The sequence below is a fragment of the Camellia sinensis genome, chromosome 5 (assembly GCF_055761805.1).
Source record: "Camellia sinensis isolate YWXY chromosome 5, ASM5576180v1, whole genome shotgun sequence".
Taxonomy (NCBI): Eukaryota; Viridiplantae; Streptophyta; class Magnoliopsida; order Ericales; family Theaceae; genus Camellia; species Camellia sinensis.
The window spans coordinates 185,675,242-185,747,330 of NC_138965.1; the positions used below are offsets into that span (position 1 = coordinate 185,675,242).

General features: G+C 33.9%; 3 protein-coding genes across 4 annotated transcripts; 2 read left to right on the forward strand and 1 right to left on the reverse strand.

Moving 5' to 3' along the window:
• Window positions 1-3,579: 3,579 nt before the first annotated feature.
• On the forward strand, window positions 3,580-8,144 carry LOC114290265 (uncharacterized). The gene is made up of 3 exons (XM_082870765.1): window positions 3,580-3,995; window positions 5,313-6,924; window positions 7,838-8,144. The coding sequence occupies exons 1-2, from the start codon at window positions 3,708-3,710 to the stop codon at window positions 6,915-6,917; spliced, it is 1,893 nt and encodes a 630-aa protein (XP_082726891.1). The 5' UTR covers window positions 3,580-3,707; the 3' UTR covers window positions 6,918-6,924; window positions 7,838-8,144.
• Window positions 8,145-18,560: 10,416 nt separating this feature from the next.
• On the reverse strand, window positions 18,561-27,613 carry LOC114290285 (uncharacterized). Of its 2 annotated transcripts, XM_028234164.2 has the most exons (6): window positions 27,342-27,476; window positions 21,408-21,422; window positions 21,167-21,327; window positions 20,991-21,072; window positions 20,772-20,888; window positions 18,561-18,857 (listed from the first exon to the last, which is right to left on the reverse strand). In XM_028234164.2, exons 3-6 carry the CDS (start codon window positions 21,283-21,285, stop codon window positions 18,807-18,809), a joined length of 369 nt encoding a protein of 122 aa, XP_028089965.1. In that variant the 5' UTR covers window positions 21,286-21,327; window positions 21,408-21,422; window positions 27,342-27,476; the 3' UTR covers window positions 18,561-18,806. The 2 variants fall into 2 exon arrangements, with proteins under 2 accessions (XP_028089965.1, XP_028089964.1); XM_028234163.2 differs by lacking the exon at window positions 21,408-21,422 and having other exon boundaries at window positions 27,342-27,613.
• Window positions 27,614-63,777: 36,164 nt separating this feature from the next.
• On the forward strand, window positions 63,778-65,420 carry SCPL50 (serine carboxypeptidase-like 50). Its single transcript, XM_028234165.2, has 2 exons — window positions 63,778-65,182; window positions 65,281-65,420. The coding sequence occupies exons 1-2, from the start codon at window positions 63,790-63,792 to the stop codon at window positions 65,283-65,285; spliced, it is 1,398 nt and encodes a 465-aa protein (XP_028089966.2). The 5' UTR covers window positions 63,778-63,789; the 3' UTR covers window positions 65,286-65,420.
• Window positions 65,421-72,089: the final 6,669 nt, after the last annotated feature.

Consider the following 72,089-nt stretch of genomic DNA (forward strand, 5'->3'; position numbering starts at 1 on the left):
CTTCAGGGGGAGTGCTAAAATTAAGGATGTGATTTAGGCAATATCCTTAATTATGTAATTCCTTATCAATTCCTTAGTTATAGGATATTTCTATAATCTTTTATTCTTTCCTTGTTAATATTTCTACTATATATATTATACAACTATGATGAATGAAGAGACTCAAAAAATTATTCCACAATTGTGTTTGTTGATACAATCCACATCCCAAACGAAGGTTTAGGCCTCGTTTGAAAATAGGTTATTTTAGTAACTTTTTGACTTTTCACGAAAATATGTCTATAAAAATAGAGAGAGTGATATGACAATTTAAAATAATTTTTTAACTTTTAAACTAAATTTGAAAGTTACCAAACGAAACCTTAGTAACTTGAATACATGATAAATGAATACCATCAGATACATGAGATCTAAAAATGTCACACAATGAACTTGGGAATAATAACTCATTATTACCAGTCAAACTTTCAAAACTAAGCAACATTTCATAACAAATTTAATCCTATCCAAGGTTGCTTGGATACAATCCAACAAGTAGTTTTATCCCACATCAAATTAGTATAGTAGTTATCAAATAGAAGGGAAGGCACAGTGTGAAATTAATTATACAAATTAAAAAATATATATATTGGCAACTACTTCTTGACCTTCAAGCACGTTTTACAAAGTGAAATGGGTTTTTGATAACTTAAGGAAAATAGCTGAGGAATTTTGAGAATGGATAAGGTAAAGTGTTTATAAGATCAAACTTAATTTATTTAGTTTTTGTCTAATTAACATTATGGGCTTAACAATATGAGCTTGCGGGCCTCGGGTTGGGCTTTAATACGGATATTTTCTATTAAATTCAAAATTCTCTATTTTTTTTTTTTTAATTGTTCCACAACCGATACTCACAAAAAGAATATTTATTTATTAAAATATAAAATTACATCTATGATTATTTTGATTATGCTATGGCTGGTTTGTGATGAACTAAAAAAACAAATTTATTAGATTATTAACTTGTATGGGTCACATTATTTTTTTATTTTTTTAAATATTTTTTTAATAAATAAAAAAATTAACAAAATAAATCATATCCAAACCAAGTCTAAATTGTATAGATTTATTATATTATAAAATTTATTTTAATTTTTTCTTTAAAAAGGGAAAAATCACTGAATAGTGGTGGCAATAAAAAATTGGGGTTTTTTTTTTTAGGGTCCCTGGTGTTAAGACGTTATAGTATAAAGGACGTCTAATATTTTCATAATGTCCAGGGTCCCTCAATTTGATCCAAAGAAATTTTGCTCCAGAGAAATTCTGTCCAGAGAAATTCTCTGTTTCTCTCTAGAGAAATTTTGATTTTGTTGAAATGCCTTCAAAAGTACAAAGCTAAACATTAAGTTTCTGTTTTTATCAAAGAGACATTTCAACCCCAGAGAAAATCCCCTCCAACCAAAGAAATTCACTTGTAAACCCCTTGAAACAATGAAAATATATCTGGAAACATAGTAAGCCATTTAATCATTTGAGCTTCAAGTCCATATTTCAACCTTTATAACTTCCTGAATTTATTTCAAATTCTACACAAGAGTTTACTTCATTTTTGTTATCTGCAGTTTGATGGCTTCAGCGACTTGGATACATATTCACAGAGAAAATCTCATTACCAGAGAATTTCTCTTGATTCAATCCAGAGAAATTCTTTAAAACCAGAGAAATTTTCTGCATCACCCAAAAAAAAAACAAAAAAACAAAAAAAAACAACAATAACCTAAAACAATGGCTTGAATTATTGAATGTCTCTGCAACTCTCTGCATCATCTATTCATCCATCAATCCCAAAAACCCAACTCAGTCAAATCTACAATTAACCAACTCTCTGCATATTTATCAAGTTCCTTTTTAATTCTGTTTTTGGTCTTTGAAATTTCTCTGGACACTTCAACTCAGAGAAATTCTTCAAAACCAGAGAAATTCCCTCTCTACCCTAGTGGAATGAGAGCTTCTACTTCAACATATCAGACCCGTCTAATCTCCACAATCTTACTCTCGATGCCTATATCTACAACAATATCAATGCCGGCCACACTAGGTCCTTTCTCGCGAAAGTTTCCCTCAATGGGACATCGTTTGTTCCCTATTCAGATGCTGTTGTCTTACACTACCCATTGGAAAAGCGTGGAATCTTTTCACGTGTTAGAGGGGAGCTTGGCCTTAAAGTTTATATTACTGATGATCTATCCATAGAGTCCTCTAACCCACTTCCCGCAGTTGAAGATACCCGAGCACATGCCCAATCAGTTCCAAATGCCGCATCAAACATGTTTTCTAATGTCAAAACCAAGAAAAGATGTACCTTTCATCATCTTCCGAACACTAATCATACTGAACAGCAACAACAGAATTCTTCTGTTGATGTTGCAGTACCACATCATATAAGGGTTGATGAGATGAAAGTTGAAACCGAGCCTCCGAAGCTCGTCCGCATATACTCTGCTTCATCGGCACAACCAGTTGACTATGCACTTAAAGAGACAAGCCCATTCCTTCTCCACCACCGTCGCTGCTGCCGACGTCGTCGAGCGGCTTTGGCGGCGAAGGTCTGATTGTGCTTGAAGGTGGAAATGTCAGTGGTGGAAGAAGAGCGAGAGTGGTGGTGATGCGACGGCGACATTGCCGAAGATGAGAAGGCGGCGGTGGCGCTAGATTCGCTGCGCCACTGGTGGACGTAGAGTTGACTCTGAAGAGTCTCTGTTCGTCTTCGGTCTATCTGTTTACAACAAATGATCTCGGTCTAGATCTTTGGGGGGTGAAGAGTAAGAAGAGGAAAGGCACAATTCAATGCACAATAATATTTTTTGGGGTTGATGTAGGAGAGAGGGAGATAGAGAGAGAGAGAGAGTGAGCAGAGAGGGAGAAGAGAGAGATCAAACTCAGTTTTTGAAGCCTTTCGTTTCTTCTTAAATTTCTCTGTGATATATGAGTTTAGGATTGAAGGACTTTAGACATCATAAAATAATATTGTGGATCTCTTCCATTATTAAAAATAGGAAAGAGACCTTAGACTAATTTTTCTTAAAAAATTATCACAAATTTATAATTTTAAATTATTAATACTTTTATTTATAATATTTATTACTTTTTTGTAAGAGTAATTATTTTTCCTTTATCCAAATATAATTCACTCTGTTTATTTTTAGTTTTTAGAATCACTTTTCAAAAAATTGTACTTTCTTATTTTTTGTATTTTTTTAAGCAATTTTTTTTTAATTTTAAGACACACCGAACATAAATACACTTAAAAAATATAATTTTTGAAAAAAAAATCTTTAAAAAATTTACCAAATACCAAAAATATAAAAAAAACGAATATTCAACATATTTTTCGTATTTTTATATATTTATAAATTTTTTACTTTTTAAATATATTTAAGTAAGATCATCTAAAAAATAAAAAATATATATTTAAAATTTTAAAACTATTCAAAAAAATAAAAACTCAATTTTAAAAACTGAAATCAAATCCATGATTATTTTTCTATTATCCAAAAAACAAAACGTATTAATGGCACAGTAAAGAGGAAGTTAAACAACCTCAATGCATTGTTCCCAAGAGAGAGAGAGAGAGAGAGACAGTGCAGTGCAGCATCCATCAAAAATGATGTCCAAAGTGAGTGTACTTTCCCAACTTTTCTACTTTGACTTCTTCTTCTACTGCAATGAATCCCTCCACCCCCACACCACCACCACCACCACCACCACCACCAGTGTCAGCTCCACCATCAGCTCAGCTACAAATGCAATCATCCCAAAACCCCTCACAAAACGCCAACAATGATGAAAAAATAGCAAACAGAGCTATGTCGAATTTCAGGGCATTGGTAATGAAATTCGTGACCTCTGATACAACCATACCACTCACCCCCTCCCGCAAGACCCTCATGCAAAATCGCCTCACCCACTTATTCCCCGACACTCACACCCCTGATCATCCCACCTATGCTTCTGTAAGTCTCTTCACACTTATGAAGTCCATTTCACTTGCATGCATATATATATGTGCAGTTGGGTCTTGGGTTTACTTGAGAAAAAGGGTAATCTGAATAATTGGAAGTGTTCTACTGTTTCTTCATGTCAAATTCTGGTTATTTATGTATAATTTTAGTAAGAATACTTACATGTGAGTAATTGGATCGAGTGATTTGATGATAAATTACAAGAAATTTCATGTTTTGTTTGCAAATTAGATGAGAAATCGTGATAAGTCTCCTTAAAAAACAATACTAATAAAATTGGTGAGAAACCAAAATGATTGCTGGTAGGTATATTTTTATAATACCAAGATTATTCATCAAAATTCATGGGATGATAAAGAAATCTCATCCATACCCTCTTTTCACATGGTTTGCTTTTATGAGATAATATTGTGTCATGGGAAAGACTATGATGCACCATATGCACTTTATAAATAAAGAAGAAATTGTCATAATTACATATCATAACTAAAATAAAATTTATAATCAAACGCTACATGAGCCATAACCAAAGGTATAACTAAAGAAGAAAATTGGTCATAACTAAAGAACAAAATTGCATAATTAGGAATGCGTATGGTACATCTCTTTCAAACGGTGTGTATAATAGAATTTTCCTTAGGTTGTGTTTGGTTGGGAGATTTGGGAAGTGATTTGGAAAGGAAAAAGGAAAATGAAGGTGAAATGTAAATAAAATATACTTACATTTTACCTAATTTTACACATTTTTTTTTCTTTTTTCAAATCTCCCAACCAAACACAGCTTAAGTGTCATATCATATTGTTCCCATATGTAACATTACTTTGTACATGTACTCATAATTCTCCATCGTTATCTATATGTAATTCTGAATATATGAATGCATGCATATAGTTCTATGTAAATTTGCATATGTGCATGTATTATGTAGGGTGTCTTTCCCACATGCTTGTTACTTGCATGAAAACTTGAAAGAATTGAACGGGTAAATTTGAGCTCTGAGGTGTTGTTTAATAGAGAAAAAAATGATTAAATTGGAATTCTGAGATCAAATATGCCATTGTTTGTTATTAATATTAAAAGTTGAAGTTGAGGAATTTGGAGGTCGAAGAGGCCAAATATAGTTTGTTTTCTCTGTATGAGTTAAGACGTGAATTTGTATTATCTGTATATCAATTTTGATGAAGTTATGATTTTTTGTGATGTTCTATTCCATGTGTAGGCATTGACATTTCAACTTATGTTGATTTAATTCTGCGTGCATATTAAATTGACAAAGTTTTGATTTTGTGTGGTGGGATGTGATGCAGATGATACATGGAGCAATTAAGGAGTTGAATGAGGAAGGGGGTTCTAGCGAGGAGTCAATATCAAAATTCATTAAAAATAAGCACGATGATTTGCCATGGGCTCATTCTACATTTCTGAAGCATCATCTGTGGAAGCTTTGTGAAAGTGGTGACATTGCTGTGACTTATGAAAAGCGGTATTTGCTTGGTGGTGCAATCACCAAACTGAGCACTAATCAAAGAACTTGTGCTACCCCTAAAAGGGAACAGCTCAAGACTAAGCAGAGGAAGGTGCGGGGCAAGAGACGGGGAAGACAACATAAGAAATATGTGAGTGAAGAAGAAGAAGAAACAGAGGAAGAAACAAAAGAAGAAACAGAAGAAGAAATGGAAGAAGAAGAAGAAGACGAAACGGAAGAAGATGAAGAAGAAGAAAAAAAAATGGAAATGGAAATGGTTGACATAGAAATTCAGAGTGGTGATGATGCTAGCCCTAAGAGGGAACAGCTTAAGACAAAGCAGAAGGTGCGGGGGAGACCACGTAAGAAAGATGTAATTGGAGAAGAAGAAATGGAAATGATTGACATAGAAATTCTAAGCAGTGATGATGCTAGCCCTAGGAGGGAACATCTTAAGACAGAGCGGAGAAAGGCTTGGGGCATGGGACGGGGACGGGGACGGGGACGGGGCAGACCACGTAAGAAAGATGTGATTAAAGAAATGGAAATGATTGACCTAGAAATTCAAGTAACAGAAGAGCAAAATAAAGCAATTGAAGAACAAAATCAGCTGACAGAAGAGTGGGATGAGGTGTTTGATAATCAACCAAAAGATGAAGTGATTGTAGAACAAAATCAAGTGGAAGAAAAACAAGAAGTGAACAAAGAGCAAAATCAAGCAAAATTACAGAAGGAAGCAATGGAAAGTGAACCACAAGAACATAAAAATGGAGGTGGTGATGAATGGAATCAACAGCAAAAGCAAGAAACTTGCATCGGAGAAGAACAAAAACAGCCAAAAGAACAGAATGATTCAACCGAAGGTCAAACTATGTCTGCAGAACAACAAATTGAAGTGATTGAGAAACAAAATCAGTCATTGGAACAACAAAATAGAGTTAGTGCAGGACAAGAAATTAAAGTGGCTGAAGAACAAAAACAACAGGTAGAGAAACAAAATGAAGTGATTGAAGAACAACATCAAGTAGATGGACATTACAGTGAGCTGAAGGGAGAGACATTGCTATTCTATAGTAAGCCACAGCATGGGCAATTACTGATTCAGCTTCAACTTCCCGGAAGCGAACCAGCTACAGAAATAACTATTGCTGAATCATTGCCTTTGGAACATGGGTATGAGGACCAGCCGGAACCAGGTTGCAGTGACATAGGGAGGCCTGCTGAGACACCACTCGATATAGCTTTTGAAACTATTGGAGAATCATCAATGGCTGACCAACAACATAAAAATGAGTGGAAGCAACCACAGCGTCGAGGTCGAGGAAGGCCTCCAATGTGCAAATCATCTGCTGGTAGAAATGTGGAAAATTCACAAAAGCAGCTGCAACAAAAGCGTCGAGGTCGGGGAAGGCCACGGAAACTGGACTCGGGAATTCAAGGACAGTAACCATATGGTAATTGAAAATTTATAACTTTGAGGTAGCATCCGCATAATAGGGGTGGTAGTATACAAGTCATAGTAGTAGTAAAGTGTTCAATTTTTTTCCTTTAGAGTGGACATAGTTTTGTATTTTGAGGAGTACCTGCTTAAGTATCAATGAAGTGCCAGTAGCATGGTTAGCTTAGCTCCTTTATAACAACATTTTAGGAGTCAGAATTTATTTTGCTTCAACATGTTAGTGGAATTTTGGCAACACCATATGAGCAAAGCCTCTAACAGCTGAACTATATATAATGTGAAAATAGCTTTACATAAGCAATTTAAATATCATAATGAGCGGTAATGAAGGTGTTACTATAATACAATAATTAATTTATCTCGATATCACTTGAAGTTATAGTTTGTGGTACTTTTGTTTCATTTGTGATAATAAATAAGGCATTGTTAGAGAAGTGGTTGTGGAGGTTTGTCTTGTAAAAAGGGAGATATGGAAGATGATTGGTAGAAAGAATGGATATTGTTCACAGATACAACTAGGAAGCCGTACGGTGTAGGTATCTGAAAAAAGCATCATAAGAGTGATTGATGATATCGATCAGAATGTTGGTTTTAAAGTAGGAAATGGACAAAGTGTGCTTTTCTAGTAGGATCCATGGTGCGGCTATTGGATTTTTCAATATCTAGCTCGCAATGACTCCCACAGTGGTTCACTTGCAATTTTTGTTCACACCAGTATGCCGATGTGTATTGAAACCAGGAAGCTAAAAAAGAGGTACAAAGCGGCCAGTACACAACGAACTAGCCATTATTTAAAACCATGGCACAGGGGTCTGACATGTTTTTCCTCCTTGATGTCCATCTACACAACGAACAAAATCATGTTTTGGATTATCTGACATGTTTTTCCTCTTTGTTTTCCCCAATAGGTGTGTTATCCGCAAGTGCCATTGTCCGGTTTGAAGGACTTGAATTTCTGACGTCGAGGCTGGCCTAGAGCAGGTCCTTTTGCTCTCCTGATGGGAAATTTTGCTTGTGTGCTGGTTGATGAGGGTATTGGGCTGAAACCCGGCTTCTTCTTTTCCGAGTCCTCCAGTGTCCTCTCCCTTCTGTTGTGCCCTATTTCTGTTGTAAACTTGTATCAGTTAATATGGATATTATTGTATTTCTGTTGTACCAGTTAGCTTAATATGCAGAGTGTAATATATTTTTATAAAAAGACAACATAATTCTCTAGTAGTACACTCCATAGATAGGGGTGAGAGACATTTCGGTTGTGGAGGCAGTCCAGTTTACTTGTTTTAATATGTGATGTGATGACATTTTGGACAATGAACAGATTTCTTGTCGTGAGACAATCAACTTAGCAAGTGGACGAACAGCCGACCAGAATCCTCATGGTTGAAATAGGAGAGCCAGAGCCCTCAAGTGGTTGTTAAATTGGTATGGTGCAAAAATTTCCTTCCTAAAGAGTTTCAATAGGACATGGAATAATTCCCTCAGAATACAAAAAAACAAGAGATAAAATTTTGAGGAGGTTCTTAGATCCTTCGAAGTATAAGTAAGGTGAAAAAGAAATAAAATAGGTGATTGTTTTATTGCTTTTTTGGGAAATGTTTTTTTAGCCTTTGTTTTTAGAATAATGTTATATGTATCAATTAGTGTACTAATTAGTGTATTAATTAATGATATGACATAATTTAAGATTTTTTGGTATTTATAATTTGTATAATGAGTAGGGTTAATAATAATGTCATAATTAGTGTTAATACACTAGTTAGTATACTAATTGATACATGTAGCACCATTGCTATTTTTATGGTCCTTTTTGTCTAAAGTAAAATTTTATATTTTATTATTAAAGACAAAAAAAAAAAAAGGAAAAATCGGTTTAAGGTCCTTATCCAACTTTTAGTAATGGATTAGGTCCACAATGTGTTCTTTTGTAGCCTAAGGTCCCTCAATGTTATTTTAGAATGTAAAATACCTGTCTTACCCTTGTTTATAATATACGTTGTTTTCAATTTGACAGCTAAAGATCATATTGATATTTTGTGGGAGATTACGTGAGGATGAACTTGACGATTCAAATTTTTGTGGAGATTTTCTAAGGTTTTTGTAGGTGTTGAAATCCTGTTCGTTGTTTGTAGGTGTTGAAATCCTGTACGAGTTGAAATCATGTTCGTTGTTTGTAGGTGTTGATCGATCGTGTAGGAGTTGTTGATCGATTGTGTAGGAGTTGAAATCTGGTTCATTGTATTTGATTTGATTTCATGTGGAGTTGAATTAGATAAGTTTTCAATTTTTGATTTGATTTGATCGTGTAGGTATTGAATTAGGTTTTTGTTTTTAGTTTTGATCAATGTGAGAGAGACGAACTCAGTGTTGTTGTTTTTGATTTTTGAAGTTAATTTTTCATTATCTGTTATTGATGAATTTTCGATGGAGTTGATTTTGATTTTTGGAGTTGCTTTTTCATTCTCTGTCAACATGGTTATGAGTTGCTTTTTGGTGCTCTGTTTTTCTGCGTTTTTGTGCTCTGTTTTTTGTTCACTTTGCATTTTTTGTATAGTGCAGAGAAAATTGCAGGTTTGTTACTATAATTGAACTCAAATCACAAAGAAAATTGTAAGCTTGTAGTGCAGTGAAAATCACAGAGAAAATTGTAAGTAGGCAGAGAAATTTACAGACGTAGCAATAGAGTAGTAAGTGTTTTGTTTTTTTTTTTTTAAATTTTTTGAATTGAATGTCTTGTGAACATAACAGATCTTCTCTGTGATTTTTTTATGTGCTTGTGTTTAATATATTTTTGTCTCTTGATGTTAATGTGTTTTTGTTTTTGTTATATTGAAAATGAATATAAGTTCACAAATTTCTCTGGACTTTTCTTTGTAGTCCAGAGAAAATCATATGATTGTGTTACAAATGATAAGTATTACAAATTTCTCTGGACTTATATGTTGTGTTTTTATGTATTTTTATATGTTTGCACTTTTCAAAGTTTTCTGATATGTTTTCTTTGCACTTTTCATTTTTTTTTTTTGTTGCACTATTCATGTTTTTGGACTTTTCTTTGTAGTATAGAGAAAATCGTAGGTTTGTTATTATAATCCAATGAAAATGACAAAGAAAATGTTAAGCTTGTAGTTGAGTGAAAATCGCCCTTGAAGTTGGTGTCTTGATCTTGATGCTTATTGCTTCTTCAACTTGGACTTGTTTTTTTTGTGGTGTTCTGGTGCTGCTACTGCGTTTTGATCTAAGATCATAAGACGCAGACACAGAGACTTTTGGTTTCTTTTTCGGGATTTCTGGGGTTGTGCTGCTTTTGCGCTTTGCCATTTCTATAGAATGAAAACATAAACATTAAATTCCAGAGAAAATTACAAGGTAGCAATGATTACACAACAGAGAAAATTACAAGGTAGCAACATAAACATGACAGAGAAAATTACACAACAGAGAAATTTTGAGGAAATGGAGCATTGAACAAAATAAATATGGCAGAGAAAATTAGACACAAGAAATAAATATAATGTGGCCAGAGAAAATTAGCCACACCAACAGAGTAGTAAGTCACAGATAATTTGCTTGAGAAAATAATAAAGAAACATAAACATGCCAGATAAAATTACACAATAGATAAACATAAATGTAGCAAGTTAGAGAAATTTACAAAAACAAGAACACAAGAAGCTTCAATAAGAAGCCCCAAATGCACAGAAAGCAGTTCAATTTTGACAGTTAGAAGGAAAGCAACCCATTATCAGTTAGAAGCAAAGAAATTCTGGACTTCCAAGGAATTTCTCTGGATTCAACCCAGAGAAAATTCAAATTTCTCCGGTCCAGAATTTCTCTGGAACGATAAAACTCTGATTTGATCAATTTGTCATTGGTTTTGCTGCTGCTGATTCAATCACAATTTCCTGCACAAACAAATTAATAGTTCTTCTATGAGTTTGTGATAGATTTTCTTTAAACTTAATGGTATGAATTTCTCTGGATTGAATCCAGAGAAAATTCAAATTTCTCTGGATCACTTTAAGCCTTCCTCTACTGCTGTCTCTTCCTCAAGCTTCTTTTTCCAATATTCTTCAGTAGGGGTTCAAATAATGCTTTTCTAGAAACAACTCCAATTCTACTAAACCCAAAAAATCAAAAGACGTTATATTTAACACTCAGAGAAATTTTGAACTTGAAGATGTTATATTCAACACTGGATATATATATATATATGTGTGTGTGTGTGTGTGTGCTGACATTGTATATATAAATGTATGTATCATATATATATATATATATATATATATGTTTGCAACCATAGATAAGATAACTAAGAGTGACTGTTTGATTATGGTTGCAAATGGTCTTAATTGATTAATTATCATATATATACTAGTCAAGACAGTAAGCAACAGATTGTATATATATATGTATGTATCATATATATATATATACATCTATTAAATTTTTTTTAAAAGAAAAAATAATAATGCATACATGTCGAAGAAGATCTGGAGTCGAGAATCGAAGCTCTGATCAGTGATTTGAGACCAATACTCGTAAAGCTCATCTCTGCTGATCTTGTCAACATTCAACCTTCGTCGTCTGCTCAAAGCATCGAACAATTCCAACACAAATTCCTTTGAATCATCTCTCATCCCTACAACCAGAAATAATAAAAATTGAGATTGAAAAGGTTTAAACACGCATTGAAATTGCACCATTCAGGTCAAAAAAATCAACTCATCTGAAGATGAACAGACGTAGGGTATTTTGGTCCAAGAAATTGATAAAATGCGCGGGTATTTTGGTTAGGGACCTGAGGCAGTATTACATTTTTTAATGTCCTTTATGCAGAAAATTGTTATTATTAGGGAGCTTAAAAAAAAAACCCCAAAAAAAAAAGAAGATGAAAATTTAGCTATAAACCCCCTTTACCTTCCTTTCATTGTTAAAAGGACTAAGAAAAAAATTATACTTTCTAAACCCCCTCATAATTATAAAGTCTTACATAAAGGACATAATTTATTATTTAAATATTTTATCAGACTATTATACCCCTCAACTAGATCTACCCACCTTCTATGTCTCTCTCTTCATCCGCTCTACCAAGATCAGCGACGGACATCACAGATTTCACACCCGGTAGTGGTGGTGGATCTAGATCTGGAACCAATAGATTTAGATCTCACAGTTGAGCAGAAGCAACAACAAATTTGGATTTTCGATTCAGCAGCAAAGGCAACGTTGAAGATGACGAACTCGTTGACAGCAGCTTCAATCGCCGTCGGCTTTTCGAGGTTATGTTGTTGCATACGGCGGTGTCGACGCGAAGAATGCTTCGATAGAAGTGAGGCCAGAGTTTGAATACGGTTATGATGCTAATGTGGTGAAAGGTTCGGAGTTTGATGTGGTGAAACAGTGAAGAAAACGACAATTGAACTTGTGACGAAAGTTCTATCCCAATTCGCAGCACAGAATCCGCGTAGTCTCTGGATCTCTCTACGGCTGTAAAAAGAACAAGAAAATATATGTATATATATATATATATATTTGTGTGTATGAGTGTTGTTGAACACGTGTATTATTTTCATTGAGATTTGTAATTGTTGATTGAGTTTTAGAAGTTTTTCTTCTCAATTAGATATGTTGATTAATTTGTTTTTTTTTTTGTTTGTTTTTTTTTATTATTATTATTTATTTTTGTTGTTTTTGATCTAATTTTATTTGATAGAACCAGAGTAAAATTTTATTCTTGTTCTATTGTTCTGTTTTTTGTTTCAGATAATGAAAGTAAAATTTTATTCTGATTCTATTGCTCTGTTTTTTGTTTGAGAGAATTAGAGTAAAATTTTACTCTGGTGTTAGAATGACAGTAAAATTTTACTGTCAAGAGGTGGTCATTGCCAAACATTTCAGCCGCCACAAACACTGCCTTCGCTTTTTTACTTTTGTGCAGAGAAACATTTTGCTTTTAGCTTCAGAGTCTCACAGTTTACTCGTTTTTCAGAGTAAAATTTTACTTTTATACAAAGTAAAATTTTACTTTTGTGTAAAGTCTAACATTTTATTAGTTTTTTAGAGTAAAATTTTATTTTTGTGTAGAGTCTAACATTTTACTTGTTTTTCAGAGTAAAATTTTACTTTTATATAGAGTAAAATTTTATTTTTAGCTTCAGAGTCTCACAATTTACTCGTTTTTTAGAGTAAAATTTTACTTTTATACAGAGTAAAATTTTACTTTTGTGTAGAGTCTAATATTTTACTAGTTTTTCAGAGTAAAATTTTACTTTTATACAGAGTAAAATTTTACTTTTAGTTTCAGAGTGTAACATTTTACTCTTATTCAGAGTAAAATTTTACTCTGAAATACACAGTAAAGATGGCTTAATAGGAGAACTGATAGATATGAGGATAATATAGTAAAATAAACAAGTTTTAAAATATTAGGGAGTTTTGAAAATACTTATATAATTCTTATCATTTTGAAAGATAAATTAGATAGTGAGCGGACTATCACCAAATCTCCCCAAAAAAAATTTAAATATTTTTAATGAACAATTTCCAAAATTGGGGTAATATTGTTTTACTTTTAAAATGACGCTTTAAACAAAATGACTAAAAAATGAAGAAAAGTTGCGCTGGTTTTCATGCAATGATACTCTCTTTGCTTTTGAGCTTTTAAATATAATTTTTGAGTTTTTTATTTTTGGGAAAATCGGTCTAAGGTCCCTATCCAACTTTTAGTAATAGATTAGGTCCACAATCTGTTCTTTTGTAGTCTAAGGTCCCTCACCCCATTCCCGCTCCTAAACTCACCCATCTCACACCACTCTCACCACCACCACCACTGCCGGAATCTCGCTACTCTCTTCTACCCCTCCAGATCCCCAAACTCAACCTTCTTTCTTTCTCCCCCATTATTATAAACACTCTGCTTCTAAAATTTTCCAAAACCTGCTTCATCTCTCTCTCTCTGTGGTGGCCATTGAGTCTCCCCTGCTTTTTCATAATCTCAAGTTCATTTTGAGGTTGTTGTTGGACAATGTGATGGCTACACTGAGGACCCAACAATTTCAGACAACTCAAATACTGCCACTTTTGCAACTATGATTCTGCGAATTCACAATGAAATATGGGAATGTGTGATATAAGATATCTACACAAAGTGAAGCATTCTATCACAGATCTGGCGCACTCTCGAGTTCGTTTCTGGGTTCTATTGCTGGGGTTAAGAGTTCCTCACTGCTCTCTTGTTCTTTAGTGGTTCCTTCTAAACAATAAATACTTGAACATCCCCAAAAACAAAACTAGGGAAATTCGAGTTTTTCCCGGATTTCTTCTTGTTTCACTAGATTATTATGTTGTTTTTTCAGATTTGTTCTGATTTCATAGATTATTTTTTGTGGGTTTGGTGAGAGATTGATCGATTGATTGATTTGATAAAATGTTTCTTAGAAAAATAATCATAGAGAAAAACAATTAAAATTTTCTCTAGTTTGTTCAAAACACAGAGAAAATTATGATTGTTTTTTTGTTTCTAGGTAGCCCAAATTTCTCTGGTTTGGTTTGATTTTGAATGACCAATAATAAAGAAGTTTAGATAACCAAGAAATATTTCCTAGTAGGTAACTAGAGAAATTCTTTGATTTTGAATGACCAATAATGGCTATGAGAAATTTGGAGAATCAGAAGCTTCTTCTGCAACCATATATCCAAAGAAAAAATATTAGAGAGTGAGAGAGAGTTTAGGCTAAGATGAGACTTGAACTTACTTTGTCCAAAGAAATTAGAGTGGGAAATCCAGAGAAATTTGGCGAGAATTTCTCTGGACAGTGGGAAGTCCACAGAAATTTGGAGAGAAGTCCAGAGAAATTTGGCGAGAATTTCTCTGGACAATGGGAAGCACATTACAATTTCTCTGGATTTCCCATTACAATTTCAAACAAGATGAAGCACATTACAATTTCTCTGGAGAGAAGAGAAATTTCTCTGGAGAGAATGGAAGGCCAGAGAAATTTACAGTGGGAATTCTAGGGAATGTTAAAGAAATTAGAAAGTCCAGAGAAATTCTTCCCAGAATTTCTTTGGACTAATTTTATCTTTGAAGTTGAATTTTCTCTGGAAGTCTAGGGAATGACTTCTTCTCTTTCTTGTCTATGCTAAGGTATGGCAAGATCTTACTAATGTCTAGGGTAGAGAAATGGACAATGGAATATGGGATTCAAAATTCTAATGTTGCTTATATATTACAATGTGGAATTTTTCCAGTTGAATTCAGTTGAACAATGTTGCTTACCCAATGAATCACAATGATTTGGATGTGAATGAGAAGAAAAGTAGAGAAACTCATCCAGAGAAATTTGGTCCAGAGAAATTTCTCTGGGCCAGAATTTCTCTGACCAATTTTCTCTGCACTGAAATTTCTCTGGACCAAATTTCTCTGGACTGAAATTTCTCTGGATCAAGGTTGAGGGACCTTAGACATTATGAAAATATTGTTGAGGGACCTTAGACATTATAAAAATATTTGATGTCCTTTATGCTATAAAATCATAATATCAGGGAACTTAAAAAAAAAACCCTTTATTTTTTACGTTTTGTATGTTGTAATTATAGTAATTTAAAAAAAATATATTTTAGTTAATTTTTTTTTTATTTTTTTTAAATGTAGTTGCATCTATAGATGCATTTAAAAGTAAAATATGTGGAGAAATCTTTAAAAAAAAAAAATTTATTTAGTTTTGATTTTCAGAAAATAGTTTTCAAAATTTATATATTTTTTTATTTTTTCTATTTTAATGTTTTCAATGATTTTTTTTAATATTTTAAACAAATTTTTTTTTTAATTTTTAGACACACCTAACATAAATACACTTAAAAAGTATAATATTTGTAAAAAAAATATTTAAAAAATGGGGTTTTTTTTTTAAGCTCCCTAATAATAATAATTTTCTGCATAAAGGACATTACAAAATCTAATACTGCCTCAGGTCCCTAACCAAAATACCAGCTCATTTTATCAATTTCTTGGACCAAAATACCCTACGTCTGTTGGATATTCTCTTTTGTCATGCTGGTACTGGTGTTGGGTATTTTCCGGCGAGTACGAAAACAAATTCAGCAAAACAAAAGTACTAAGTTTGGCAAATTTGATTTTCTGGGTAAACAAACAGAGTGGAGTGGAGTTGATAGATGTATATATATATATATATATGATACATACATATATATATATATATACAATCTGTTGCTTACTGTCTTGACTAGTATATATATCATAATTAATCAATTAAGACCATTTGCAACCATAATCAAACAGTCACTCTTAGTTATCTTATCTATGGTTGCAAACATATATATATATATATATATATATGATACATACATATATATATATACAATGTCAGCACATATATATATATATCCAGTGTTGAATATAATATCTTCAGGTTCAGAGAAATTTGAATTTTCTCTGGATTCAACCCAGAGAAATTCAACCCAGAGAAAGTGATCCAGAGAAATTTGAATTTTCTCTGGATTCAACCCAGAGAAATTCAACCCAGAGAAAGTGATCCAGAGAAATTTGAATTTTCTCTGGATTCAACCCAGAGAAATTCATGCCATTAAGTTTAAAGAAAATCTATCACAAACTCATAGAAGAACTATTAATTTGTTTGTGCAGGAAATTGTGATTGAATCAGCAGCAGCAAAACCAATGACAAATTGATCAAATCAGAGTTTTATCATTCCAGAGAAATTCTGGACCAGAGAAAATTTTCTCTGGGTTGAATCCAGAGAAATTCTTTGGAAGTCCAGAATTTCTTTGCTTCCAACTGATGATGGGTTGCTTTCCTTCCAACTGTCAAAATTGAACTGCTTTCTATGCATTTGGGGCTTCTTATTGAAGCTTCTTGTGTTCTTGTTTTTGTAAATTTCTCTGGCTTGTTACATTTGTGTTTCTCTATTGTGTAATTTTATCTGGCATGCTTATGTTTCTGCATTATTTTCTCAAGCAAATTATCTGTGGCTTACTACTCTATTGGTGTGGCTAATTTTCTCTGGCATTTATAATTTTCTCTGGCCAAATTACTTTTCTTACTTGTGTGTCTAATTTTCTCTGGCAGCATTTATAATTTTCTCTGGCCACAATATGTTTATGTCTTGTGTCTAATTTTCTCTGGCATATTTATTTTGTTTAATGCTCCATTTCCTCAAAATTTCTCTGTTGTGTAATTTTCTCTGTCATGTTTATGTTGCTACCTTATAACACAACATATAAGTCCAGAGAAATTTGTAATACTTATCATTTGTAATACAATCATATGATTTTCTCTGGACTACAAAGAAAAGTCCAGAGAAATTTGTGAACTCATATTCACTTTCAATATAACAAAAACAAAAACACATTAACATCAAGAGACAAAAATATATCAAACACAAGCACATAAAAAAATCACAGAGAAGATCTGTTATGTTCACAAAACATTCAATTCAAAAAATTAAAAAAAAAAAAAACAAAACAAAACACTTACTACTCTATTGCTACATCTGTAAATTTCTCTGCCTACTTACAATTTTCTCTGTGATTTTCACTGCACTACAAGTTTACAATTTTCTCTGTGATTTGAGTTCAATTATAGTAACAAACCTGCAATTTTCTCTGCACTACACAAAAAATGCAAAGTGAACAAAAAACAGAGCACAAAAACGTAAAAAAACAGAGCACCAAAAAACAACTCATAACCATGTTGACAGAGAATGAAAAAGCAACTCAAAAAATCAAAATCAACTCCATCGAAAATTCATCAATAACAGATAATGAAAAATTAACTTCAAAAATCAAAAACAACAACACTGAGTTCGTCTCTCTCACATTGATCAAAACTAAAAACAAAAACCTAATTCAACACCTACACGATCAAATCAAATCAAAAATTGAAAACTTATCTAATTCAACTCTACATGAAATCAAATCAAACACAATGAACCAGATTTCAACTCCTACACGATCGATCAACATCTACAAATAACGAACATGATTTCAACTCGTATAGGATTTCAACACCTACAAACAACGAACAGGATTTCAACACCTACAAAAACCCTAGAAAATCTCCACAAAAATCTGAATCGTCAAGTTCATCCTCACGTAATCTCCCACAAAATATCAATAAGATCTTTAGCTGCCAAATTCAAAGCAACGTATATTATAAATAAGGGTAAGACAGGTATTTTACACTCTAAAATAACATTGAGGGACCTTAGGCTACAAAAGAACACATTGTGGACCTAATCCATTACTAAAAGTTGGATAGGGACCTTAAACCGATTTTCCCTTAAAAAATACACTAAATATCAAAAAATATAAAAAAAATACAAAAAATTCAGTACATTTTTCATATTTTTGTATATTTATTAATTTTTTAAAATATTTTTTCACAAATATTTTACTATTTAGATACATTTAACTAATGTACACCTAAAAAAGTTTAAAAAATTCCTTAAAATCTTAAAAATATTAACTAAAACAAAAAAATACGAAAAACAAAAAACAAAAAACACAATTTTCAAAAAACTAAAACCAAACACTAGTTTTTGTATTTAATGAATTTTTCTTTTAAAAAAATTACAAATATTTTACTTTTTAAATGCAATTAAAAAGTAATTTTTTTTATTAAATTATTAAAAAAGTTCATTAAAGAAACAAAAATCAAAATTAAAAAATCTTAGCATTACAAGCAGCCAAGAAAGAGGTATGAAATCTCAACATTACAAGCGTATCTCCTGACAATGTTTTCTTGATAAACAATTTGAGTAACTCCAAACGTTGCCACAAGGTTTTCTCGTATTGACACAAGTGATGCGCCTCATGAGGGGAGAAGTATTATACATCCCCTAGGCACTTCCATCAACTTGCCCATGGGAGGCTAGGTGCGCCATGTATTGCTGCAACACGAGAAGAGAGAAAAAAAATTAAAATCAAAAAAAGGTTAAGCATAGTAGACGGTTCATTCTGTACAAATCGATCACCACTATTTTCATTCGCAGCATATTTGCATCAAATTACTCTTACTCAAATAATTGCCATAATGTGTATAAAATGGATGAATGGCTTGGAATGTGAAGACTATGAAACTACTTAGCAGAAAGGGCAATATGCTTTAATGTGTAGGTTGATCCTTCCATCAGCTGATTGAATGCCAAATGCTTTAATGTGAACTCTATGAGATCCAATCTCCTGTTGTTCCTCGATAGCACAGTGTAAACAGAGCACACACAAGAAAGATTCTTGCTATTTTTTTTTGCCTCCCTATGTGATCCAATATTAGCTCTCCAATGCTTTCCTTGGGGAAGATGGTGACAGGTGCTAAGTTTATATTTTAATTTTTCAGCTTCACAGTAGCAGTAACTGAAGAGAGAGATAGACCTCCTCTTAAAATGAAGAACTGCTTAAGTTTGCCAGAAAGGATCTCACAACCAATTTTTTCTAATGGATAATTATAATGATCAAATGGCTAGTAATACAGTGATTCCAACATTTGAAAGACAGGCACGAGTTTTATTAGTGTATCCTGAATCATACTGACATTCATGTCGTGAAATAATAATATTGAACATGTATCTTTCCAATGCCCATATTTCCTTCAACCTCAAATTTTGACACTGAAGGTTTAGAAAATTTTCAGTCGGGTTTTGTTTTGCTTCCTGAAATATAATCACCACTTGATTACCCAATTTTTGGTCACTTGTTTTAAAATTCACTTGTTCAAAAAAGAAGGATTTTGAATAGCCACTTTGCCATAACTGAGATGCATAAAGCTGCAAACTCGAAGAAATCGTTCAACATAAAAGAAGCAAAGCAAAACTAGAATCTTAGGGCTGCATATCTTGCATGCAAATGGCTCAAGTTAAAATAGGAACAGAAACACAAGGGCTCAGTCATTCGATTCAATGTTGCACTTAAGGAAAAACTCCGTGACATGATATTTTCAACCTGGAAACTTATAATTGGCTAGAGGAACTTGCATTAGGAATGTTATTAACTAGTGATTCTCAGTGATTGAAGCATCCTAAAACATCTTTGCTTTTTCTAGGCTATCCATTGTAGGAGAAATCAGCTCCTACCATCCTACAAATGTTCATAGTTCCATATTTTAAATGGATATGTAACCAGGCCCCAATAATATGCCAAATACAATACCGAAAGTACTTCACCTTAACAGGCCACCACCAGATTCTTACCAAGAGTACCTAGGAATAGTTTCAAAACTCCTACAAGAACTTTGATGCATTGATGACATAAATATATTTTTACATAGACTGTTTCTGTGTCTTCTTGTTGGAAGTGCAACTTTTAGTATTAATGTTACCCCAAAAAGTCTCATTCCTTTCTTTTTTTTCTTTTCCTTTTGTAAAGTTAAGCCCCATTCTTACTTAAGAATTCTTATATTCTAGGGCCACTTTGAATGACCAGCACAAGTTACACAACAAATTGTATCAACTCCAGCACACAATCATATACATTGATCATCCAGAATAGGGTTATTATAGAAAAAGGAAGTCATCAAAACACTAATAATTTACAATCAGTCTTGGGATTCCAGTAGAATAGATAGCTTCATTTTTATACTTCTAATTGCGAGACTATGTCAGGTCTCATGTCTTATAGCCCCATTTATAGCCAAAAAAAAAAAAAAAAAAATCTTAGATAACATAATAACCACAGAACACAACAAAGCCACTCAATTTTCGTATAAATCCAAATGTTATGACTTGTTTTCAACTAAAACAAATAAATTACAAAATAAATAAGGTAAGAATGAAGTAAATTTCAACCAATAGTTGTGTCGTTGAACTTACTGCATGATATGCGTATGGAGATTTCCCTTGACGTTCAAAGTGTTTAGCCATGATGCACCATTCAATTGGTCCCCACTCTTCCTCTTCAAAGCAATTTCCAAGCGCAGCTTTATATAACTAATGGCAAATCAAAACCTTGATTATCACATGTCTGACCAAAAATTAAAAAAAAAATGAAGAAAAACATGTAAGCTATATCCAAAAAGGTGCATAGCTGACCTTAGCAGTGTCAGTTAAGAGCTCAGTTCCAGCTGGGTAAGATGCATAGAATTGGTCAGCTCTAGAGTAACCAGCTCTAGTCCTGCAGATCCAAATTAACAACAAAAAAAAGAAAGGTTAAAAACCCACATATGCTTCAGCAACACACGTGGAGTGAAATTAAGTATCCCACTCACGTATTGCTTGTGTAAGCATAGCTTATGACCGTGACAAAGCCATAAAACCCAGCATAGGATACCATTCTCCTGAACTTCTGGATCTTCAATATCTCCTTGCATGCATCATAGAGCCTCATGATTGATCATCAGACGACATACATATGTATGTGTGTATATTCCTGAGGATCAAATACATTTTGTTGAAACACTGAACCAAACATCTTGTGTGCTTGAAAGTATCGGTTAATATGAACATCACCTGCTGCTAAGAGACCTTCCAAGAGAAGAATAAAGCAAAATTTTTGCACATTATGTTTTTTTCATTTGTCCTTTTGCAAAATGCAGAATAAGTCTTAATTTGAAAATTGTACATACTAACTACGCAAGCACAGGCACACCCAGACAAATGCACAGAGTCAAATATATAACATGGTGTGCATATAAAAATATAAATATAAATGTTAAAAGTGGCTCAAACTAACATCCAGAGATCAATACGAAATCAAGATAACAAGTCAGAATCAATACTTTTCTCCACCTCGCCATTTAACCTTCTATAGTTATAACCAAAGTTCCAATGTCAAATTCATACAAGATCAATAACTCAATCTTCAATTTATAGTGACAGATGATGGTGTAGTTGGTAATAGTAACCACAGAAGAACAAGAAAAATTGAACATTTGCTTTCGTAGTTTTTGTTGATTCCATATATGTAAGAGCAAGTTGGCAGTGACAACAATAGTAGTGGTACAAGTAGAATGAATCATATTAACCGCGTACATTGATTCACAAAGAAATAACAAAAAATGCACTATGAACAATTCATAAATTGGAGACAGTGTTCTAGCTGCAAGACAATCCAAATGCCTACTCAAAAACACAATCAGACCAATAACAGTAGTCTATATGGCATCTATCCCTTGGAAGCAGTAACAGTAGCTTGAGTACTCAGCTATGGATTATCTAAAGGAGAGCTTCTACTTTCCACACCAATTCCCCTCAGTGCACACACTTAGGGAATACTTTCTCATTGCACACGTCTTTTTAAGATTCCAAAAAATAAAAATAAAATCTTAGTGCACATCTCTTCATTCTAGTAATAGCCTCATCTTTACTTCTCAAAATCCCTAATTTTTCTTTCACCCACCCACCCTCCCTCTTCCGTGCTGGAAGCTTGCGCTGCCAGCACCGCCACACTCAACCCTCCACCATTGCTGCCCACAATTACCACTCCACCCAACCCTACCCTACCCTAGCCCTCCACCCAACCCAACCTTCCTTCAAAACCCTAGTCGCGGCCCTAAATCTCTTCCTCCCTCATCGACCCTGCACCACCACGACCCCGCTGCCCAAACTAGGGTTTTGATTTGGGGATTTCAATTGAAAAATTAGGACCTCAAAAATTAGAGTTAGTTTTTATTAGCTTGAATGGTTCTTGCATAGGTGTTGAAAAGCTTGGTTCTGAAAAATTGGCTTGTGGAATTAATTTTATTTTTTTATATATATTTTTATCACTTGTATGTGAGCATGGAAAAGTTCAAATCTTTGCAAGTGAGTTAAAAAAAGTTCAAATCTTTGTTGTGAAATTGGGTATTTTTAATTATTTATTTAAATTTCATGAATGTGAATTGAATTTAAATAGAAGTTAATGGATGTGGCTATTGAGTCCAAATGGGGAGATTCTGGATGGTGCTAGTGGACTTTACATTGGTCCGGTGATCTTCTCTCTCTTCGTTGCTGGTTCAAGAGCCCTCTCACTCTCCCGGGTTTTGTATTTTTCTCTTCTTTTTTTTTTTTTGGTTGTTACTGAATACTGCAGGAAAATATACTCTAATCTAGAGGATCCAAACACAGTGAGATGGTGGCGGGCGGGCGGGTGGGTGGGTGGTGAGATGTGTATGCGAAATTGGAAAAAGATGAAGATTTGTCCTTAATACCAAGCCTTTTTTGGAAACTTGGCTAATTGACTTTTTGATTATTTTATGAGATGAAAAAAAAGTCGTGTTTTGGATAATTTGTGATTTTTTTTTTTGTAGCGGAGTAAATGGCTATAAGAGAAAAAGTGATTAATAAATGTTTAAAATGTGACATTTTGTCTTATTGATTATTTTAGTTTTTAATTTTATTTTATTATTTTTTTTTTTGACAATTTTAGCAAAAAAAAAAGCCTTTCCCAAACCGAGTGTAAAATTTGATTAAGAAATAAATTTTTTAACTAAGTGTGCCTTTAAGGGGTTGTTTGAGATGATCTAAGTAAGTGTACTTTTTGAATTTTTGTAAAATATGAGTTGGGTTTGAAGTGATGTGATAGAAAGATGATGTGATTTAAATAAGATGATGCGACTTAAATAGGATAGTGACTTTTTGACTTTTTTGTGTTATGCCAAACATAGCCTTAGTGTTGGTAAATAGAAGCTCCCTAAAGCTTATGATTTATTCATTTAGACATTTAATCGAACACATAATAACACATCACCAATAATAACACCTAAAATATGGCATACACTGAATTTAGAACCCATTAACATTTAACGGTAATTTTTTTTGCGATACATGCATAGATATATAGAAGCTATAAATTCGTAATAGAAATGTAAGCCTAAATGGTATTCTTACTAGCGATATTTGAGAGCCATTGTTAATGTACACTAAACCTAACCCACTAACCTAACCCACTACATCCACCCCACTAAACCTAACACACTTACCATCTCCACTACCACCCACCACCTCCACTACCATCCACTACCACCACTCACTAACCCAAACCCTCTCCTATATAATGCCACTCTGATTTGTAATACAACACATCAATCAATCTTGTAATTAATACAAATCAATAATAATACATCAGTTATTTTACATGGTATCAGAGCTATAGGTTAAGCTCTTGGTGTTCTTCGCCTTCCGGCGGGCGGCAACCTTGCCTTGACCGTCCGCCGGATCTCAACCAATTAAAACTTCCATCAACTCCAGCAAGAGGCTCACAGAAAATGATCCATACCAACAAACATCGATTGATACGAGCTAGGATATTCTCAGATGACATGATCACCACGGGTATTTCTCTCAAAGTCAATGACTCCTTCTTGAGCAGTTCATATCCAGTCATTCCAGCCATTGAATCCGACGGAGCTCTTCTCTCCATCCAAACCGAGATACTGCAGAGCTCTGCTTCCACTCTCCTCTTCTCCATCCTCTGCATCGGCGTCTTCTCCGTTGCACACTCCGCTCACTCCCACTCTCACGTCGCCGCTCCGGCGCCGGCCGTCGACTGCACCACCCTGGTCCTCAAGATGACCGACTGCCTCTCCTACGTCACCAACGGCAGCACCGTCAAGAAGCCGGAGGGAACTTGCTGCTCCGTCCTCAAAACGGTGCTCACATCTAACGCCGAGACGCAGCCGCGGCCATCCGACGGAGCCCAAGGCTCAGCCGCCGCCTGACGCGGAAGAGGCTTCCCCGCCCTCCGAAATCTACTGAATCCATTGGCTCCGCCGCCTGCAACGAAGAAAGCGAAGACTGATGCTCCGGCGGCTCCGCCACCTAGTGGAGAGCGGAGAGGGAGAGGACGGCCACCAAAGGTCAAGCCCGCGGTGGCTGCTCCGGGAGGATCAGATTCTCATGGCCAGACACTTCAACCCAGTCCGAATCGCCGAGTTAGGAACGGCGGAGATGGCGGAGGCGGCGGCAGAGCGGAAGGCGGAGGGGGTGCCCGAGTTCGAACCTTACTTCAAGAAGTTGGAATAATCTGTGGGAATAATGGAGAAGACTGGTTGGGAATCTGATCTCTACTCCCCTCTCTCTCTCCACTATATCCCCTCACTCTCTGTCTCTCACTTTACTTTCTTTTCTTTTTTTTATTTATTTTTTTTCCCACAACCCACTCATCACACGCACGGACCTTTACACCCAGCAGATTCCTATACACACACACTTGCACTACACCAACCTATTTTAATATTTTACCATCCACTTTGCTGAACACTGCACACTTTCTCATTCTCTTTCTTCTTATTTTTATTATTCTCACATGGCCATCACATGACCAGCTTCACATGGCCATCACACAACAGAACCCCTTTCTTTTCTTTTCTTTATTCTCCACTCACCAAACCTTATCATCCCCGTTGCTCCACTTTTTCTCTTTTCTTTTATTTTTTTTTTATTTATTTATTTATTTTATTAAACAAAAAAAAAAAAAAAAAAAAAAAAAAAAACACGGAGGAAGAAGACGAACTGCAAAATTTTATTCATATCGGGACTCACCCCGATCACCATTTTACATTAAAAACAAAAAAAAAAAAAAAAAAAAAAAAAAAAAAAAAAACAAACACCACATCCACAAGTGGGATTTTTCTTCTCTACTCTGCAGCTGGTCTCTTCTTTTTTCCTCCGTCCTGGACGGTCCTTGACGGTGTTGCCTCCGTGTTTCCCACTCCACTGGGCACGATCACTACTCCCTGCTCCTCCACTGCTGCATATGGCGGACCTCCAAATCGGAACATCACGGTGGCCTTCCGCTTCAGCTCCTTGTTTTCTGCCCTTAGCACGCTCATCTCTGCTCGCGCATCCTTATACATGCGTTGGAGCAGAGCCAGCTGGGAGTTTAACTGCTGCACCTCATTTGTCCTACTCTGTAGCCGGTGCGACAGATTTGTGACCGCCGTCATGGACTCCACACATGCCTTCAACGTATACTGATTGGCCTCCACATCCGACTGCACCGCCATTTTTTGCTCCACAGACCGCATCGGAAAGTTCAGCGGAGCAAACCCAGCAGTGTTTGGTTGAGGTTCACGGGACACCGCACCTGCTATCTCTCTTGTGGACTCGTTGAGGTCGGGAAAGAGAGTAAGTAGCCCACGGGACGACGAAGCCATTTTCTCTCGCAACAGAGTGTTACAGACTCTCTCTCTCAGCACAACAGTGTTACAGCCTCTCTCTCTCAGCACAACGCAGACTTCTTCAGAGGTTTCTCTCAGTTTCTTGTCTGAGCCTCTGCCTCGGCCTCAGCTCCGTCTTGGTTAAATAGCCGAGGCAGCCACGCGCATCGCGCGCCTCTTCTCGCCGACAAACTGGCACGCCTTTTGATGCATTCGGGCACGCCTTTTGATGGCACGCCTTTTGAGGGTGCGGGCACACCTTTTGAGGGCACGACTTTTGAGGGCTCGATATATATCTACATGTATATTTTTTTTTTGGGCAGCCTCTCTACACACTCATACAGTGTCTTCTACACCGGTCAGCTTTATCAATCCCTTTGTTTCAACCTCAAATAGGTTTCTATCTTCACACCTATTTGAGTTTGAGGGGGGGTTATACCAGTATCAGGTATAAGTCGCTCATGGCGCACTCCCTAAGTCGCCTCCTCGGTGCACCACCACAGCTTCTACAACGGTCTGACACAACCACACAGTGTCTGCTACAACGGTCCGACATGACCCCGTAAACTGTCTTCTACATCGGTCCGACATGACCCCGTAAACTGTCCTGCTACTTCGGTCCGACATGACCCCGTAAACTGTCTTCTCCAACGGTCCGACATGACCCCGTAAACTGTCTTCAACAACGGTCCGACATGACCCCGTAAACTGTCTGCTCCAACGGTCCGACATGACCCCGTAAACTGTCTTCTACAACGGTCCGACATGACCCCGTAAACTGTCTGCTACAACGGTCCGACATGACCCCATAAACTGTTCTGCTACAACGGTCCGACACGACCATACCGTGTCTCCTATCCTGTTTTGTTTTTTATTTATCAGTTTACTTTTCTGTTTTGTTACTCTCTTCAAACTCAAGTTGGTTAGTTCCTATCCTCCTTGAGTTTGAGGGGGGCTGTTAATGTACACTAAACCTAACCCACTAACCTAACCCACTACATCCACCCCACTAAACCTAACACACTTACCATCTCCACTACCACCCACCACCTCCACTACCATCCACTACCACCACTCACTAACCCAAACCCTCTCCTATATAATGCCACTCTGATTTGTAATACAACACATCAATCAATCTTGTAATTAATACAAATCAATAATAATACATCAGTTATTTTACAGCCATAATTCTTTAATCCATTTTCCTGAGCTACCCATGAATGAAAAGTTCTTTTGATTGAGCAGATTAAAACTTCAAATTCAAGAGATGAGAGATAAAAACATACAACGAAGAGAGACTTACAGTAAAATCCACCAGAAATTCGCCCGTTTCGGCGCCGCCTATGAGCCTTGACGGTTTATTTTGGCAGAGCTGCTGTGCGAAAAAAACACCCTCGAGTGTGCGTAGAAAACGGGCCACCTAAATTAGGAACGAGTAATTTTTTATGCGGATAATAAGAAGGAAGGATATAAAAAAAAAAAAAAAAAAAAAAAAAAAAAGTGATGCATCGGTTTTTTTGAATAGCTTAGCGTGCGTTTTTAATTATTTTGTGGGTCAAAACATCCTTCTCAAAATCAATACAGAAACGAAACTCATTTCGACGTCTAAGTTCTATTTCAAGTATCCAGGATCTTCACGAATAAGAGAACAAAAGAACTAGGGTTTCAATATCATCTTCACCATTGACATTAAAGCTTCGTTATCTTCTGCAAAAATCATTCCCATTCTTTCCTCACAAATTTCTCTGACCCCGTTTTCACTGTTCGTCGTTATCTCAATTCATCTTTGTCACGTCGCATCTTCATCTCAGGCCATATCAGCTCATTATTCAAGTTTCATCCTAAGTTTTTCTACAATACAACCACATTTTCTCTGGAAACACAGTTAATTGCATTTTATATTAACCTTCCATAAATTAGGGTTTCAATTTCGTAATAAAAGCTGCTTGAATTTGAAAAAAGTTATTTCTGTGTGTTTTGAACTTATTCTTGAATATGTTTGTGTGATTTTATCTGTAAATTTATCTGGCATTTGAATTTCTCTAGTTTTTGCTTGATGTATGTTTCTTCTTTCAATTTTTCCTGGCATGTTTATTTTGAAAAAAGTAATTTTCTGTGTTTTCATCTTATTCTTGAACATGTTTCTGTGATTTTGTCTATAAATTTCACTGCTCTGTAAATTTCTCTATAATATGTATTTTTAATTGGAATGTCTATCTTTCTCTGGAATGTCTATTACTCTCTTGTCTCTGTCTAGTTTCTCTGGTATTTATAATTTTCTCTGACCACATCACATCACTTTCCTCCCTTGTGTGTCTCTATCATGTTTAATTTTCTCTGGTATTTTAATATTATGGACTGGAATGAATGTTTTTTCTTTGAATTTTCTCTGACATGTGTATTTTGAAAAAAAAGTTATTTCTCTGTGTTTTGATTTTATTCTTGAACATATTTCTGTGATTTTGTCTATGAATTTCTCTACTTTGTAAATTTCTCTAAAATATGTATTTTTTTATGAAATGTCTATTACTCTCTTGCCTCTGTCTAAGTTTCTCTAGCATTCATAATTTTCTCTAACCACATCACATCACATCACTTTCCTCCCTTGTGTGTTTCTATCATGGTTAATTTTTTCTGGTTGTGTATGTAAATTTCTCTGGCATTTTAATATTATAAATTGAAATTTTCTCTGGAATGGAAATTTCCTCAAGAATGTATAATTTTCTCCGAAATGTGTATTTTTCTCTGGTATGTTTATTTTGTTTAATTCTTGGTTTCAATGTGGTGTAATTTTCGGTGGCATGTTTACATTACTTTGTTTAATTTATCTTGCTAATTGTGGAATGGAAATTTTCTTTGGCTTGCTATGTTTACTTTTCTCTGTTATTCATTTTCTCTGGTATGTTTACTTCTATATGTAATTTTAACAATTATTGAAAATTTATCTCTCATGTTTATGATGCTTTGTTGATTTTCTCTGACATTTAATTTTTAATGTCCAATTTTCTCTAGCATGCTCAATTTTCTGTAATTTTTCCTTATCTGAAATTTTCTCTGACATCTCCAATTTTCTCTTATCTGTAATTTTCTCCCTTATCTGTAATTTTCTCTGACATGTCCAATTTTCTCTAGCATGTTCAATTTTCTCTGGGATTTAATGTTGACATCTTTATGTTTTAATCATTGTCTAGAAATGGCAAAACGTAAAAGCAGCAAAACACCGAAAACACCAAGCAAGAAACAGAAACTCTCTCCGTCTTCTTATGAGCTAAGATAAAAAACCAGCAGCAAAACACTGAAAACACCAAGCAAGAAAGAACAACTCTCTCGATCTTTTTATGATCTAAGATCAAAAATCAGCAATAAAACACCACAAACTCCTCTCCAAAACACACTAGTCCAAGATGATGAAGCAACTAGCATCCAGATGAGTACCCCAACTTCAAAAGACTCAAGCTCAAGGGGGAAAAAACCTGTTAAACTCCAAAGAAAGAGAGTTCACTACAACATTCAATACCGATCCAACCTCTCCTCTGTTGTCTCTTTTTTTCAAACACTTAAATTCAATTCAAATCAACTTGTAGAGCTTCAAAAGACCCCATTCTGGTATTTGATCCAAGCTCTAACCACTGGAAGGATGGATCTAAGGAAATCTGATGATGATGTAGTTGCAATAATCTAATGATACAATGAAAAAACAAAAACATTCACAGTTAGTAAAAAGAACTTGACCTTTACAACAAATGACATGACCTTGATTTTTGGTTTGTGAGGAGGTAAATGAGCCATGTCATTAAGATACTCTAAAAAGTCAAAATCTGCATTCCTAAGGAGAAGATTCTAAAAGGACACAAGGCTCACTGGTTCTGTTCTTAAAAATGTCTTGGTCAAAGCAATGAAAGGCAAGCAACCAACTGACTTCAAAGATATAGCAATGATTGTTACATTGTACTTGTGTCTTACCCTATTTTTTGCAACAAGTGGGAATTCAATAGGGTGGGTTTTTATAAAGTATGTGAAACCTCTTGAATCAATGAAACAGTATGATTGGCCAGAAGCAATCACATCAACATTGATTGATTCTATCATAGCATTGCACAAAACTCCAGAAAAAGTTACAGGGTGTGTCATTGCATTGCTGGTAAGTATAATATCCATTCAAATTTGCAGTTATCATACTTACAAATTTGTGTGTTTAGAAAAATTTAATTACTTTAATTTTCATCACAATATTGGCTATGTGAACATGCAAATATCATTAACTCGGAAGACAGTAACACAACTGACTTCCCAAGATGTGCCAAGTGGAACTTGCAAACCTTGATGAAACAGCTGCAGAAGACACCAGTCTACTCTCTTGCACCTCGACAGGTTAGATTTCTATCGCTACTGAAATCTTAGTGAAATTCCAAAATTTCTCTGACCATTGCTTTGTTTCTCTCATTGTGCATTGATTGATTCAGATCAATTTTCTCTAAACTATCAATTTATGTTTTCTTCTTTGATTACCACTGGTTTATTTCTGCCATTGTAATCAATTTTCTCTACAATCCAAATTTCTTTGACCACAATTATAACACATTAACTTATATGCCCTGATTGATTTTCTCTAATATCTGAATTATGTTGGTTGTTTCATAATTTTCTCTGGCGCATAAAATTTTATCTCCTTGTGTGTAATTTTCTCTGACCCATAACTTATGTGCCTTGCATCTTTGATAAACACTGTTTATTTCTACCCTTCTAATAAATTTTCTCTGGAATCAAAATTTCTCTGACACAATTATAGCCAAACATTAACTTATATGCCTTGATTGATTTTCTCTGATATCTAAATTATGTTGTTTGTTTCGTAATTTTCTCTACCTCATAAAATTAACTCCTTGTCTGTAATTTTCTCTGGCCCATACAATTTTCTCTGAAGTTTGTTTCCCATTAGTATCATTTAGATGAATTTTATTTTCCTTATTTGAATTTTTTCTCTCAGTGAATTTTGTAACATTTTTCTAATAAAAGAGCCTCCTGTTATAGATAGATAACAAGGAGCTAGTCAAAAACCCATCAGAGGAGTTCTGTCTTGGTAAAAAGACAAAGAAAGAATCAAAAAATGCAATTGTCAAATTCAAGGAGACATTACAAGATTCATCTGACCAATGAGGGAATGAAGAAGCAGAAGGCAACATAGAAGAATATGAAGCCAGCAATGGACAAGAAGATCGAGCAAGCAGTAGAGAAGCAGAAGCTAGAGAAGAAAGTGAAGAAATAGAAGAAGAAGACAAATAACAAAATGAACAGAAAGAAGAAGACAGTGAAGAAGAAGATGAACAGAAAGAAGAAAACAATGAGGAAAGTGATGAAGAAGAACGTAATGAGCCGATGGACCAACAACGTGATAGGATTTGTGGCTCAACAATGCATCAGCCTCAAGAATCTGAGGAATCAAAGGATGCCCAAATTGCTGATCTACGTCAAAGACTAAAGGCACTTTCTCAATCTAAAAAAGAAGAACAGAGAAATTGGATTAAATTACTTGCTGAAAAGGATATTGTAATAAGAACTTTGACATCACTTAACTCAAAACTTCAAGAAAGAGATAGCACAATCCAAATGAAACTAAGGATGTTGGAGGTTCAAAAAGAAAACGATACAAAAACAATTCAACAGTTGAGGTATTCAAATTCGAAGCTTGAAACTGAAAATGCTAAATTGCATGAACAAGTTCAAGAACTATCCGTCCAACTAGCAACATAACCATACCAAACACCAACACAACTTCAACCACAAGGTCAGTGAAAATCATGTGCCACAAAAAGTTATGTCCTTGTGTCAACATAACTCAGATAAATTTCTATTTATTATAATTTTCTATGTCATTGGTAATTTTCTCTAGAAGGTATATTTCTCTGAACACATTAGTTTCTGCCGCTTATTTCTATTGATTTCTACTGCTCATTTCATCTTCTCTGTCTATTTTCTTATTCGATTTTTGGGGCTTGTTTGATTTTCACTGTGTATAGTTGGAATGCAAGTGGAACAACAACCAACAACTTAACAAGAACAAATGGCACACAAAGAACAACCGAAACAAATGACAAATGTCTATGGTAACTGAAAAATATTGAATCAAATAAATTTACATATTGAAATATCATCTGTTACTTCAGAGAAATTTCACTTTTACTGATATTTTCACTGTTTACAGTGAAAAAAAATCCGACATCAATGATAAAAAATTTAAACGCAAAAGAAAGGAAGGAAAAACAGCACGATCAAGAATTTCAATATCCCAAAGTTGCGAAAGTGACTAGAGCTTCAAAACAAGCTGCAAAGCAAACTTAGCAAACCACGAAGGACAAAGAAGTTCTTGATGCGAATGTGTACGTCTTGTCTCAACCTACAAGCATCAGAAAATCTTGGGTCTTTCCACAATTTCTACCGATTTCAAGATTGATAAAAGATCATGTAAAAGACATCTTGCAGCACATATCAAATGTGTCTGGACTTGAGTAAGTACAACAAACAAAATAGAAGATAACAAACAACAAATTACAAGCTTATATTGCATTAACAATAATTAAATCCCTTCTTTGTCATCTTGTAGGGCTTTAATTTGGACAAGTAAGTTGAATCTCATTACCTTCGAAGACATTGGAAACCTAATAAAGCAAAAAGAAATTTCCAACAATGTAAGTCTTTCATCAAAATTTCTCTGCAATGTTCCATCGACCTTTATAAACCAATATTACAATTATTAATCATATTTTTCAGGTTATTGATGGCTATGGAAAGATCCTTTTTGCTGACCAAATGAGAGAAAGAGAACAAGCAACTTCATTTTTTTTCACATCCATGAGCTTAGTATGTTACTACTATTTTATTTGATTTTCTCTAGAATTTACTTACTACTTTATCTTCTTAAGATACTTCTTGAAGCCAGTTGTGTTACTAGTCTAATTTTCTCTGGCTAGTTGTGTGCATCTAAAATTTCTATGTATATATTTCTTAAATTCCTGTCATTTCAACTTTCTCATAACATAACCATTTTTTGATTTTCCCTAACCACAGAATTTCATCAAGATGACAGAAAATCAAACTTTCCGAGTCTCATTATTTGACAAGCATATTGAAACAGCATGGAGGAACTACAAAGTTCCTCAATTTTCCAATAAATACTGGGGGTAATCAGAAGTCAATAGATGGAAATCACTGGACCTTACTTGTCCTAGACAAACAAGATAATTTGTGGAGGTTCTACAACTCCCAAAGGCCAAGGAGGGATGATGCAGAAGACAAATATGTCAAAGATGCAAAACAATTAGTAACGAGTGCAAATTTCTCTGATTCATCATAATGCTTATGTGATGATAATTTTCATAGAATCCCATTGATTTGTCTGTAAATTTCTCTATTATTTAAAAATTATTTTTTTGCAACAAGATTATGTGGAGAATTTTTTGAAAGCTTGCCTTGAAAGAGAGGCTCAATCACAACCCTCTTTCAAATTGATAAACTCACAAAACACAAGTTACGACTTTGAGTATGTCAACAATACTCCACAACAAGATAGTGACAAGATAGTGATTCGTAAGTTTCATACAACATCTATAAATAAGATAATCTGATTTGCATGTTTCTTAAAACTAACCATACATATAATTTGTATGCAGTTTGGATTGTGCCCTCTTTGTCTGCTATATAATGAAACAATATAGCAAGCATGAACCTATTAGCTCCAATTGTCCACACAAGACATAAGATTGATGAGGGCAGAACTCATAGAGAGATTTGTGACCGAAGTTGGCCGGTCATGGACTGAACCAATTGAAATACCTCCAGAAGAAGAACAAAAAATGTAATAGTGAAACTAGTGAAAGGAAGACAATGTACATATCCACACAGAGAAAATTGTCTCACATATATACATATATTCACACAGTATTAACCATTCAGTTTTTTGTTTATACATTGAAGGAATGATGATGCTTGACATATATGTATATATCCTTTTTTGACTAATGTAAATTTCATTTTTATTTATTTATTTTGACTAATGTAAATTTCATATCTATCAATGGTTAAATATATATATATTTTTTATTGTGATTGTCAACACAATCCACACAGAGAAAATTGTCTACAGAAATTTCTCTGGTATGATGTTACCAAAAATTCACAGAGAAATTTAACTCGTATCGTCCCAAGGGGATGCCTATATGATCATGTAATCTGTAATACTTTGTGTTGGTACAAAACAATCATCAAACTCAACAAAACACAAAGCGCATAGTAATTTTCTCTGCTACTAGAAAATTTCACTGGATGAATTTGAAGTTTCAAAACACAATGCTCAGATAATTTTCTCTGATGGTGGAAAATTTCTCTGGATGAAATTGGCAGATTCGAATGGTGACAGAAAATGGAATTTCTGAGTTGTGAATTTCTCTAGGTTGAGTGATTTGGAGAGGGGGAATTTCTCTGGGTTGTGAGGAAAATTTCTCTGACTTTGAGAAAAATTTCTGAGTTGAAGTGATTCTAGATAAATTCTTCCCTGGTCTAGAGAAATTCTCAATTCAGAGAAATTTCAAAATAGCTTAATTTTGTTTCTTGGTCGTACTCAGTGCAATAATTTTGTGTATGCTCTGTCTGATGTGCACATTTCTTGAAGTGAGTCCAGAAAAATTCTTCCCTGATAAGAATTTCTCTGAATTTCTCTAGTTTAAACTTAGAGAAATTTCAACAAACACAATGCACATTGTTTGTCAATGCTATTAGCAAATTTCTTTGGATGAATTAGACCTCACAAAACACAATGCACATTTCAACAAACACAATGCCCATAGTAAATTTCTCTTCTAGTTGCAAACTTCTATGGATAAATTTGACTGATATGAAGTTACCATAAATTCACAGATAAATTTAACTCGTATCGTGCCAAAGAAGGTGCCTATATGATCATGCAATCTATAATGCACTGTGTTAGTACAAAATAATTATCAAATTCAAAAAACACAATCCACACAGTACTTTTCTCTGCCATTGTCAAATTTATGTGGATGAATTTGAAGCTTCAAAACACAATACACAGAGAATTTTCTCTGCTATAGGAAAATTTCTCTGGATGAATTTGACAGGTATTACAAACCCACTGCCTATAGTATATATCAACAAACACAATGCACACTTTAACTGATATTGGAAAATTTCTCTAGATGAAATTGATTGATATTATTATATGCACTGTCTAAAAAATACATTTTACAAAACAAAATACACAAAGTAATCATCAAATGTATTATTCAATCAATAAAATGTATTATCCTCAACTATTTAACAAAGGTTCATTGCATGTCTTCTTATTATAGCGACCATTACTCTCATAATGACTACACTTAATCACCCTTTTAAACTCTCCAGTAGAAGCAATTCTGTTCTTCTTCGGCCTCCCAGCTGGTCTCTTGCTCAATGAAGGTAAAATCATAGCATCTTCAATGCTACACACAGGTTTTTCAACAGTTGGAACTGGGCCAATTGAAAACGAGTATGCTTGACGATACATATCAGCATGAAAAAATGGTTCAACAAATAAATTCAAATTCTTTTCACTCCTAAAAATTGCAGCACCAACATGTTGACATAGATATCCATTTATTTTCCATTTTCGACATGAACAAGTTCTCAACCCAAGATCAACCATAACCGAAGGAAAACAATGCACTTCAAAGACATTATCAGATGATAAACTCACATTCCATGTCCTTCATTCAAAAAAGACTTCTCCAATACACTATCCATACGAGGACACAGAACTTTATTCTATTTACTAGAGAGCAGCCTCCTATCAGACCTCATATTCATGATTTGCAACCGTATCATGTCCACCAAATTTGTTATTGGCAAGTGCCGAGCTTCTCGTATCCATGAATTGAATGACTCAGCAACATTTGAATACATCTCACCATAATGTTTCCCCGCAAAATATGCATCACTCCAATTTTCATATGGTAAACTTCTCAAGAAAACACTCACAATGTCTCCTCCCTCACTTTTTAATGCATTTAACTTGAAATGAAATGATGCCTTTGTTGGCGCATATGCACATTCTGAAAACTTGGACACAATCGTCTCCCTAACCAAATTTGTGTTTCCACATGACAACTTATCCCTCAAATTTCTCTTGAGATGTTCAAGACAAAATTCAGGAAAGCAATTAGGGAAGAACCTAGCAATTCCCTCCACAATACCATAATGTCGATCTGATAGGAAACTTATCACCCTTTCTGATACCAATACTCCACATAAATGTTCAAGAAACCAACACCAATTGTCTTTATTCTCAGCATCAACAACAGCAAAAGCTACAGGAAAAAAACCTACAAAACAAATAGGAACAAGCATATTAGATATACACATGCAGAGAAAATTAGAACAATAAACAACTAGAGAAATTTGGCACTGCCAACATCCAGAGAAAATTCACTTAGTGCCCAACTCTAGAGAAAATTCACACATTGGCAACATCCAGAAAAAATTGACTTAGTGACCAACTACAGAGAAAATTCACTTAGTGACCAACTATAGATACAATTCACACAATGACAACATGCAGAGAAAATTCACACACTGATCAAAATCCAGTGAAAATTCTCACAGTGGCCACAACCATAGAAAATCCACACAGTGGCCAAAACCAGAGAAAATTCAAAGTGTTAGAGAAAAATCACATTCACTCAATTCCTACATGTATAGAAAATTCACATACTTAGATAAAATTAGATATATTTACAATTACCTTCATTTCCATCTTTCCCCGTTGCAGCAAGCACAACTCCTTTGTATCGTCCTTTCAAAAATGTTCCATCAAGAAAAAGCAATGACCGGCAATATTTGAAACCAGTAATGCATGCATGAAAAGCCACAAACACTCTTTTGAAACGCTTGTTATCTTCAAAATCTAACTCAAAACGACTACCTGGATTGTTTTTCAACGCCTCATCAAAATACCACCGTAATTGATCAAATGACAAACAAGAATCAACACATGTACTACATTTTTTTCAACCCTCAACCAACCACAGTTATAACTGATTGAGACCCCATACTTGTCTTTCATTTCTTTGACAATATCCACTGGACGAGTTAAAGGTTTTGCACTTACCTCTTTAAGTATCAGCCCAGAAACTAAGCTGGAAGTCATCCTAGCATGTTTACTCGTACGAACCGCCACACCACACGTATGTTCATTGTTCAAAGTCCTTATGTAGAAGAACCCATTTGTTTTTTCAACTAAAGCATGTACACGCCACATACATTCCCTTGATTCCTAATATGCACATTCTGCCGTAACCTTCAGCTTGTCATTTTTAACATACGTAAACTGAAAGCCAACCTCAATAGCATACTTGCATAAAACAATACGGAACTCAACCACACTACCCTCAAACTTTTGTCCAACACTCGTAATATTATTTCGCCAACCAGCTCACAATAACACATTTTCTTGGTGAAAACAAAACTTAGAGAGTGAATTCCTTTCAATATCCACCAGCCTATCACATTCACCATCCACAACATCTACCCAATTAGACCCCACTTTATCCTCTTCATTAGAAGTACTACACCTACTAACTGAAACATCAACTATATCAACACCACGTGCACAAACATCCCTCAACATATTTAGAAAATCAATATTATTTCGAACCATACAATTCGGATGGCCCACAATAGAATATGAGATACACATAGTCTCAGGTTTCAAATTCTCCCATGTTTTACACAAAATGCCAACCAATTCATCAAAGTTCAATTCACATGAAACATTAATGACAATAGTATCATTCCCATATTTGCACAGCAACAACACTGCACTGTCTATCGAAACTGAAAGAAAAAACAAGAAAAATAATTTGTTCAACATAAAAACACTTCACAAGAACAATATAAAAGTCCAGAGAAATTTCTACAAATTATAATTTTCTCTGGATTATAATAACAACCTTATAATTTTATCTGGACTTAAATAAAAGTCCAGAGACATTTACAAACTGAAAGAAAAAAAACTGCATTGTCCATCTAAACTGAAAGAAAAAACACAAAAAATAACTTTTGCTCAAAGAAACAAAAACTTATATTCACTTTCTACAAACATATAATTTTCTCTGAACTACAAACTGAAAGTGAGTAACAAACTTATAATTTTCTCTGAACTACAAATAAAAGTCCAGATAAATTTATGAACTTACATTCACTTTCTCAGATTCTATCTGCATTAGAAATTTCTAATAATATGTCCATATGAACTTATAATTTTCTCTGTGATTTTCGTTGGATTATAATAACAAACTTACAATTTTCTCTGGACTATACCAACAAAAATGTAGAGAATGAAATTTCTCTGGTTTAACAAAATTTCTCTGGTTTGAAAAAATATAGAACAAAACTTATCATTGATCAACATGTTGATGAAAAATAGAGCACGAAAAATGAACTCTAAACATCAAAATCAACTACACTGTCAACACTCTTTGAGATTGATCAAAAAACATAGAATGAAAAATTAATTCCAAAAATAAAAATCAACTCTATCAAGCTAGCTTCTCTCTAAATAAAAATTCAAAACCAAAATCAAAATCTATGTGGAATATCCATCGAAAACATACCTGATTCAACTGCACTGAAAAACCTACGCGATCGTAGCAATCTTTCTCGTCAACTCCACTGAAATCTCCATCGAAAACATACCTGATTCAACTCCACTGTAACACCTACAAGATCGTAGCAATCTTTCTCGTTAACTCCACTAAAATCTCCGACAAAATCACCATCGCGAAGTCAGTTTCCTAAATCTCCACCGTGAACTCACCAATATAACATTGAAATCAATTTCTCGTCAACTCCACTGAAATCTCCGACGAAATCTCCACGCGAAGTCAATTTCCAAAATATCCACTGTGAAGTCAAGCATATAATATTCAAACAAATTTATGTTATAAAAGAAGGGTAAATTAGGTACTTTATAACCTAAAATAAACTTGAGGGACCTTAACCATCAAAAAATATTATTTTGGACCTCTCCTCCTATCGAAAGTAGAGGAGGGATCTTAGACCAATTTTTCCTAATAATAATATATATGTCATATGGTATTTTTTTATTATTGTGATTAATTTTAATAATAAGATTCACTATATTTAAGTCAGGTGTTTGGGAAAAATAATATTGTATGTATCAATTAGTGTATTAACTAATATATTAATAGATGGTGTGGTATAATTTTAAAATTTTTGAGTATTTATAATTTATATAATAGGTCAAACCAATAATAATGACATAATATTACATGTAACACCACCGATTTGAGAAACAATAAGGATATATATATATATATTTGTAATTTGGGAAAAGTAATACCACGATACAAAAATTTCTTGTAAAAAGGGCAACAAAAAATAAAGGTAAATTTCCCTTTTATCTATTAAGTCATCACAATTTTTTCTATAAGTTTCTATATTTGATTCAATTTGAAATAATTATACAGATCAGTAATTATTGAAATGACTTTTTTTTTATTAATTAGAATTTTCAGTTATTAATTTGTACAATCATGCACAATTAAACTACATGAATAAAAATTAAAAATTTTAAAAATGAAATAGATCAAATGAATAACATAGGATGAAAATTTATAAATAAAAACATAGTGAGAATTTGAGAGAAAAAAGTAAAATTACCCTTAAAAATGACTAAATACATTCGACTTATAGTTAAAAAATTAACACTTTACTTGTCTCTCAATTTTTTTATTTTTTTTAGTGGTAAGGTACTAAAATACAAATAAAAAAGTATGAGAAGTATAAATTAAGATGCTAAGATTATTATTTCTAATGTTATGAATAAGTTAATTGGTTGCGGACTATGCACACACAAACTTTGTGTGGATTAAAAATCTTACAAAAACTTATAAAGCTGTGATACCCCTGTTCCGTGGTATGCTAATTGGTCATTAATTTGAGTATGATTATGTGATTAATATGATTTTGTGTGCCATTATGTGAATGTATGTGGTTTTGAATTTCTATCTGTTCACCGTAGGAATATCTGTTTGACTATTTGCTTTGGAAATTAAATTGAAGGCCTTATCGGCCACAGAACCCGAAATTGTTTACGCCATTGTGATTGACATAATTTTTAGAGCCTACGATGAAGTTTAATTGAAAAATTGATTCGGACCAGATTAAGTTGATTAAATTGTTAAATTAGTGCCCAATTACCTTAGTAATATTATATTGGAATTAGTGGGTTTTGTTGAAGAGGCAATACACCCTCAATTCTCCTCCTTTGTTACATTTTAGGCTGATTTCAACTCTAAGGAGAGAGGAAGAGGCCGGCTAGAGAGAGAGAGAGAGGAGGAGATTGTGAGTTTGATTTTGAAGCTTGATAAATTAAAGATCAACTCTAGATTTGACCATTATTTGTGAAGAACTGAGCCTCTAGGTAAGTGGATTCATGAATATCAAGTTGTAATGTTGTGAATGCAAATTGGAATAATGGTCAAGAACATGAATTTGTTTGAGCATGATGTAATTGATTTGGTTTTGTTGAATTGAGGGCCAATATGTGCATGCATGTAAGAAATTGTTTTAAATTTGTACGTTTGAGCTTGAAATATATGATTCACGTAGAGTTTTGGTTAAAACTCATGTTATGATCACCATTTGTATCATCTAAATTGAGAATGAGAGTAAGAAGCCACATGTATGTGCCATTCAAAAAGGTATAAGTGTTAAATGCATGGAATTATTATGTTGATAAAGAATTTGGTCGGAAATGAGGCATGCATGTTTTGATTTATGAAATTAAGCTTCTAAATGTTGTAATTTGATATTTATAGCATGTTAGCACAAGTATATTTGGAGTTTGAGCTGTTAAATGCAAGAAAGGTTGGGTAGAAAATCGAATTAGAGCTCAAGAACACAATCTGGAAAACCCAGAAATTTGATGTCCACTCGAGCGGGGAAATCGCCGCTCGAGCGTGAATGTCGTACTCCTAGTATTTTCTGTAGACCATGATGTCCGCTCGAGCGGGGAAGTTCACGCTCGAGCGGGGAGCTTTGTACGCTCGAGTGTAAAAATGATACATCCAGCATTTTTTGCAGACATGGTGTCCGCTCGAGCGGGGAAGTTTACGCTCGAGCGGGGAGCCATGTAGAAAGGCCTTCCGCTCGAGCACTAGAATTAACGCTCGAGTGTAAATTTCACCTATCCAGTACTTTTGCAGGCCTTCGGGGTACACTCGAGCGGGGAAGTCTATGCTCGAGCGGGGATCCTGTTTTCTGAAATTTTGTTTTCGCATTTTGTGTTTCGTTTTCTGTTCTCTTTCACTTGAAAGCACTCTTAGGCATGTGTTAAACATTGTAAATGAGTTAAAGAGATAAGAATAAAGCCTAAAGAGGAAAATGTGAATTTAGAACGGATTGAATTAATCGTGACCCATATGTGTTATGTGATGTGTAGGGTCAAGCTTTAGGGCAAATCCACAAGCCGATCACTGTGAGTAATATCTGAAATATGTTATTGTCCAATTGCTTACTTCTACGGAAGTTTTGTAAAGTTCATTAATGTTGAATGGTGGACAAAGTTTGATATGACAAGTCTGAAAGGCTTAAATGCCAGTTGATATGACAAGTCTGAAAGGCTTAAATGCCAGTTTGAAATGAAAGTCTGAAAGGCTTAAATGCCAATTTGATATGACGAGTCTGAAAGGCTTAAATGCCAGTTTGAAATAAAAGTCGGAAAGGCCTAAAGGCCAGTTTGATATAGAAGTTTGAAAGGCCTAAAGGCCAGTTTGATATGAAAGTTTGAAAGGCCTAAGGGCCAGTTTAAGTTTGAAAAGGCCAAAGGCCAGTTTGTCATGAATGAATTGGGCCTGAGGTCGTCTGATGTATAATGTTCCAATGTATTTGCTTTATTTGTTATTATTCACTGGGCTTTCGCTCACGCTCATTCATGTGTTTGTAGGTGAGCCAAGAGAGGTCCAGACCCAGACCCAGCCCCAGTGAAGTCTGTATGGAGCAACTGGGTTTTTGAAGAGTCAGCACACGTGTCCTACGCACAAGACTCGCCTTCACCTTTTTGTCATTTTGTTTTATGTTGTCATGTTGGCGAAGTCTTTGTATATGTCTGTGTATAGTTTTCATGGGTTGACTTAGTTTTTGAATGATCCTGTTCGTACAGAACTTATGCTACTGTATTTCTGTTGTGAGTTATTAATGTATATGTGTATGATTTGTTTTAATGTGCCATGTAAGCACAGCTATAAGGACAAAGTTTTAAATTGCTTCCGTTTGGCCCCCATTAACTCTGCTAAAATACGTTGTTTTGGTTTGAGGCCGTAGGTAATCTTATGATTACTGGCTGGTTATGTCCTTAACCCACAGGGGCGGGTTCGGGTCATGACAAAAGTGATCTGTTGTTAGCTTTTTCTTATTTTCTAATGCTTAAAGAACTAAAATATAAAAATATTTAAATATAATATTTTGATCAATTCAATTTATATTAGTGTAACAAATAATTTAAACAAAAAATTACTAATTGATCAAGTTCGATTTTATCAATTTTTCTTACTCACTTAACCACATTATTATAATCTTTTAATAATTCTATATATTTTTTGGTACGAGTGAATAATTCTATAAGATATATCGACTCTCCTTGGTTTATTTTCATAATATTTTTTTAGAATTTTTTTTAACAAATTTAAAAGTATTTTAGTAAAAAAATATTAAAAAAAATATTTATTATTTTTATATGGAAAATGGTTTGTACCCGCACTGTGACGACCCAGATTTCTAATTATTCTGTAGAATTTATACTAATATTATTTAATCTCAGTTCGGAAAATATATAATTTATTATATATTATTATGTGTAATTTTGTAAAATAATATAATTATTAAAAGTTTAGGGGCCAAAATATAAATAATAATAATAATGATGGACATAATAATAAAATAAATAATTAATTTTCTGTTAGTATGTGATAATGTGTAATTTAATTAAGAATTAATTAATTTATATAATTATATTAAAATATAGGGTTAAAAGGTAATTATCTTAAATATCTATTAAGGATAAGAACGAATCTATATAGTTATTACTAAATCTGCCACGTAGCGCCTTTTCCACCTATAAATACGGAGGCGCCTGGAGAGGAAACGGCAGGAAGAAAGAAAAAGAAAGGAAGAGAGAAAGAAAAGAAAGAAAAAGAAAGAAAGAAAAGAGAGGAAAAGAAGGAAAGAATAGTAGAAGTTAAAAGGGTCTTTGATAGTGGAAAGAAAGTAAGGTATTAAAATTAAGGTGAGTTATATTATACCTTGAGTCTCCAAAATGTATTTTATGTATGTTTTGACTTACCAAAATTTATTTTATAAAAGTTATATTTTATTAGTATATTAATAAAAGTTATGTTTTATAAAGGTTTCAGTTACGTGGTTTTATTTCTGAACCTTATTTGCTTAAAAGGAAATCCATGGATGTGTTTGTTTATATCTTAAAGAATATTTGGCTATGACCTTATATGAAAATATGTTTTGTAAGTACCACCACGGGAGTCCCATGCCTTGAGGGACTTAAATAACCATTGGCTTAGTGAGTCCCATGCCTTGGGGGACTTAAATAACCATTGGCTTAGTGATTGACCACTTTGTGGTCCAGTGTTTGTCGTGGATCCATTGACCAGTGTAGTGCTTGGCACTTAGTGATGTACCGTGGTTATGGCTGTATAGTGATTTTCGTATTACATATTATATGTCAAATGATCTGAAGTATATATCAAATGATTTTCGTATTATATGTATCAAGCTCTTTTTGGCCTAACTAATTATCCATGGTGAATTTTGCGCCTTATACTCTCAGTATAATATTTCTCACTCTGCTATGAGCTTATAGTTTTTTTACCACTTTCAGGTGACATGTCAGGACCAGCGTGTGGGGTAGGCACCAAGCACTTTTATTAATGTATTTTTTTATGTAAATATCGGCCTTTTTGGTCGATACATTTTGTAATAAAAATAGAAGCTCCAATGATTATTTTAGTACCCTTATTTAAATATTTCTTCCGCTCGCGTTTATTAAATTGTTTAAAGATTTGGCCGGAGGTAACCTCGGTTACTGGCCATCACGATGCCTAACCCTTGGGTACGGGGAGCGGGTCGTGACAAATGGTATCAGAGCAATGGTTTATAAATTAAAAAAAAAAAACATCATTGGAGCATAGGACACACGCACATTTAAGAAGTGGGATAACGAGTAATTAATACCGAATTATTATATTTTATTCGTCGATTTAATTATATTATAATTTTATATGATTTTATATATATATATATAATATTTTTTTTTTTTTTTTGTGTGCGTAATTTGTGAAGAATATTAGATATAATTTATATTTGTTATAGTAAAAGAAAGACAAGAAACGAAAGGTGTCGGGCTCAAGCATTTACCAAAATTATAATATAATTAAATACATATAATTTTCAGTTCAGTATTGAAAAAAAAAATTTATTTTGATGTTTTTAAAAGTGGGTTCAAATTATAAAGATACTAATTTTGAAACTATTTCCTATCAATGAAAAGTTCATCTCAAATTTTTCAATTCTTGCATATCATTCTGTCATTGTGTTCTCATTTTTATCTATTTTTATCATAAACAATACGAATGAAAAGTTTTTAAAGTCGCCCATTATTTCTCATTTTTGCCCAAACCAATTTTTAACAACTAGACAGTGAGTTATTTTTGGTAAAAAATTTTTTGAGGTACTATTCTCTATCAGATTAATCATCTAAATATATATATATATATATATATCAGAGTGCGCAGCGGATAGCTTACATATGACAAATTTCGAGGACGAAATTTTAAAAGGAGGGAAGATTATGACGACCCAGATTTCTAATTATTCTGTAGAATTTATACTAATATTATTTAATCTCAGTTCGGAAAATATATAATTTATTATATATTATTATGTGTAATTTTACAAAATAATATAATTATTAAAAGTTTAGGGGCCAAAATATAAATAATAATAATAATGATGGACATAATAATAAAATAAATAATTAATTTTCTGTTAGTATGTGATAATGTGTAATTTAATTAAGAATTAATTAATTTATATAATTATATTAAAATATAGGGTCAAAAGGTAATTATCTTAAATATCTATTAAGAATAAGAACGAATCTATATAGTTATTACTGAATCTGCCACGTAGCGCCTTTTCCTCCTATAAATACGGAGGCGCCTGGAGAGGAAACGGCAGGAAGAAAGAAAAAGAAAGAAAGGAAGAGAGAAAGAAAAGAAAGAAAAAGAAAGAAAGAAAAGAGAGGAAAAGAAGGAAAGAATAGTAGAAGCTAAAAGGGTCTTTGATAGTGGAAAGAAAGTAAGGTATTAAAGTTAAGGTGAGTTATATTATACCTTGAGTTTCCAAAATGTATTTTATGTATGTTTTGACTTACCAAAATTTATTTTATAAAAGTTATATTTTATTAGTATATTAATAAAAGTTATGTTTTATAAAGGTTTTAGTTACGTGGTTTTATTTCTGAACCCTATTTGCTTAAAAGGAAACCCATGGATGTGTTTGTTTATATCTTAAAGAATATTTGGCTATGACCTTATATGAAAATATGTTTTGTAAGTACCACCACGGGAGTCTCATGCCTTGGGGGACTTAAATAACTATTGGCTTAGTGAGTCCCATGCCTTGGGGGACTTAAATAACCATTGGCTTAGTGATTGACCACTTTGTGGTCCAGTGTTTGTCGTGGATCCATTGACCAGTGTAGTGCTTGGCACTTAGTGATGTACCGTGGTTATGGCTGTATAGTGATTTTCGTATTACATATTATATGTCAAATGATCTGAAGTATATATCAAATGATTTTCGTATTATATGTATCAAGCTCTTTTTGGCCTAACTAATTATCCATGGTGAATTTTACGCCTTATACTCTCAGTATAATATTTCTCACTCTGCTATGAGCTTATAGTTTTTTTTACCACTTTCAGGTGACATGTCAGGACCAGTGTGTGGGGTAGGCACCAAGCACTTTTATTAATGTATTTTTTTATGTAAATATCGGCCTTTTTGGTCGATACATTTTGTAATAAAAATAGAAGCTCCAATGATTATTTTAGTACCCTTATTTAAATATTTCTTCCGCTCGCGTTTATTAAATTGTTTAAAGATTTGGCCGGAGGTAACCTCGGTTACTGGCCATCACGATGCCTAACCCTTGGGTACGGGGAGCGGGTCGTGACACGCACTGGGGGGAGGAGAGACCTCCAGAACCCCAGTGGAGCTGATTGGTGCATTTTTTTTTTTTTTTGGTTCCTTCAATGACCAAACCCCACGTGTGTGTGTGTGTGTGTGGGGTGGTGGGGGTGGAAAAATAGTTGGGGTCTGAATAACACCCTTTTTATATAGTGTTATCTTTTGAGAATGCCCAAGTAATTTTTAAAAATATTTCTTTTATTTAATTTTTTAAGATTTAAAAACACAAAAAAATCAAACCTCACAAAAGATAAGGATCGCCTTTCTTATGAATATGTTTTTAGATTTTTTTTTAACAAATTAAAAAGTATTTTGGTAAAACAAATAAAAAATATATATTTATTATTTTTATATATAGTGTTTTCTTTTTAGAATGTCCAAATAATTTTTAATAATATTTTTTAATATTCTTTTTATTTAATTAATTTTTTAAAATTTGAAAATAGTAAAAAAAAAAAAAAATCAAACCACACATAAGATAAAGATTACTTTTCTTGTGACACGCAATGCTCATGGAGTAGACACACACTCGACATTATTGAAAGCTCCTCCAACTTTAAAATTTCAATCATGATACATGTTGGTCCATAGATGTAGTAATGGCTCAGTCTGGTCAATTCGGGCTTTGCAGGTTCTCGTTTTTTAGCGGGGCGGGCTGGCCAATTCATGGGTCAAAAAATAGAGTTCGGGTTCAAGTCTAAGCCCATTTATAATATGGCCTAGGGCTGAGTCTAGGAGGGTTTTTTTTTTTTTTGAAAAATAAACGATAAATATATTATCTATATAGATGATTTATTAAAAAGAAAAAAAAAATTGTGCTAGAATATTTTGGTTAAGATTAATGAGATTTTTTGTTTGGTTATGATTAATGGTGGTATTTAAATTTAATTATGTATGACTTATTTTTTTTTAATTATGAACTTATAACTAAAAAAGAATGCAATTATGTAATTTTTTTTTCTTTTTAAATGAAAAATTTTATATATATGAAAATGAAACTTTCAATATTACAATATTAAATTAATTATATAATATTTATTCAATGAATAATTTTTATTTCAAAATGAAATAAAATATTACAAAAATTTATATTATTAAATAAAATAAGTGTAGATTATTGATGATGATCGAGCAATTGTATCACTATAGGTCAAGTACATCCCAACTAGGTTGGCACTTGCTAGCCTACCAATCATTTGCATTATACGCCACCTCAATAATCTATAATAAAAAAAAGAAAAAAAAAGAAATGAAATAAAATAGTAAAAAATAAATTGTTAATCAATCATTGGAGGAGACAGACATTTTAGTCGCGTTGCCCGAAGATATGTCATCAAAATCATTTTGAATTCACTCATTTTCACTACAATTTTATCTTCTTGTAAGCGAGTGTATATGATCTCTGAATATCATCAGTCCCTCAACCATTCAAGGTGCAAGCATGTTCCAGTAATCGCTTAGCATCTGTCCACCTAAACTAAAAGCTGTTTCTAAAGCAACTGTATAAATAGAAACAGTTAGTATATCACGAACCATCTGTGAAACCACATGCCACATAGTTTTATTTTATTTCCACCATTTCAAAGTGTCAAAATCATCGGAATCATCCACTGACGGACTTTTCAAATAACGTTGTAGTTCAAAACTACTTACACTTGTATGTTGAGATATTCTTCTACTTTTTATTGCTGAAAAAACACATAATCTCCTGCCTCGAGATGAGACTGCTAGTGTAGTATGTATAGGTGTATTTACAGATGCAGCTGCCCTGTGTTCTTCAAATAATCTGTTGCATATTTGCATAATAGGAACAAATTGTGTTTGATCAACAAAAAATACGTTCTAAAAATTATTGTAAATCAATTTCTTTACACCTATAATCAATTATTATGGTTAAACCTAAAAGATGAGGCAAATGATCAAAATATTTATCAAATTCTACTTTCATTGAAGTAATAATAGTTACATAATATTCATTACCCATATATTTTATGAAAACTTTAATTATTTCTACTAACATATGTAAAACAAATGGTGAAGTAGGAATATATATACAATAAAATAATTTTGTTGAAGTATCAAAAACTTTTAAAAAATCTTTATATAAGACTACTTGGCGCCAATTAAGTCCTGTGAGAGTCAGTACTCATCATATTGATGTTGTTGCAAAAAATAAATCTATCGCTCTTCTTTGTTTACAAGCTATTGTTAACATCTTATACGTTGAATTCTACCTACTATCTGTTAGAAATGGTTATAAAATTCTGGATAAAATCAGAATTTTTTCCTAAGTTTGGTCTATTTTTTTAGGTGGGTCCCGTGCGTCGATTTTCACGGGTCAAAGTGGTAACGCGTTCTATGCCGCGTTGTGATTCACGTGGTATATTTGGTTGCTCAAAACCATTACCGAGTGAATGGGAAATTGAAGCCAAAGTGTGCTCCAAGGAAATGGAGTTTTGGTGGAAATTCCTTAAGGTTGTAAAATGGCTTGTCCCACGTTGATTTGGTGGGAGGTTTTGAATGGGTTATAAGGCTTGGGTTTGGTACTTGGGGTGTGCCCCAAGGGGTACCCAAGTGTTTTAGAGGGAGAGGCTATAGGCAAAATGGGCTAGACCCATTGGACCCAAAAACCACACACGCGCCGCCGCCGCCGTTCGTCCGGTCGGGCAGGCTGGGCCTGAGCTTGGGTGCGTGGTGTGAGGTTGGGTTTGTCCGGCCCAATACTAATCTTTTTGGGTCAAAAACATTTGAATTTAATTTTATTTTTGGTAAAATAAAATCTGGAATTTAAATTAAACAGGTTTGATTTTTCTGTACATCCAAACAGGGCCCTTCCCATATTAAACCGGAAATAATCTGATCCGGATTTACTGTACACCTAAACAGGGCCCTTCCCATTTTTGTTATCTGTTTGAATTCAAAACCAACAGGTTTCATACCTATTCAATTCAAAACCTACAGCCACCATTATATCTATAAATAGGACAGCCCTCATTTGGATTTTGGAACTCTAATTTTCGTCCTTCATAATTCTGAAAACATCCTCTTCATTTTGCTGCATTATTTTCTTGTCAGAGAGAGTATAAACACTTAGTGTGTTCGTTAGGCAAACAATTTGTAGTACTGCTATTGTTTGTAGTAGATCATTTTATCCTGGGAGATAGACGTCCAAATTCTGAAAGCACCGTGGAGAGGACGAATCTGTCTTAAGGGCACAGTGTCAAACGCTGGACTTGATTAGATAATTATTCAAAGAAATTAAACAAGTAAGTTGTTTAATTTATTATTCTGTTTTATTATTTATTTAAATCAGACTTTAAATTTGTTTTTTGTAACAAAATAAAATCTGTTTTTTATTTATTTATTTTTATTTCGAGTTTGATTTTTGTAATCAAACATATTCTCTCCTTTTATTTCTTTCTTAATATTCTAGTTGTTATTTTGTACACAATAGAATTTAATCTTTTTAAATACAGTGAAGATTGTCCAACAATCTTAAGACAGATTCTTTTTGGTATCTTCATTGTATTTAATTTTCTGTATTTTCAAAGTAATATTCTGGTTGGAAAAACAAATAGTGATTTATGCTATTTGACAGATAGTAGTAATATACTGTCTCTTTTCTTTGACAACTAGTAGTAATATACTGGTGTCATTAACAATTGCAGAATATTATTTGGTGTTACAGAAAATTATTTTGGTATTTTATTTTTCTAGTTTTAGTAACAAGGAAAATAAAATTATTTTGTTGTTATCATTTATTTTCTGGTTTTAGTAACTAGAATTTATTTTCTGGTTTTGGTAACTAGAAAATTATTTTGTGTTTTTCCTGATTTTTGTAATAAGATATTATTTCGGTATTTTATTTTTCTAGTTTTAGTAACAAGGAAAATAAAATTATTTTATTTTCTAGTTTTAGTAACAAGAAAAATAAAATTAATTTGTGGTATTTTATTTTCTAGTTTTAGTAATATAGAAAATAAAATTATTTTGTATTATAATTTATTTTCTGATTTTAGTAATTAGAAAATTAATTTTGTTAATCAATCATGTAACTTTGTGTATCGGTCACAATTTGTAAATTTTGTACGTGACTTACGATTTCGTTTGTAAGATCACTTAATTTTGAACCCTTTGTGTAAAAGTGTTAATTCTTTTGACTTTAGCATAGTTCATTATGAATATACATGGTAGAATTTGTTTCTAGAATAAAATATTAGTTTTACAAACTAATTTCATTTTTATTACGAAGAAACCTTTATGGCAAGATTATTTTCTTTATTGGTTTTCTGAATCATTCTTTATTTTCTGTGTGTGGATCCACAGTCGTGAATAGTTTCTGCACATGAGTCGGAAAATATATATATTCACAAGAACATTTGAATGCATATTTAATTAGTTTATTTATGTACAAATCAAACTTATTAAATGAAGGTATGTTTTGTCATTTTGGAGTTTAAAATTCAAAACGCATTGAATTTTATTTATGAGTTGAGAATCTTTTTATTTCATGATGCAAGTTTTGGGATCATGCATGATTAATTTATTTTGTTAATTCATTTTTTTTTAGTTGATGCGTTTGACATGCATGTATGACATCAACTCAAGTTATTTCTTAATAATAATTTCATGTGATTTGGAATGATAAATTGATATGTTGACCTTATACATAAGTGGATTAATTTGAGTTTTTCCAATAAATTTTTGATGGGTGTTTAAACACCAGAGAAATTTAAACATGAAGATGTATGTAGTTATATCATTCCATTTAACTGGGAAGTAAATTTAAGAAATCTTTTATGTTGATTTTTAATTTATTTTGAATTATGTGACATGAGATGTCATTAATAATTATTTTACTTGCGTAGTAGAATTTGTTAAACCATGAACCATTTTATTAATATGAGGGTATATCTTTTGCATTAGTTGAGATAATTTAATTTTCTTCTGTCACCAATATTTTTAAGACAGTGACATTTATTCGTAAATGAGTTGCATGAATGTATACAATCAATTGGGTTTTTTGAATTGTTTGATTCTTAGGCAAAATTTTTTTGAGGATATGATTTTGTCAAAACTTTAATTCTGATTTGTGTAGTCATAATTATTTTGGATTTTTCATTTGAAATTTATGAATCATGATTTGAAATTTCTGAATCCAGCACTTTGTAGACAACAAATGATGAATGTCATGTTACTAAATTCAAGCTTACCACAGAACTTGTGGGGGGGAGCAATATTGTCTGCTAATTTTGTTCTTCACAGAATACCTCATAAGGAAACCAATAGCACTCCTTATGAATTGTGGAAAGGTCGACCGCCTTCCTACGAAAACTTAAAAGTGTAGGGGTGTTTGGCAAAAGTTGAAGTTCCTGTTCCTAAAAAGACTAAGATTGGACCAAAAACAGTAGACTGTGTGTTTATTGGTTATGCTCAAAATAGTAATGCATATCGGTTTCTGACTTATAAATCAGAAATACCTGATATAAATGAGAACACTATTATAGAGTCAAGGAATGCTGTGTTTTTTTAACATGTCTTTCTTTACAAGAAAGGACAGGAATTAAGTTCACAGAAAATAACTTATGATTGTACACAAAGTCAAGAGACTAATGACAATCAAACACAAGAGACTAGTAATGGTCTCGACCAACAGGATTTAACTAATGATGAACCAAGACGAAGTAAGAGAGCGAGAACATCAAAATCCTTTGGTCCAGATTTTCTGACATACCTGTTAGAAAATGAACCTCAAAGCTTTAAGGCAGCAATGACAGGTCCTGAAGCACCTTTGTGGAAAGAGGCTGTTAATAATGAAATTGAATCCATTATGCAAAATCATACTTGGGAATTGGTGGATCTTCCACCAGGTTCTAAACTCTTGGATATAAATGGATATTGAAGAGAAAAATGAAAACGGATGGTTCAATTGACAAGTATAAAGCAAGACTTGTAGTTAAAGGTTACAGATAAAAGAAAGGTCTGGACTATTTTGACACATATTCCCCTGTGACAAGAATAACATCCATTCGCATGCTTATTTCTATAGCCGCGTTGTTTAATTTAGAAATACATCAAATGAATGTGAAGACAGCTTTCTTAAACGGTGATCTAAATGAAGAGATCTATATGGAGCAACCCGAAGGGTTTGTAGTATCAGGACAAAAAAAGAAAGTTTGTCGACTTGTATAATCCCTTTATGGATTAAAACAAGCACCTAAGTAATGGCATAAAAAATATGATCATGTAATGCTTACTAATGGGTTTAAGATAAACGAATGTGACAAATGCGTCTATGTTAAAAATGCTGACTAAGGATATGTCATAGTTTGTCTTTATGTGGATGACATGCTTATCATTGGAAGCAGTCAAAATATGATCAAATCAACTAAGCAAATGCTTAACAAAAGATTTGATATGAAAAATATGGGGGTCGCAGATATTATATTAGGAATGAAAATTACTAAAACATCTGACCGATATGCATTATCTCAATCACATTATATTGAGAAAATTCTTGGTAAATTTATCAAGGATGATATGAATTTAGCTAGAACACCTGTAGACGTCAACCTTTATTATTTATCGAAAAATAAAGGTGATGCAATGTCTCAGTTAAAATACTCCCAAATCATTGGAAGCCTAATGTACCTAATGAATTGTACTCGTCCTGATATAGCTTATGCTATTAGTAAATTGAGTAGGTACACTAGTAATCCCGGAGAAGACCATTGGAAAGCGATCATTCGGGTTCTTAGATATCTAAGATTCACCCGTGATCATGGTTTGAACTTTACTCGATATCCAGCAGTACTTGAAGGTTATTGTGATGCAAATTGGATATCGGATACTAAAGATTCAAAATCCACAAGTAGATATGTCTTTACTCTAGGAGGCGCTGCTGTTTCTTGGAAATCCACGAAACAAACATGCATCGCACGATCCACTATGGAATCCGAGTTCATTGCGTTGGACAAAGCAGGAGAAGAAGCAGAATGGCTTCGTCACTTCTTAAAAGGCATTCCAATGTGGCCAAAACCTGTGCCAGCTATTTGCATTCATTGTGATAGTCAATCTGCAATAGACAGGGCACATAATCATATGTATAACGGTAAGTCACGACATATTCGTCATCGACATAATACCGTAAGGCTATTGTTGTCAAACGGAATAATCTCAATAGATTATATAAAATCTAAAGAGAATATTGCGGATCCGTTAATAAAAGGTTTGACAAAAGAGCTAGTGTATAGTTCATCGAAGGGGATGGGATTAAAGCCTATTACATAAGAGTCGTCATAATGGTAACCCTACTTATATGACTGGAGATCCCAAGAACTAAGTTCAAAGGGACAACTAAGTTATGTATGGCTCGCCAAAAATCACCAAAGGGATTAAAATTCCCTATCCATTCCTATGGTGAGAGTGATATCTGCAACATATGTTGTCTGCAGGGGTATAAGGATAAGCTTTGCTTTTAATGATTACTTATATCTTGATTAAGGCATAAAATCAAGATGAGTATAAGGAGATACTCACAATAAGAATCACCTATATGATTGTTGAACTGGGGCCGGTTATATGAGAATGAAGAGGCTAAATTCTCTAGAAACACTTATGAAAACCAGGCGCGTTCAAGGCCAAAATGAACACAACAGTGAGAACCATGATGTGTTAGAAGATATTTTGTGTGAAATCTATTGTCTTGGCTTACACAAACGGCTGAACAATTCAAGGCATCGCGTCCATTGGTTAGCTAGTAAGTCCGATAGGTTATCACTAGGGAAGGTTCAAGGCCGAAAACTACCTATCCTGATGCAGGATATTTTCGACTTATACTCTTTCGATAAATCTGCATATTGTTGCATTTCCATTGTCATCAAATTCCATTCATGTGGGGATTGTTAGAAATGGTTATAAAATTCTGGATAAAACCAGAATTTTTTCCTAAGTTTGGTCTATTTTTTTAGGTGGGCCCCGTGCGTCGATTTTCACGGGTCAAAGTGGTAACGCATTCTATGCCGCGTTGTGATTCACGTGGTATATTTGGTTGCTCAAAACCACTACCGAGTGAATGGGAAATTGAAGCCAAAGTGTGCTCCAAGGAAATGGAGTTTTGGTGAAAATTCCTTAAGGTTGTAAAATGGCTTGTCCCACATTGATTTGGTGGGAGGTTTTGAATGGGTTTATAAGGCTTGGGTTTGGTACTTGGGGTGTGCCTCAAGGGGTACCCAAGTGTTTTAGAGGGAGAGGTTATAGGCAAAATGGGCTAGACCCATTGGACCCAAAAACCACACGCGCACGCCGCCGCCGCCGTCCGTCAGGTCAGGCGGGCTGGGCTGGGCCTGGGCTTGGGCGCGGGTGCGTGGTGTGAGGTTGGGTTGGGCTTGTCCGGCCCAATACTAATCTTTTTGGGTCAAAAACATTTGAATTTAATTTTATTTTTGGTAAAATAAAATCCAGAATTCAAATTAAACTGGTTTGGTTTTTCTGTACATCCAAACAGGGCCCTTCCCGTATTAAACCGGAAATAATCTGATCCGGATTTACTGTACACCCAAACAGGGCCCTTCCTATTTTTGTTATCTGTTTGAATTGTAATTCAACAGATTCAAATCTGTTTGAATTCAAAACCAACAGGTTTCATATCTATTCAATTCAAAACCTACCGCCACCATTACATCTATAAATAGGACAGCCCTCATTTGGATTTTGGAACTCTAATTTTCGTCCTTCATAATTCTGAAAATATCCTCTTCATTTTGCTGCATTATTTTTTTGTCAGAGAGAGTATAAACACGTAGTGTGTTCGTTAGGCAAACAATTTATAGTGCTGCTATTGTTTGTAGTAGATCATTTTATCCTGGGAGATAGACGTCCAAATTCTGAAAGCACCATGGAGAGGACGAATCTGTCTTAAGGACACAGTGTCAAACACTGGACTTGATCAGATAATTATTCAAAGAAATTAATCAAGTAAGTTGTTTAATTTATTATTCTGTTTTATTATTTATTTAAATCAGATTTTAAATTTATTTTTTGTAACAAAATAAAATATGTTTTTATTTATTTATTTTTATTTCAAGTTTGATTTTTGTAATCAAACATATTCTCTCCTTTTCTTTCTTTCTTAATATTCTAGTTGTTGTTTTGTACACAATAGAATTTAATCTTTTTAAATACAGTGAAGATTGTCCAACACTATCTACATCTAAAATTAATTGTTTAAATGACATATTTTCTCATTGACAATTTCTTTTATATTTCAAAATTCGATTAGTAGAAGACATAATAGTAGCAATTGCATTTTTTATTACAAGCACAGAAGTCTCGCATACATGCATAACTTCTTTAATAATCAAATTTAAAATATGGGCATAACAACGAACATGAAATAAATTACTATCAACAAGTAATTATAAAGTTGATTTTAAATGAGTTATAGTTTGATTATAATATGCTGCATTATCTAAACTAATCGTAAATATTTTATTTTGTAAAGTCCACTCATATAATACATTTCTTATTTCTACATCAAGCGAATAACCAGTGTATGGAAGTTCAACTAATTTAAATGAAATAATTATTTTATTTAATTTTCAACCATTATCAATAAAATATGCAGTGATACATTGATATTCAAAACCATTATTTGACCACATATTAGATGTTAAACGAACTCTTCCATTCAAATTTTTAAAGATGTCAAATAATTCATTTTTAACATCCTCAAATTTATTTAAAATCCTGTTTCTAATAGTATTTCTTGAAAAACTTTGATATTGCGGTGAAAAACTTTCGTGAATCATTTCTGTAAAATCGGGACATTCACTAGTAGTAAAAGGTTGTTCTTTTTTAATAATATAATCAATTATAGAATTTTGTGCATGTATAGAATCATATGAAAATATTTGTAAATTACCAGTTGATGAAGCCCCTAATTGCATTTGACTTCGAATATCAGGTTGTTGACTTTGTAAATGTTTGTTAGCATGCCTTTTTAAATGACTAGTATCTCATGCAGATGCAGTACTAAGTAAATGTGCACGATATTTATATTTTGCTTTGAATATAATTGTACCATCAGATTATTTATAGATATTTTTTCAAAATGTTCCCAAACACTACTAGTTCTGCTCTTAGATGATGATCCAACTATTAGAGATTGATATTAAAAGGAGAATCAATAGATTCATGTTGTGTAGTATATGTATCAACATCGATATAAATATTAGGAATACTAGGATCCATAGTCATGTAAATAAAACAATATATAATAATTAACAATTATTTTAAATAATGTGTAAATACAATGAGTAAAAAATAATAATTAATATGTGCACAAATAATTAATGAAAAAAGTGAGTAGTTAATAAATTTAATTACCCTAATTAATATTACCGACTGGCGAATGCGATACAAAAATTAGTTTCTTTTGATAAAAATTTCTTCTTGCACAATTGCAATTGCCACTTATGGATGACACTTGAAAATTAATTGAGAGTTGAGAGAGATTGAAAGTGTAAGAGAGATTGAGAGAGTTTAAGAGAGAGAGAGAGACAGAGACAGAGAATTATTTGTAAGATTTATTTTGAAAAATGAATGATATTTATAGTAGTTTGAAAGAGTGAAGCAAAATTATATATATATATATATATATATATATATATATATATATATATATATATATATATATATATTACCATTTGAATGTCGTTTAAATTTTTATAATCGTTTGAATTTTTTTATGGCTACCTCTACTAATTTATGACTGTTGAATTTTTTTATTTTTTTATCTTTTCATTCAATGAATGAAGAGTGAGTTGAGTGATTGAAATGCAACAGAGTAAGCTAGTAAGGGGCAGGGCAGACTGCAGGCAGCAAACCGTTTGAATTTTTTTTAATTTTTTTTTTTTTCATTCAATTGCAATTTCAAATTTGCAAGCAAAGTGAAAGGGGGTGTCAGGTGATGATGTGATGATGCAGGGGTAGGTTGGGCGGGGCAGAGAAAGGGCCTAGAATTATTATATATATATACATATTTTTAATTCATTCATTGTAAAGGAAATGACATTAACTATTACTGGGTTGGGCTGGGCTCGGGCCCGGGCCTAACTTGGCCGAAATAGACGGGGCCCACCTCAGGGCCTCGGACGGGCTTCAGGCTGCCTATGGGTCGTGGGCCATTTTTACACCTTTATTTTGGTCATATGACAATTTTTCTCTCCAAACCCCACCCCCAAAGTCAAAAACCACTCAAATGTCCTTCACTTGCTCATCTCATTAATCACTATTTTTTTACCAAAAAAAAAAAAAAACATAAAATTAATTTGTATATAGGCTATTTCACAATATCTTATAGCAGACTTTATTGCACTTACGTTGGGCCCGAAATTAAAATCCTACCACATGCTATGGGCTTTGAAAAGTAAGTTTAACTCTACCAAATGACTATGAAAACTTTGTATCTAAATTATTTATTTATTTATTTTGATAGTACAATTTTTACTTATAATTTATTATGTAAAAATAACTTAACTTAATATTTTTAATTAAATATTTAAAAACAAGAGAATAATTATTTTTGACATCTACTTTACAGTTATGAATTTTTAATTTGGAACAAGTTGTGTGAGACAAGCCCATTATCATAAACTTGGCCAATAACAAATTGTTCAAGTTCATACTCTACACAAATTGAGTCAACACTGCTTGAGACCTTACTCAAGCACCTCCTTTTCTCCTCTAGGAGTGTAAAAATGACTCGTGACCCGAAACTCACCCGCAATTTGGGGTGGGCTTGACCCGATTATGTTCGGTTAGGCCCGGGCTCGAGCCCAGCCCAGGACCTTAGGCTTGGGTCTGGGACTGGGCCATTATTTTGAAGTTCGATCGGCTGGCCTGACCGCCCCATTAGCCCTCTTAAAGCTTAGCCTGCTCAAGGCCCAGTGTCATTTTTTGTGGAAAAAAATTAAATTTTGGTGACAAAAATAAAAAATTTTGTTCAAGCCCTGTCCAGGCCCAAACCCGAATACCTCTTAGACCTGGGTCTAATTTTCTAGCTTGTGGATAGGCCTAATTTTTTGCGGGAGCCCGCGATGCCAACATGGCCCGGGTCAAGCCCGGGCCCGAGTGGGTCAGGCCGGCCCAGCCCAAATTTACACCCCTCTTCAATCTGTCTCCTCCTGATAAGAGCCCTTCTAGCAAAATCCAGTTTCCTTCGGGTCAATCCCACCCAATAGTGGTTAAGGATAAAGCAAAAAGTGTTACTCGCATAAGACATCATCGCATCATGGAGGACGCTGAGTAGAACAGTCTCACTTATTATATCTTTATTTTATAATATGGTATATATAAAAGAAATTATTAGTCTAAACATTAAAAAAAAAATTAAAAAAACTAAACAAAAACATTAACATATATAGAAAAAATATCAAATGTTAAATTATTTATCAATCATCAGCATAACGTTTAGGGTGTAGGCTATTCTTCCTCTTCTTATTTTTTGATGAAAAGTCTCATCTTGATTAGAGAAAATTTTATTTTTATCCATATACTGTGTCTCGATTTTCAATTACACTCTCAGATTTTGAATAATTTCAATTTTATCCCTAAAATCACATTTAAAACGGAAAATGTTAAAAAAAATTATATTTTGGCCTTAAATTTCAAAAGAAATATGCAAACCCACCCTCTCTTACCCAAACTCACCATCTCTCATCATCCTCGAATTTTTTCCTCTCCTCTGCCCTTGCAAGCGTTGCCACTACCACCAACCACCACCGCAATCACTCAATTCTCCAACCCAACTTCTCTCAAACCCAAATTCACTTACTCAATGTATGTGTATATATATATATATATATATATATATATGTACATATCATCATTTCATCAACTTCTCTCAAACCCAAATTTACTTACTCAATATTCTCTCAAACCTATATCAATTATCTATATATATATATATATATATATACATATCATCTCTTCATCAACTTCACAAACATCACCACCTGAACCATCAACTTCACTGCCACTGAACTCCATTATCGCCACCATGAGCATCACCATCACCACCACCTTTCAACACTAAACATACCTCCTTCACAACCAAGTTCCATTACCACTACCATCATTCTCCATGACCACCACCACTGCAAGTGTAATGACCCCAAGACATGTGTCATATTTATCAGTAATTAATTATGTGTTTATGAGAATTAATTGAAGAATATCTGTTTGAATTAGAAGAATATCTGTTGAGATGAGAACTTTGGGACTGAAATTGATGACCGTAATGGGTTCAGAAAACGAAATTGAGCACGTTTATGTGATACCGGGAATTTTTAGAGCCATTTGGGAAAATAAATTGAGGACTGAATTTCGTCTGAATCGCTAAGCCTTGTTTGGCTCATGTTTATGGCACAATTCTATATTTATGATATATAGATAAGGATAAGGGCTATGTTGACCATGTATAGACTCAATAAAAGAGGGAAAGAAAATATCTAAGAGAGAGAGAGAGAGAGAAGAATTCGTGGAGGGGAGAACCAAAGGAGGAAGAAGAGTAAAGAAAGGGGAAATCAAGATATTTTCTTCATTTAAACAATCAAGGTAAGAATTCCTCTCTAATTTCTTGAAATAAGGTTGATTCATGCATGACCTCATGGTAAATAAGTGGATTGAAGAAGAAATATGTTGAATTTGAGCATGTATGGCATAAATTGATGATTTATGTTTATATTTGGCATTCTTGAGGAAGAACCTCCATGGATATGAAGAAATGAAGCTTTTACATGAATAGTTATGATTCTTCACCTCAATTCATGGTTTGATCTTGTACATGATGCATGTGGGTTTTGTTGAGAAGTTGTAAGGTCTAAATCAAGTGGTTTTCAAGTGTTTTGGGGCTTGGTTTCCATCGTTTTGAAGTTGTTTTTGTTAAAGGAAAGGTTAAAGCTTTGGAAGATTTCAGAATTTTGGATTCTGCATGGTCCGCTCGAGCGGAGGGATTCCCGCTCGAGCGTGAAAATCGGCCTCCCAGCAGTTTTGGAAAATTGTGCAGTCCGCTCGAGCGGACAAAGTGGCGCTCGAGCGGGGGACTTATTTCAGGAAATTTTGAGAAGTTGAATTACATGATTTTCACATGTCATTTGCATCATTTAGCATCTCATAATCATGAAATAGAGTAAAGAAATGATAGAATGGCATGAATTAAGTGAGTTAATGATAATGTGTATTGAAGAAATGTGTTATATGTTGATAATTGCAGGTCAGGAGGCGAAGACCGTGCAACCGGTTTTGGAAACCCACTGTGAGTAACATTTCTGTAAAGATATGTTAGTATGATCTATGTTTAAAAGTGCTACGTTATGCTATGGTTTTGAAATGATAAATGTTTTCTGTGAACGAATGTCCAGTTTGCAAATCTAGTATGGCATCCATAGATAGTCCTAAGTGGACCAGTTTACGAGATCTCGGTATGTGTTTAATCGGTGTCCGGGACCGGTTACTCTAGTCGTTGGACGACAAATGTTATGTTCTATGGAGTATGCCATTATGTATGTTCTGATATGAGATGATTATGTTTATGAATGATTTATTTTATGGATATATGAAATGTGGAATTCGTTCACTACCCCTTTACTTTAATGTTACTTGCTGAGCTTTAGCTCATTGTTTGTATATATGTATTTATAGGTGAGCACTCTGGGAGTCAAGCCTAGGCGGAGTCCGAGCCAAGCCGCCGTTTTGAAGCCTACCCGGTGTTTTGGTGCCTCCGAGTTGGGGCTAGGCCTAGAAGGCCGTTAGGAAGCTTGGTTTTAGTTGTACATGTGGCGTGAGCCTATGTTTTGTTTTGTACATGAATTTTGATTATATGTGATGTAATGTAGTGGGTAAATTAACATTTTTGGCATGTAATGTATGTTCATATAAATGCACAGCTCTTTGGACTATTAGTGTTTTGTTTTCGCTTCCGCAAGCCCCGGTTATGTATGTTTTGTACAGAAAGGCCTGTGGTAATCTAGGATTACTGGCTGGTTACGATGCCAACCTTCTCGGGGCGGGTTTGGGTCGTGACAGCAAGTTCCGCCGCCATTACCGAACTGCCACCGCCACCAAACCACCACCACCACCACCATCACCAACTTCTTTACCACCTAGAACCATGCTCCATATCATGTTATAAGTGAAGAAGAAGAAAGAGGAGGAGAATGGAGAAGAAAGAAACAAAAGATGAATGTTTCAAAATTTTCAAAATTAATTTTTGAACAACTTTCAGCGTACCGAAACTGCCTATTACATGAAGAAATGAGAAAGCGAGATAGTATATGACGAAGTAGGAAGTGAGGTGAAGAGAATGGTGAAAGAATGAGGTAGAATCGTAAAGAATTGAGAAAGATATGAAATTTGAAAGATGGCTCAAATAAAAGTCAGAAACGGAAAGAAAAATCTTTTTTTTTTATTAACTTTCGGAGCTCCAACAATATGCAAAAAGGAGGAAGAATGAGACCTTTGAGAGGTAAATCCAATGATGTAAAAACGAGACGAAACAGAGTTATGACATAAGAGATAGAAGGACTTAAAATGGTAGTGAGGAAAGAGAGTAAGTTTGCATCTTTTTTTTTTGAAATTTAGGGTTAAAAGATAATTCCTTTAACTTTTTCCGTTTCAAATGTGACAGTATGGATAAAAATGAAATTTTCTCTCTTGATTATCAAAAGTTATCATCCTTCTTCATGTTGTTATCAAAATTGTAATAGGTACATTTATTTAAGGGTCCAGTTTGTCTCTTGTTGAGATCAAGATTAGATTCGTCTAGTCTGGTCCATGCGCCTATTTTTGGGCCCCATTTAGATAATCTGAACCGTTGGTGCAGAACTCGTCGTATATTATATCCCTATAAAAAATCACACTGATCAGATATCGATAGTTATTTGATCAGATTAGAATTCTGTCCACCATTTATTTTTTTATCGTTCTTTTTTTTAATACAAATCTCATCCGATCAAATAATTATCTATATCGGATCAACGTGATATTTCATAAAGATATAATATTCGACGAGTTTTACATATTAAACGGTTTAAATTTTCGAAACAAAATTCAAAAATAAACCCATATGTTAGACTAAACGAGTCTAATTTTAATATTAACATGGAATAATTTGGACCCTTTATTTAATTGTATATGGTGTTTTTGTTTCCCACGAAGGTATGAAATCTTCTATAATTTGATTGCCAATCAAAAATAAAATAAAATAAAAATAAATAAAATTATTCTGATTAAAATCAAACACTCCCCGTCATGATTTGAATTTCCCTCGAAGCACGTTTTGTAATGTCGTGTGCGACTTTTTGTCTCCGAACTCCACCCAAAAGTCCAAAACCAAAAGAGTCCGAGTGTCACGTTACTGTCCACACAACTTTGCTGGTCCACACTTGGGCTTATTTTTGACAATTAGATTAAAATTTAAAAAATATTTTATTTTTTATTTTTTTTAATTATATTAATTTTTTTATACATTTTTAAAAAAATTAATTTTTAATTTACTTTTCAAAATAAATCTTGTTTACAAATATAAATATATATATATAAAATAATTTATAAATATAAAATTTATATGACAAAATATATTTAAAATAATGTGTCAATAAAATTCATAAAATAACAAGAATTTATCTCATCTTATATAAAAAATTTATTTGCATATTATTACCCTATTTATAATTTATAAAGAGAGCGAGAGATCGTTTAGTTTTTGAGTTGGATTAAAAATCACAAAAAAAATAAAAAATAAAAAGCTAAAAAATTACAAAAAGACAAAAATCATAAAAAGACAAAAAAAATTTGTCATTCCAAAGTCAAAAATTCAAAAAAACTAAACAAGAATATCAAATGATCAAATAAGTCTTAGGTTAAAAAAGTCAAAAAAATTAAAAAGCCAACTAAAAAAGTCATTGCCAAACTAGCATTGAGGTCTCATTTGACAAATGACTTTTTTAGTCAAAAAGTCATTAAAAAATTTAAAAAACCAACAATTCATTCTAAAAAATCAAAGATTTTATTTTTTCTCTATTTTTTACACATCTTTTCATAAAAATTTAAAAAGTCATCCCAAATATACTAATTTTTTTTTATAACACATTTTAACTAAAAAAATTAAAAAATTACTAACAACACATGTTTTTAAACGAGACCTTAGAGGCTGTGAATTTTATATACTTGCCTTATTTATGAACATCTTTATGAAAGTGTACACCTCTAACTACTATTAATTAAGAGATTGAAAAATAATTCATTTAATATATTTTAAAATTATTTTTTAATTAAAAAATCACATAAATAATATTACATAATATTTTAAAATTATCTAATAATTTTCCTTTAATTACCAACCAAGAATTTGTCCAATGACAAACTGTTCATGCTCACACCCCACACAAATGAAGTCAACACTACCCCAAAACTTCCTGAAGCTCCTCCTCATCCTCCCCTTCCTCCACCATCTTCCACCCATCTCCTCCACCACTTCAACCCCTCTCCTCCCCAACGAAGCCCTCCCCGCGAAATCGGGTTACCTTCGTGTCAATTCCACCACCAATTCTTCCATTTTCTACGCATTCTATGAGGCCCAAACACCCAACTCACCTCTCTCCCAAACCCCACTCCTCATTTGGCTCCAAGGCGGCCCTGGTTGCTCCTCCATGGTAGGCAACTTCTACGAGCTCGGCCCGTGGCGTGTTTCTCAGAAACAAAACGTCGAACACATCATGCTGGAACCCAATTCGGGTTCTTGGAACCGCTTATTCGGACTCCTTTTTCTTGACAATCCAATTGGAGTTGGATTCAGTATTGCCTCAACTCCAGAAGAAATCCCAAGAAACCAACACACTGTTGCGAAACATCTTTTCGCGGCGATCACATCGTTTGTCGCCTTAGACTCCTCGTTCAAATCGCGTCCGATTTACTTCACCGGTGAGAGTTATGCTGGAAAGTATGTTCCGGCAATTGGGTACTACATTTTGAAAAAAAATTCCCAATTGCCAGCGTCGAAACGGGTGAATTTGGCTGGTGTTGCTATAGGCAATGGATTGACTGATCCAATCACACAAGTAGCTACTCATGCTGTGAATGCTTATTTTTCTGGGTTGATCAATGAGAAGCAGAAGACCCAATTGGAAAAACTTCAATCTGAAGCTGTTGTACTGACTAAGAATGGTAGTTGGACTAAAGCAAGCGATGCAAGAAATGGGCTTTTGGATTTGTTGCAAACCATGACAGGACTGGCCACTTTGTACGATTTTCGGAGGCTAATTCCCTACGAAACGAGCTTCGTGGCTACGTTTTTGCAACACCCGGATGTGAAGAAGTCGTTGGGCGTGAACGAATCGATGGTTTACGAAGAATGTAGTGATGTTGTTGGCACGGCATTGCATGAAGATGTGATGAAGAGTGTGAAATACATGGTGGAGTATTTGGTGAAGAATAGTAAGGTTTTACTTTACCAGGGACAATGTGATTTGAGAGATGGAGTGGTTTCAACTGAGGCTTGGGTGAAGAAGATGAAGTGGGAAGGGATTGGGAAGTTTATGGAGGCAGAGAGGAAGGTGTGGAGAGTGAATGGAGAGCTTGCTGGGTATGTGCAGAAATGGGGGAGTTTGAGTCATGCTGTGGTGTTAGGGGCTGGGCATTTGGTGCCAACTGATCAGGCAGTGAATTCACAGGCAATGATTGAAGATTGGGTTTTGGAGAGAGGAGTGTTTGCCAATGAACAGCTTGAGAAACTATCTTTGGATTTCCATGGTGTGATTTGAAATTTGGTTGATAGTTTTCATTGTTGTGTATTTGTTTGCATCTGTTGTTGTATGAACTTATTGCCCCCATTCTTTCCTTTTTTAAAGGTTAGGGGGATCCTGCGGATGAATCTAGGTGTCCTGTGTGCCTTGGCAATTCAAAGTCTTAGACCATGTCTTATAGATATGTGCAAGCCATGGAGTTGGGTATGTATTACTAATGAATAAGAATATGGAATTGTCTGTAACATTAGATCTTTTTGCCTGTTTCTCTTGATCAATCACATTGATAATGTCATGATTATTGAGTGATTTGGTAAGAAATGGTATATAAAAATAAAATAAACTAAAAAAAAAGAAGTAACGAATAGAAAGGGTTTTCTTTTTTCTTGTTTGGTTTTGTAAGTTGGGTGAAAATTGTGAGAAATAAAACTCTGTTATTTTATGAACTTTATTTTTCACTTGATTGGTTGTATAATTTTCATAATACTAATATTACCCATTAAAATACAAAAGAATAAAATAAAATTGCACCAATATTCTCATGTCACGTGCTTTACTTTCTTATTTATCTAAATATGGTAGTGACAAAATACAATCATTTATTTTCTATATGGCACAATCATTAAAGAAAAAAATGTTGCCACAATCATTTCTTCAATTTAACATTTGGTTAAATGTGGCACATTTCAGTTGGTTAACATGTTGTCTAATCAATATTTATATTTAAAAAAGGTTAAAACTGAAGACTCCAATTACCATCTAAACCTTTAAAAAAATTGTGATCTCTAAATTTGAAGGTTTGATTAGAAATGCTATTATATGTAAGATGTCGTGACTTGAACTCACCCCTAAATGTTTGGATCATAATCGGTCAGTAATTATAAGATTACTTAAGGTCTCAGACAGAAATCAAATCATATTTAATTATATGAGGCCAAAAGCGGAAGTAGAAATACAAAATTTGTCCAATGAACTTGTGCATAAATGGCATGAACAAAAACATTTTGTACATTAATAAATCACACCCATATTTATATAAAGAGATCTTACATGTCCAAGATCATACATATATCATAACTACACAAAATCAAAACTTATATACAGATATAGTCAAACATGACCAACAAAAAAAGTAAAAGATCAAAAAAAAAAAAAAAACAAAAGCCTCTAAGAAAAGGCACTCCAAGGTTGACATCTCAAAACCACAAGCTTCTCTTGGGTAGACTCTAAGGTTGGGCAATCGGTTGCTTACCTACATACATATATATAGAGAGTGAGCGCTCAATAAATAACATCAAAATAAAGAGGTTAATGAATGAGATTCGTATATAAATAAATCATACTTATAAATATTACATGTGAAATATTATTCACATTTAGGCCTCTTTGGCATGTCAGTGATTTAGCATAAAAGTTAAAAAGTTATTAAAAAAATCAAAAAGCCTATAACCTATGTCAAAAAGTTAAAAATTTCATTTTCTCTCTACTTTTTACATGTCTTTTCGTAAAAAACTAAAAAATCATTCTAAACATACTAGTTTTTTTTACCTCATATTTTAGCCAAAATGTCAAAAATTTACTAAAATAACATATTCCCAAATGAAGCCATAAAAGACTTAAGCATATCATAATGAACCGAAATGACCTCAGGTCCAGTCCATTACGGTTAAAACATATCAAAGGGACAAAACGACCTTGGGTCCAACATATTCATATTCAAAACGACCTTTGGTCCAATATATTCTGTAACGCCCTCAAAATATGATATAATCAATCATTCACAAGACCTATAGACATAATAGAAATGTTATATTTTCATCATCAGAGTTAATATTACAAGAGATATCACATGCATTACACTTTCATAAACGTTCATCTTGAAACTATAGCATATAACTCTAATTGTAAACAACAAAATAAGTGCCCTATGGGCTTACATCTTTCTAAGTCATCGCTTGGTTGCAACAAAAGAAGAGTCCTAGCTCTATACATATAAAGCCCTTGACTTGAATTTACATTAAACACAAAACAAAATATGCAAAATGGAGCCTTCAGTTCCTAAACCTCCCAAGCTATGTCCTTAGAGGTGACATGTCACCTGTACTTGAAAATAGTTCCCCAAGTAGGTTGAGCCAAAGCCCAGTAAAGATATACTATCACAGTGTATAAAATTTAACTAAGATATAGGCATTAGATAAATGTTCAATTCTTAAAACCAACTGACATCTTTTATGACCAATCAATTATGACATCAAAACCCCATTCCATTTCCATTCATCCATTTCAAGTCAATACAAAAGTATAGTCCTTTATTTCCAAAACAATTCCGAATGAGACTACAACTCATTCATTAACAAGGTAATTCATTCATTATTTAAACACTTCAAACTTCCTGCCATTTTACGGAATTCTCATCCGAGGGAACCGGCACCCATTTATATATATAAGATTTCGGGACTTTCACCCTCGACACTCCGGCCAACTTAGTTATCAATGGAGTCCATCCCCTATCTCCTCCCAAACAAAGATGCATATACAATGTATTTAAGAGCATGTCATATACAATGACTACCAAAATTCACACATTCAACAATTTAATCAAACCGTCATGTTCAATGACATAATTCATATGACTAGTTTCAATTTACCTAATCCTCATGCAGTTTCTACAACAATCATAGCTATCCTCCACTGATAGACCAAAACAGATATTTTCTAAACAGATAAACAAATCTATCAACTGATAAATTATCAACTTTTTCATAGGTGTGTGATTTAACAAATCCAACTACACCATTCATCTATATACCCTTCCAATTTCACATTTTCCATATCAATTTCATTATATAAACAAGATAAATTATTCACCCCAAACTAAGGCAAATTTCCCATTTTCACAAATGTAATTCACAAGTCTAAATTTCATCATTTTGACTCATATAATCCCATCTTCAACATCCTACATATATTTCCATGGCCCAAATAGAAAACCCTCTTTCAACTCTATACTCAAACCCTAGCTTACCCAAATTCCATAATTTATACATAACATCAAATACCTAGGTTAAAAACCATACTAAAGTGTAGAACATCCTTCCTTCAAAGTTAGGAGAGTAAAGGAGAAGATGGAGACGCTTCAAACAAGCCGAAACCAAGATCTATTCGGATCAATACGGAACCCTCAAGGTGCTCTACCTCTTTAACCAAGGCTCAAGGGTGTAGAAATCAATGGATAAAAGTGAAATTGTAGAGAGAGAATAACCTTTAGAGAGAGGGAGAGTTGATCTAGGGTTTTGGGGTGAAAAGATACAAAAATCTCTGTAAAAATGAGCTACTGCGAACTGATATATGCGAGGCTCGCTCGAGTGAAGAAGTTGTCGCTCGAGCGACCAAACACAACAAGTAACCTTGCTCAAGCGCAAGAAGCATTGCTCGAGCGCAGAATGCAAAGCTTCAGGTCTGCCATAGATGCAAACGCACGCTCGAGCGCAAGAAGTCTCGCTCAAGTGAAGAAACAATTCCACAAAGCTCGCTCGCGCACAAGAGGCCTCACTCGAGCGAAGTGCTTCACTATTCCAGGAAAGCTGCATCTGGGAAAGAAACTTGAAGACCCTCAATCATCACTCGAGCGCAAGAAACCTCGCTCGAGCGAAGAAGCAAACTACTCAAGGCTCGCTCGAGCGCAAAAAGCCTCGCTCGAGCGAAGAGACCAAAATCTGGGCAATAACCATTTATACCAACTAACAACCAACCTGTTCCAAACTCATCCAACAAGTCTCAAAACTCAATTTCAAAGAATTAAAGGGAAGAAACAAGACATAGACAACAACATACAATCACGGAATCCGAGTCCGGAACACAACAAAGGTCGGAGGAAAACCGGGATCGCTATATATTCTTATTCAAAACGACATTTGATCCATTGAGACAAATATATAAAACAACATTAGGTCCAACATATTCATATTCAAAATGACCTTTGGTCCAATATATTCTTATTCAAAACGACCTTTGGTCCATTGAGTCAAATATACAAAACGACATTGGGTCTAACTCATATGCAAAATGATCTTAGGTCCATCATACTTTAATCTTTATTAAATCAAATTCAAAAGTCACATTGAAACATTTGAAATCTCATTCATATTTCAAAAATCATAAGTTCCGAAACTTACCATAAAAGCATTTTAGAAAATAGCATATAACAAAATATTTTTACTAAGATATTACTCACAGTGTTCGAAGTGTTGTTACGGCTCTGTAGTCCAACTATATAACACACATTGAAACATTTGACCAATTCAAATTATTCTTACTTTACTTAATTCTTTTCACTCCATTTCTTGCTTATTAGGTCATTCATGAGGCCTAATTCATGTCTAAGAATGCTCAGAAAGAAATGAGAATGCATACGTGATCAGAATATATCTTTTCAAAAATATGCTGAAACAGAGCACTTCGCTCAAATGTAGCTTTAGTTGCTCGAGCGGACTACATGGTTTGCAAAAGTACTGGATGGTCCGAATCTAAGCTCGATGGTCGCTCGAATCAAGATGCAAAACAAAAAGGCGGTCGCTTGACCGGTAACTCGGTCGCTCTGTAAGGCCTCAATTTTATAACACCATTTAAGTACATCAACCAACATTCATTATAAGAAAAGAGGCAATTCTCCAACGTTTACATTTCATGATCATGAGGTTTACACAAAATAGTTCCACATGCAAGTTATACATTCAATGATTTCTAGTGCATGAATCTATAGCATGCAGAACCTCAAGTCGAAAAATAATAAATGCCCCCAAGGGCTTACAAATTCCAAGGCTTAAGCCCGGTTACACAAAAATGGTTTCTCGAACACATACAATTATAGCCCTTGGCTAGCAAAATACACTACAACAAAATAAGAGCCATATGTCTTCCTCAAATACGTCCACGCCCTAATTTGGCGGAATTGTCACATCCTTTCCTGCACCAAAATCCCATAGGGTGAGCATAAAGCCTAGTAGGAAATTCTTAACAAAGTATATACATTTCATACAAGTTTCACAAATGGAATGCACATGCCATGCTATGCTTTTTGAAGGAAAATCACACTTACATCCTTTGAAAACCATCATACTCAATGATAACTTGAAATTTCAATAGATTCAAAGACTTTAAACCAAGATCACGAGGCGGTAAATACAACTCTAGTAATTCCTAGGTTGGTGTCTGCAAGTAGGCATAACTAGCACTACCAAATCCCCACTTTACCGGTAGCTAACCGGAAGGCACGTGGTACCTCCTGCATGCATGTTTTCGGTCTTTCACTGTCACGACCCAAACCCGCCCCTATGGGTTTAGCACCGTAACTGGCCAATAATCCGAGATTACCGAAGGCCTGCTTAACAGTAATACAGTATACAGAGTACAGGGGCTGGCGGAAGCCAATGCAGTAATTAAACAATGTCCAATGAGCTGTGATAATCTGTATGCAAAAAAACTTTTCATTCAAATATATATACAGTCAAACAAAACAATATATACATATATACAATCATTCAGTCAGGGACCTAATTCCTATTAAACAGTACAGTACAGTACAGTAAACAAAACGGTTACAGAGACAGAAGGGGGAACTAAAACACCCCTAAGCCATAACTCGACAGGCTCGGAACCTCGCAGTGAGGCACAGTGGCTGGCTTGACAAAACTGGAGCTTACTCCGACGTTTCTAACCACGGTCTGGTACCTGCACACCTACATATATATATGAGCAGTGAGCTAAAGCCCAGTGAATAACACAATGCGTAAAGGGGTTAAGAATGAATGTCCTTACAGTAATGAAAACAGTTCGTTAATTCAGTATATCAGTCATTCAATCATATGTGGTACATCCATTAGCATAACAGTACAGTAAACAGTAGGCCTTAAAAGACTGAACAGTAAATGATGGCCATCAATCAGTAACAGTAGTGGTTCCAACAAGGGAACCGACAGAGATCTCTGTAACAGTAACAGTAAACAGTGGGTGCTAATGATGCCACAATACAGTTCAGAATATAGGACATGCATTCATTCAGTTAATAGTATCAGTTCAGAAAGTAGTACAGTTCAATTGTTCAGAAGATAATTATTTTGAACATATCTTTACACAGTTGTTACTCACAGAGTTCTGGGCTACAGTAAAGCTAGAGCGCGTCCCCAGTCGCCAACCCTACACAGTTACAGATTGAACACACACTAAGCTACACAGTTGGGAAAGATAATAACTTAATCCCTAATTCGCCTCGGTGTGGTTCTACATCTATATCCTCATTAAGATGTTTTAAACTAGGCCTAAGAATGCCTAGGATGGGATGAGGATGCAAAGATGCACTTTAAAAGCATTTTCAGATTTTTCAGAAAACAGGGGTCACGCTCGAGCGTAGGTTACTCCGCTCGAGCGGACATGCAGACAAAGGTTTCCGCTCGAGTGTAGACTTACCCGCTCGAGCGTTTTGCAAAACAGTCAAAAGTGCTGAATAGGCAAAAATCACGCTCGATTGGGCGCTCGACACCCGCTCGAGCATGAGACACAACGTCCCGCTCGAGCGTCAATTATTCCGCTCGAGCGGACTTCAAAACAGAACAAAATGTTGGGAGCACGATTTCCACGCTCGAGCGCCAGTCACCCCGCTCGAGCGTGAGTCTAAATTCTGGAAATTCCAAATTTGAACCTCAAGCTCAAAACCAAGTTTTAAACCATAAATTTCGATCCTCTTGGGCCAATTTTTCAGAAAACACATCAAAACTCATACTTTAACATGATTCAAAGCTCAATTTGTAAAATCAAAGCCCAAGGGTGTTTCAAATAAATCCAATTCAAACCAATTTCCATGAATATGAAGAACATGCAAACATGCATGAATTTAAATCATTTCAAAGCTTCAATTT

Excerpts from the sequence above, each read along its gene's own strand:
- LOC114290265 (XM_082870765.1), top strand. The coding sequence starts at position 3,708 with ATGAATCCCTCCACCCCCACACCACCACCACCACCACCACCACCACCA. Across the intron at positions 3,996-5,312 it reads ATCATCCCACCTATGCTTCT|ATGATACATGGAGCAATTAA; the intron begins GTAAGTCTCTTC and ends GATGTGATGCAG.
- LOC114290285 (XM_028234163.2), bottom strand. The coding sequence starts at position 21,285 with ATGAGGCTCTATGATGCATGCAAGGAGATATTGAAGATCCAGAAGTTC. Across the intron at positions 20,889-20,990 it reads TCTTAACTGACACTGCTAAG|TTATATAAAGCTGCGCTTGG; the intron begins GTCAGCTATGCA and ends ATTTGCCATTAG. Across the intron at positions 18,858-20,771 it reads CTCCATACGCATATCATGCA|CAATACATGGCGCACCTAGC; the intron begins GTAAGTTCAACG and ends CTCGTGTTGCAG.
- SCPL50 (XM_028234165.2), top strand. The coding sequence starts at position 63,790 with ATGACAAACTGTTCATGCTCACACCCCACACAAATGAAGTCAACACTA.